Source organism: Cornus florida, unplaced genomic scaffold (genome assembly GCF_030987335.1).
Source record: "Cornus florida cultivar Cherokee Brave unplaced genomic scaffold, ASM3098733v1 CherokeeBrave_3.0.0_Hap2_Chr11, whole genome shotgun sequence".
Lineage (NCBI taxonomy): Eukaryota > Viridiplantae > Streptophyta > Magnoliopsida > Cornales > Cornaceae > Cornus > Cornus florida.
In genome coordinates, this window is record NW_026775581.1 from 137,213,770 (window position 1) to 137,285,028 (window position 71,259).

Sequence of the window (71,259 nt, forward strand, 5' to 3'; positions counted from 1 at the left end):
CTCCCTCCAATAAGAAGCGTACACGTCATCACTACACATATCTACATTCCAATGACATATAAGGCCCATCATGCTCAAGTCCAAATTGAGTGTATTTTTAACCCAAGACCATTATTATTTGTCTTCCAACCTCTATCAAGGCCGAATCAAGAGGTCATCAGCCCAACTTGTTAATATTTAACATCCGGTCTGTTACTCAAGCCCAGCCGAATCAAAGTATGTTCAGCCCAGTTATTCAAGAATGCACAAATCCTACCAGTTGAAGGATTTATTGTAGAAGGAAAATTCTGAGATAGGAAGTTCTGTACAAGGCAAGTTCTATGTATGGAAAATTAGACAATGGAAATAACTCTATTAGTAAAGAATGTTTATATAGAAAGAATTGGAGGACAAGCAACGCGAGTCCTACCATAATTTTACAATCTTTTGTATATAAATAGAGGCTTAGACCTCCAATAAAGGAATCAAGCAATTCTACGCTTCGACATATATTGTTCTTGTTTATTTTTACTATTGATTGAGTGAGTTGTTTTATTTTTCTTAATCATTATTGGTTGAGCGAAATTCTACACCTACACTTTGGCGCCGTCTGTGGGAATCGTATAAAAATATACTCCCACTTGTTCTTCAAATCAAATCCTTAGTCGTATCTGGAATGTCAAACGGAGAGTCAGCAATGAATCAACAGATAGAATTGATGCAAAAGATGCGAGAGGAGTTCTTGCACCAATTTGAGACACTCCGGCAAGCAAACGAAACGAGTGTCGCCCAGATAGCTGCGCGTCAGCAGCAAACTCATACGCTGCACACGGCAATGGCCAGGCTAACGCCACAACCACCACTAGGCGATGCTGCAGCACCACCCCCCACCCAGAATTTACCTCCAGTTCACGAGCCTCCGGCCAACAGGACACCACCCAACGGGGCTCGACCTAATGAGGTTCAGCAACAGCAAGGGACAAGGTCCGAGGCGGTTGCTTCGGATAATCTCCCGCGTCGCACACAGGACGAACAGGCCGAGTCCAGCCATAGGCTTACGGTATGGTCCAATGGGGTTCCAGATGGCGCATGCGTACAAGATGCCTTCGACGAAAAGAAGCTCTTGAGATTCCAGACACCAGCCGAGATGGCTAGAGAGCACAAGAATTCCTTGGTCAAGACCCCCTTTACTGACGAGGTGTACCTTGTGGAGAGGCCGAAGAAGTTCACTATGCCATCCTTCACCCAGTTCGATGGGGCAGGAGACCCCTTTCGGCATCTTGATCATTATGCGCAAAAGATGGCACTGGACGATCATAACGATCCGTGGATGTGTAAGGTTTTTCCTACCAGTTTAACCGGAGCAGCGTTAGAATGGTTCAGGAATAGGCCACACAAGTCTATCCCTGACTATGAGACCTTGTGCACCATGTTCTTAGCCCAGTATTGCGGAAATAAGAAGCAGAAGAAAAGTATCACCAGCCTTTTCACCATAAGGCAAAGGAAGGGAGAAACTTTGCAAGATTTTTTATCCAGGTTTAACATGGAGGCCTCGGAGATAGCAGATTGCCATCCTGCCACGGCAATCGAAACGTTTAAGTTGGCGATGATCCAGGGAACCAAGTTTCACACATCCTTAGTCAAATATTCCCCCCCGGATATGTAGACTTTGAACGCTAGGGCACAAATCTACATCCGGTTGGAGGAAAACGTAGCCCACCGTGCACAGCACGCTACCCTCGTCACGGTGGAAAACAAGTCTCGAGAGAAAGCTGCGAGCACAAGGATGCAGAAGGTCCCTCATACCGCCACACAAGTCACCCAAACGTCTGAGAAAAGGCGAAGGACAGAGGACAGGCTTACCCCTCTCCGTACTACCTTGGCGCGCCTATTCCAAGAGAATAAGACGAGGTTCGCAACTCCTCAGCCCATGAAACAACCCTTAGAGCAGAGGGACAAAAGCAAACATTGTGCCTACCATAGAGACTAGGGGCATACCACCAATGACTGCAGGTCCCTTCAGCGACAGGTAGAAAGCATGATAGCGAGAGGAGAGTTGGTGGAGTATCTAGCCACGAAGGAGTACGTAAAACCTCAGAAGGTTACCCCTCAACGGATAGAGGGCGGTCAGGTAAAGGTTATCCATGCCATACACGGAAGGTCAGAGGATGATGAAGAGTCTGAAGAGTTGTACAGATCCAGGCTAAGAGAGGCTCATAAGTTACGAAGATTGTCTTCGGTAAACACGGTTACACCAGGCAGCATCAACATTGGATTCGATAACAATAATCTGTCTAGAGTTCAGCGCCCGCATGAGGACCCCTTGGTCATTAGCCTCCTAGTAGCGAATTATATGATCAGGAGGGTGCTGATAGGGAAGTAGTGCCAACATTACAAAAGCAGCTTTCGATCAGCTGGGGGTTTCACCATCGTCCATCAGGCCAACTTCCAGCCCCCTAATGGGGTTTGATGGTACTAAGGTGAATCCGCTTGGGGTGATCGATCTATCCGTTACTGCAGCAAAGAGGACTCTGAAGGAAAACTTTGTCGTGACGGAGATTCATCCATCTTATAACCTCATTATGGGGAGAGGTTGGATTCATCGTATGAACGGAGTCCCCTCTACCCTTCATCAAGTAATGAGGTGTTTATCCCCAGATGGCAGGGAGGTCATCGACCTCTGGGGAGACCAGGTTGCTGCAAAAGAATGTTACATGCTAACGCTGTATGAAGCAAAGAAGGCATCGAAATCACCTCAGTCAGAGGCGAATCCCAAAGACGCAATCAAATAGCAGTTACAGTATCCTTTGCCCAAGTATCTCAAGGCAGTGGAAGAAGCCGAGGCTGAAGCACCTACCGAGGAGTCCCTCGAAGCTATAGAGGTAGTCCTCGGAGACCCTCAGAAGGTCACCTACATTGGCTCATCTTGCACAGCCGAAGAGAAGGAAGCATTGATCAGGGTCATTCGGTGCAATTCGGATGTCTTTGCCTGGGATCACTCGGACATGGTGGGGATCGATCCTACGGTCTCATGCCATAGTTTGAGGGTTAACCCAGAATTCAGGCCAGTCAAGCAAAGGCACCGACGGTTCGCACCTGAACGGAATCGCATAATAGCCGAGGAAGTAAATAAACTATTACAAGCAGGATTCATTCGAGAGGTGCAATACCCACAATGGCTCTCAAATGTAGTAGTCGTTCAAAAGAAGAATGGGAAATGGAGGGTATGCGTAGATTATACCAACCTTAATAAAGCTTGCCCAAAAGATAGATTCCCTCTGCCCAAGATTGATTAAATGGTGGATGCTACGACAGGTTATGAGAGGCTCACATTCCTCGATACATACTCCGGCTATAATCAGAGTCCCATGAATCCTGAAGATGAGGAGAAAATCGCTTTCATCACAGAGACGGGCACTTACTGCTACAGAGTGATACCCTTCGGTCTAAAGAATGCCGGAGCCACCTACCAGCGACTTGTCAATAAAATTTTCAATAATCTACTGGGGAATACAGTTGAAGCCTATATCGATGACATGGTGGTCAAAAGTACACGGAAAGAGGATCACCCGAAGCACCTCCAGGAGGTCTTTGATACTCTCAAGAGGTACAATATGAAGCTGAACCCCACCAAGTGCTCCTTCGCCGTCTCTTCAGGACAGTTCCTCGGGCACATTGTAAATAAAAGAGGAATAGAAGTAAGCCCAGCTCAGGCAAAGGCACTCATACAGAACCAAGAGCCAAAAACCCGCAAGGAAGTGCAAGTTCTAACCGGCCGAATTGCGGCCCTCAGCCGGTTCATATCCCGATTATCTGATAAGTATAAACCTTTCTTTGATGCTATTCGATCCAAAAACAAAGATATGTGGGGACCTCAGCAGCAGGAAGCTCTCAATCAATTGAAAAGCTACATGACAAAACCCCCAATCATTTCTGCTCCAACGCCCGGAGACACTCTCATCCTGTACTTGGCAGTATCAGCTGTAGCAATAAGCGCAGTGTTGATCAAAGAAGAAGGCAAGGTTCAACACCCTATCTTTTACACAAGCAAAACGATGACGGATGCCGAGACACAGTACAGCAAGACGGAAAAGATAATCCTGGCGTTAATTTATGCCAAGAGGAAACTTCGACATTACTTCGAATCTCACAGCATAGTGGTACTTACAAATCACCCTATACGGGCTATCCTAGATAAACCAGACTTGTGTGGTACGGTGCTTAAAAGTTTTTAGTGACTCACAGCTTGTGATCAATCAAGTGACAGGGCACTATTATCCCAAGGAGGAACGTATGAAGTCATACAAAGATGCTGTACAGAATGCCATCCGGGAGTTCGATCAAATAGAATTCCATCAGGTACCACGAGATGAAAATGCCGAAGCAGATTGATTGGCCGCAGCCGCATCATCTTCAGATGAAGAGTTGATTCGGCTTGTTCCAATCGATGTCCTCGAAGAACCTAGCATTAATCCCTGGCAAGAGGTGATGGTGATCCCGGAAGTTCCACTCGAGCCATGCTGGATTGATCCAATCGAGGCCTACCTCAAGGAGGGAGTTCTCCCAAATCAAAAAGCTGAGGCAAGGAAGCTTAGGCTTACCGCGACTAAATACTCAATCATCAATAACCAGTTATACCGAAGGTTATTCTCCGGTCCTTATCTCAAGTGTTTAACTCCTACTGAGACTCTCACAATTCTAAAACAAATTCATGAAGGAGATTGTGGAAATCACTCAGGAGGAAGATCCCTTGCACACAAAATTCTAACCCAAGGCTATTTTTGGCCATACTTGGCTCGGAATGCCGAAGAATACTCAAGAAGATGTGACAAGTGTCAGCGTCATGGTCCAATAAAGCATCAACCTGCCGAAGGTTTGCACGCCATGGCTAATCCATGGCCGTTCGCCCAATAGGGGATTGATGTAGTAGGACCGTTACCCAAAACCGTGGAAAAAAAGGAGTATGTGCTTCTGGCTACGGATTACTTCACCAAGTGGGTGGAAGCTAAAGCCTTCTTTAACGTCACCCACGAAGAAGTAAAGCATTTCATTTGGAGCAACATTATTTGCCGGTTTGGGGTACCAAAAGTTATTGTATTGGACAATGGTAAGAACCTCGATAACAGAAGTACAAGAAAGTTCTTTAACGAACTTGGAATCCTGCAAAAATTGGCTGCAGTTAGTCATCCACAAGGCAATGAGCAAGCTGAAATAACTAATCGCACAATATTTGGGTGCTTAAAGAAAAATTTGGAGAAATTCAAGTGCTCTGGGCCTATCGAACCACTCCAAGACGACTCACGGGAGAAAGCCCATTTGTTATGGCATATGGATCCGAAGCTGTCATTCCTACCGAGTCCATAATCCTAACCCTTCGGACATCCTTGGTACTGGAAGGGAACAATGAACAACAACTCGAACATAGGCTCGCGGCATACCAACAGCAGGTGTGTAACAGTTATAACAAACGCGTCAGATTCAGGAGCTTTGTGGTAGGCGATTGGGTTTTGAAGCAAGAGACAGCTCACGTAAAGAAACTGGAACCTAATTGGACCGGACCCTACAGGGTTACCGAAGTAGTGGGGAAATGAGCATATCGTTTGGCCGAAACTGGCGGACGTCCCATTGCGCGTCCTTGGAACGCAATACACCTTAAAAGGTATTTCCATTAGATAAGTTTGTCAATTTTGCTACAAATTCTTCACAAATAAGGCTGAGTATGTCCACAGTCAGCCAAACTTTTCTTTATTTTGCTTCTATATTCAATACAACTCTACTCTATTTATTTCTTTCTATAAAAATGGGGGCCATACTACTCTATGATTATGCAACTTTTATGCATGCAACTTTTATGCATGCGTCGCATTAAGCAATTTTTATGCATGCCAAGTCGCACTATGCAATTTTTATGCAATTAGAAGCAAGCTGTTAAAAAGCATTCGTCACAATGATTTTTAAGAAAAAAAACATGAGTTATGGCCTATGGTTAAAACTTTCTATCCCACATCGACAAAAAAGTATGTAATACATTCTGTTATATATGGGAATATTCAAATAGTTAATTACGGTGTAAGGAGGGCCCACTGGTATTTAAGGCTGTCAAGCTCGATACCAGAGGCATTCCTTACACCGACCTTTTTGACAAAATTTAGTCTATATCCCACATCGGATAGAAATAGAAAAGAAATGCAGTTTATATATGCGTAGTCCACTACATTTGGTTGCCAAGAAGGGAGTATCAATGGAGGAGCAAAGTCTCCAAAGTCAACAAATAGGAAACTTCACAGCCACTGTTACTCGCTTTCTTGGCCTCTTATCATTTTTGAATCCTCGGCCTCATGATAAGTTGTTTGAGAAAAAATATAAACAAACTTCCCCTCAGGCTCAGCGCCGGGGAGTAGTTCATTCGCCTCGGACCCTAAGTGTCCGGCTCGGCAAAAATCTCGCCTCGGACCCTAAGTGTCCGGCTCGGCAAAACCTCCCCTCAGGCTCAGCACCGGGGAGTAATTTATTTAACCTCGGACCCTAAGTGTCCGGCTCGGCAAAAATCTCGCCTCGGATCCTAAGTGTCCGGCTCGGCAAAACCTCCCCTCAGGCTCAGCGCCGGGGAGTAGTTCATTCGCCTCGGACCCTAAGTGTCCGGCTCCGCAAAAATCTCACCTCGGATCCTAAGTGTTCGGCTCGGCAAAAATCTCGCCTCGGACCCTAAGTGTCCGACTCGGCAAAACCTCCCCTCAGGCTCCGCGCCAGGGAGTATTTAATTCGCCTCGGATCCTAAGTGTTCGAGACAGCTTCGGACCCTAAGTGTCCTATTCAGCACTATTCCTCCACGACTCAGTGCCGAGGAACAATTCGCCTCGGATCCTAAGTGTCCGAGACAGCTTCGGACCCTAAGTGTCCTATTCAGCAATATTCCTCCACGACTCAGTGCCGAGGAACAATTCGCCTCGGATCCTAAGTGTCCGAGACAGCTTCGGACCCTAAGTATCCTATTCAGCAATATTCCTCCACGACTTAGTGCCGAGGAACAATTCGCCTCGGATCCTAAGTGTCCGAGACAGCTTCGGACCCTAAGTATCCTATACAGCAATATTCCTCCACACTCAGTGCCGAGGAACAATTCGCTTCAGACCTCTGGTGGCCGGATCAGAACTTTTTCCTCTGGACTCCAAGTGTTTAATACCCTGTGGATGTGGATATATCATAAGTTCATCATGATCCACCCCACATCAAGAACACACGAGAAAGAAAAAGTATGTATACGTCTACTGCAGGCAAGTCAAAGGCAAGAAGAGTTCACTTAACAGTTAGATCATTGTCCATATGAATCATCCTGAGATATCAATTAAACTGTTAAAAGGATCTCCTTCTTCCCACCATCCTTGCTTTTTCTCGGATAGCATAAATCCGAAGCATAAAGACAATGTGTTTTGTTTGTCATAAAAACATTACCAGTCAGAAAAGTATGAACAATATCAAAAGCATATAGTAAAAACAAATCAGGTATTGAAAGCCTAAAACAAAAATTATATTTATTATTCCAAACATACTGTCAATAAAAACGAAATACATGGTTCTACTTCCTTTTCGGATCGAAGGGAGTAGATTCAAAAGCATCCACTACAGTAGGACTTGGGGTAGGAGGAATTGAAGCCGCAGGGGCAGAAGAGCTAGGAGTACCCTTCAAGTGCGCCTTCACCATCTCGGCAAAGCGGATTTCAGCTTCCAAAGCCTGTGGCCCTTCATCATATGGGAAGTGCACCCCCACCTGCTTGTCAAAAGCGTCCGGATCCATCATCCTAGGGCCTGAGCCCTGATTATAGCCAGACCGGAACGCTTTAGCACTAGCCAGGTGTGCCAAACAGGAGTAGCGCCCCTGCATTTGCTTCCCCGCCTTGAAGCAAGTAGTAAGAGCCTCGGTCAGGCGTTGAATTTCGGCCTGAAGAAAATCCACCTTAGCCTAAGAGGCAGCCAACTGCCTCTTATACACATCCTTGGCTTCAGTAGCTATCTTCAGATTGGTAGAGGCAGTGGTTGCTCTCTTCTCTGCATTGTCAAGATCCTTCTCCAGCTTCTTGATGGAGAGGGATTAGGCTTCAGCAGTGGCGCAGAGGGCCATGGTGTGGTATAAACTCTGTATAACAGAGGAACAAATATGAGCATAAATGGAAACATGAGTAAGCAAGAGTAACATAATTCTGAAGGAGCAATACGAACCTCTATGGCCCGGACCGGGGCAGAGTGGAGTAGTTGTTCCAACCCCATTTGGCTGATGGCTTCCTCGTCCTTTGGGAGCCACATCCCTCGGGCCACAGCCAGTGCAGCTGAAGGGTCTGTGATCACAGAATCCCCTGAATGCAGGACTGACTTGTCAGCCCTAGTGAAGGAAGGAGTCCAAGGAGCCCCAGTTTTAGCCAGAACAAATGCCCTGACTTCATCTTCAGGTTCAGCCTCTCCAGCCTTTTTCCCTCTGCTTTTAGAAGGGACCTTGCCCTTACCAGAGGATGGGGGGTTGAGGCGAGATTTCTTCATTGATGGTTCCTCAGCCTCCACCTCACCCTCGGTAGACCTAATAACGACCAAGTGTTGGGCATCTTCGGCTTTCTTTTTTAAAGCCTCAGCCTTCCGTATCTCCTCCTCAGTCATGGGGAAACTATCAAAGGATGGTAGAGACAGATCCATGAGGTCTGCAGCAACAGCACTGGAGGCAATATCCTTGAGGTTTGAAGAATTTAGCAGGTCCTCGATAGGCGAGGGGTCATTCCAGACTCGTTCCTCAAGAAAAGAAAGTCAGTTCCTTGCTGCGGAGGATGGGAATGTAGCTGAAAAAACACTAAGAAACTCATAAGTACGGCGAAACATTAAGACTTGGCAAGGAAAACAACCAGAACACTTGGTATGAAGGGAGGTTAAGTATTCTATACCTAATTTCCCGAACTTGCGCGGGATGGGGAGCGTAATTGATTGGGGCACGAACCATTTTCCTTTAACTATAACCATCCTTTCTTTCCACTTCTTCTCGGATGAAGGAAGGTCGTGCATATCCTCTGATGAAGGGGAGAGGTAAAAAAGAAGCGACCAGGCTCGGTCCCATGCTTAGATATATTATAAGTAAGCAGAAGGTCGGCAAAGGTCAAATCCAGAGCCTCTAATTTCCGGCGCACCAACAGTGCCGAAAGGATGCGAAAGAAATTAGGATTTACCTGAAGGGGTACAAGACCTAACTTGTTGAAAACTAAATGATAGAAGGGGTGAAGAGGGAACCGGAGGGCGCTAAGATGCCCTACCGAAAGAAGTAACTCACTCTCTTCAATTCCCTCGCCGGAGGTAAAATCGGCACCCTCGGGATATTCTACAATTTCTACTCCCTCAGGAATATCAAATTCTTCCATTACCGAAGCAATAGAGAACTTGATGCGGCGAATAGAGATGATTGTTTTCCTCTCTTCATGAGTAAAAACATTATCAGAACCTGGGGTGGATGTCTCGGCTGGAAGGGGGGAAGTACCTAATTGATTCAATGAAAGACGATCTGGAGAAACCCTAAGAGGGGGAGCCCTAATTCGAACGGGGGAAAATGAAGGTGTGGATTCAGAATCCCCAATGTCTATACGTTCGGGAGTAGAGGAAGTACTCATAATGAAAGATTGAAGAGAAAGATGCGAAAAAAAACTAACCTGACAAGGCGATGGAATGAAGAACGCAGGAGTGCAGCTAGGGCGAATGTAACTCTTGCAGAATCTTGTACGACGGAGTAATAATGAAAGTCCTCGAACCGTCTCTGAAGCAAAGTAAAAAACCGGTTTCAATTCCCTCTTTAATGGGAGCCGTCACTTAATTAAAAATGAAATTTGGGGCAAAGTGTAGAGGGAAAAAAACTCCCTCCAATAAGAAGCGTACACGTCATCACTACACATATCTACATTCCAAGGATATATAAGGCCCATCATGCTCAAGCCCAAATTGAGTGTATTTTTAGCCCAAGACCATTGTTATTTGTCTTCCAACCTCCATCAAGGCCAAATCAAGAGGTCATCAGCCCAACTTGTTAATATTTAACATCCGGTCCGTTACTCAAGCCCAGCCGGATCAAAGTATGTTCAGCTCAGTTATTCAAGAATGCACAAGTCCTACCAGTTGAAGGATTTACCATAGAAGGAAAATTCTGAGATAGGAAGTTCTGTACAAGGCAAGTTCTATGTATGGAAAATTAGACAATGGAAAAAACTTTATTAGGGAATGTTTATATAGAAAGAATTGGAGGACAAGCAACGCGAGTCCTACCATAATTTTACAATCTTTTGTATATAAATAGAGGCTTAGACCTCCAATAAAGGAATCAAGCAATTCTACGCTTCGACATATATTGTTCTTGTTTATTTTTACTATTGATTGAATGAGTTGTTTTATTTTTCTTAATCATTATTGGTTGAGCGAAATTCTGCACCTACACCACCCCAAATTCCTTTTTAAGTCCCCTCCCTTCTTAATTCAAACTAAAATTAAGGCATTTCTAAGGGGCTAAATATAAAAGGAATCATTACCCAAACAAACTTGTAGCCATGATATGATTCGCAATATCGGTCACAGTCACGGTATCGATCGCGTTCGCGGTATAACAGATTCGGACAAAGTCAGTGTAAACTGATCGATACGGGTCACGTATCGGACTTAAAAATAGGTCGCGTATCGGCCAATACGGCGAACTATCTACTTAAAATTTAGGGTCCCTAAATTCCAACTGTCGCCAACACGACTCAAACACGATACGATATAAATGGGTTTAAGTTTACTTAATTGAGTTTGAGTCATAAATGAGTCAACACGATTAATCTGTTTTATTAATTATGTTGTGTTAGGATTGAGGTGTTCAACACGTGTAATTCGTTTTATTAGAAGTTTCATAATCGTGTTAATATCAGTCATATAACTGTTTACATGTTTAGACCCAATTACTATTGATAATTAGTCAACATAAATTCTAACAAAAATACATTAGCTCTTTAGATAATATATATTTTTGTAGTATTTTTTGTTTGATTAAGTATTATAAATCGTCTAAATAATAATGTATGATTTTAGTAAATAGGTTATTAAACAGGTTAACATGTGTTTTCCGTTTAAAAAAAAGGTCGGGCTAGTTGTGAAGGTTTCTGACACAACTATTAAATAGGTCGTGTTTAGGGGTGTTTAAAAAATTCGATAAATCGAAAAATCAGACCGAACCGAACTGAACTGAACGGTTTGAGCTAGTTGTATAGCGTTTTGGTCTGTACCTAGGCCCAAAATTATGAAACCGTAATTTTTCGATTCGATCCTGATTTAGAGTCCTGCTAGACCGGCCCAACCCAGACCAAACTGTTATATAACATATATATATATATATATATATATATATTCTTTTCAACTTCATAGTGGTTAGTAAACTAAGTCTATATATTTTTAGCCATGTCAAGAAATAATTATGATAGTTGGGGATTTCAAACATTACCTATTCCGTACTTGATCTCTCTTGTTTTTTGAAATCTGGAGTTAAATTTTTTTTTTTCTTTTCCTAATACCTCGTAAATGGTAAACATGGAATGCTTTAGTTTTTTCTTTGTGGTCATCTGATCACTGTTTGTTTCTTTCTTTCTTCCACATGTGCCTGATATTATTGACAATGCATATGTGATTGTCAGTTGGTCACTGTCAGTTCCCTGATGTATTATATACCGGGAAAAGTAAGAGATTTTGTTTTTAAAAATTAAACTAAAAAAGGAAATCAACTTAAACTAACAAACCGAACCGAACCAAACTGGTTTTTCGCGGTTTGGTTTGGTTTGGTTCCATTAGCGTTATGGTTTGGTCTGGTTTCAAAAATAGTGGAACCGTTATAAATAGTTTGGTCCCAAAAAACTCCCAATCCGATCCAAACCGGACCGTATGCACCCCTTGTCGTGTTTGGTTGACCTATTTAGTATAATACCCTTAGATTAATACAACACAATTATAATATGTGAGCACGAATTGCCACCCCTAACCAAAACCTTTAAATTATCCCTTAAAACTTAATACAGATCATCATTAATTACATTACATGGTATGATAATGGAAAATGAGAATAGCCCAGTTTCAAATGCTTTCATATATATGCGTGTGTGTGTACAAACAAACTGAGATGGAGTCAGAAAATTTGTTCAGGAGGGGCACATTGTAATATTGACATATTGTATACCATAATATATATATATATATATAGTATAATGTCCATGTATATAAATTAATATTTATGAGTATATATATATATACAGAGAGAGTGATATATATGCGTGTGTGTACAAACAAACTGAGATGGAGTCAGAAAATTTGTTCAGGAGGGGCACATTGTAATATTGACATATTGTACACCATAATATATATATATATATATAGTATAATGTCCATGTATATAAATTAATATTTATGAGTATATATATATACAGAGAGAGTGATATTTTTGAGATTAAACTAATTATATATATAGACAATTCATTTCATTTGCACATGGTATAACTATTAACAAATTAATTTACTAAAAAAAAAAAACTAAAAACAAATTAATTAACACCACCAAACACTTCACTTATACGAGTTCGGCATCGATACCTTTGATAAGATCATTAAAAAGTCATAATTAATATGATCCTAATTTTTTTCAATAACGGACTCATCACATGGGGATGCATTCATTCTTATATCCCAAGCAAAAGCAGCAGCAACAACAATCAACAACGAGATATGCCTAAAGAAATAATTATATCAGATACTTAATTACATTAAAAGAAAATTATTCCTACATATGTGTGTGTGTGTATATATATATATATATATAGATCTTTGTTATGTGTTTGTTTGTATATGTATATATTGAGGGTGAGAGTCCAACTTTATTAGCAGTTAACTATTTGTTCAATGAGCTCCTATCCTCCCCTATTGCAGACGACGTCATATGCCACCGTAATAACTTTACATCAATTTTACGTCGGTTATGTAATAGTTTTAAGTTACTTATGCAGCTACTTTAGATAGATCGATTAAACAAGAACTTCATATCACTTATATAACTGTTACCTTAAATCGCTTACGTAATATTGATATATTATTATATTATGTAAAGGTTGTACGTACTTCAAAGAATTTGTGAGTGTTTTGATATAGTTGGAGTGTGGAAAGTAAACATGTTGAGCAAGTTGACGTGAATTATATGGAGCATGTGAAATTTCCTTTTGTACACAAAAAGAGTTAGGCTCACGTCCAACTTCGTAGACGGAAGTTGATGCACAAATATAGATAAATTGGAAATCAAAGTTGGAATTTACCAAGGATAGCTATATACATATCTTTTCACTCCTCAATTCTTTATGGATTCGGTTTTGGTACATGTGTTGTGTGCATGTGCAATGTCGTGATTGGTTTGTCATGTAAATGCATGCCTAGATCATGCCATTAATTTTATAATTTATACTTTTGTATAGATCAAACATATTAACGTGTTATTGGAGTAATTAAGTTATTCTTTGTATTTGAAAATTTATGTTCGAGCCTTGCGCCTTTCTCCCTTCCCTTTAATAATTAACTACTAACTCTTAACATTTTTATCCTGAAAATAATAATAAAACATATTAACACCTACTCAAGACATGACTGGTATTCAACCCAAAAAAAAAAAAAAAAAAAATCTCCATCTAAAAAAAATCATATGAATCAAATCATCAACTCTAACGTACAAAAAAAATATGTTGATTGATAAAGTAGTCTAGTAGACTGGACTAAGATAGACCAACTATAATTTTTGATGGAACACGTCCAAACTATATACTTTGACTAGTAAAACCTAATAAATAAAAAATTCACAAATATATATCCACATTATATAAATTCTACATAATAGAACCATCCACTTAAATATTTATATTAAAAATACATGCATTAATAATAAGCAAATATATCCACCTTTACCATATAAGCAAAATGTAGATGGTAGGAATCTTCATTATATATATTACAACCATAATTTTATTATTATTATTATTTTCTATAATATATATATTAGTACAGTAGTAACTGCATAAATATATATAGGAATTGGCTAAAATTTGAAATATATACAAGTCTAGAAAGCAGTATTTAATTAATCGTCATTAAGTAACTGCATAGACCAGAAATCTTCCATGCTCCAAAAGTTGTTAGATTGATCAGTGCTGCAAGCGTTGTCGTTGGGTTGAGGCGGCAAAGAACCTCCGGTGACATTTCCTGGATACAGTGTTGGAGTGTAGGTTTCGGTAGCAATATTTGCATTAACAGTACTACAAATTTGGCTTGTGCTTGTGCTTGCTTGATCCATATTCTCACTACTCCGTCCACTTGAATTCTCTGCTTGCTTAATATGTTTTTGAATTCTAGTCCTCCAGTAATTCTTTATCTCATTATCGGTTCTTCCCGGCAGATGCTTTGCAATTTTCGACCACCTACGCTACCAAAAATCTTATCAACAACAACAACAATATATATATGTGTGTGTGTGTATGTACAATTATATGTATATATGAGTGAAATGCATATGGCTAAACTCTGCACAAAACTCACTACTATATATTCTATTACAATTTTATACCCATTACAAATATTTTATAAGCTCTTCAATATTCTAGAATTTTTTAACTCTACTACACAATTTCCACACAAATATTAAAGACCGTAAAAAAAAAAAAACACTCTTTTAATTAATGTTATGCATGAGTAGTCCTCCTTAGGATTCCCGTGTCGCTCTCACAACCTTCATGCAAATAGGCGGGAGCGTGACACAGAGCTTACCTAACAATGCTAACATTAAATGAATCAAATGAGCATGCCCCACCATGTCATGTGTCTGTGTATTTATGTGTGAAATGCTATTTTAGTCATGGTATTAATTAACTTAATCAATCATGCATGTTCTAAGATAATGAAACCCGTCATGTTCTAGGGTTTAGAATGAAAGCAGTCATGTTCTAGGGTTTGAAATCTAAATCATTCAAGTTCCACAGAAATGTTGAATAGATATCACAAGGATGATTATTTTAGGTCTACATATATATCTATATACTACAATCAATCAATCATATATATAGGTTGTGCTAAGGAGAACAATTTTCATCATAAAATACAAAAATCTTATTTATTATTTTAGCTTTTTCAAATCACTAATTTTTAGGGGTGCCTTACAGAAGTCCGGTGGAATATTAGTCACAGCAAAACTTCAAACATCCTGATTATAAAAAATAAAAATACAAATCACTTATTTTCATATGACAACCTGCATCTTAAGAGGAAAAATAAAATGCAGCCTTGTTTTATCCTTAGATTTAAAAGAAAAAAGATTTATATGCAAACCTTTACCATGATATTTTATTTTTATTATCCAAAAAATATACTTTATTTATTTATATTTATTATTATTATTTTGAAAAAATTACACAAGTGATGTGTGGAAGTCGTAATCTCGAGGGGTCTCTCCAAAACAGTATGGGTGACAGTCTACGTCAAACAAATTAAAGGAGGCTTACCTTTTAACAGATTGGGAAAGTTTACATGTGACCAATTGAAATAGGTTTACCTAAAAATAGTGACTTCTATTGCAAAACGTGGACCATATATATATATATATATATATATATATATGTAACCACAGCTGTAATATATATAGATATATATTGCGCTTAGTCTTTATTACTAAGTTTAGTAAAGGAACAACATCATTTTTCATTGGAATTTTTCAACACTTTTTCGGAAAAGTGGGTCCAAATTTTTTTTTTAATTCAAAATGTACTCAATATCTTTCAAAATAGATTTCATAGTTAATTAAAATATGAAATTAATGACACAAGGTTCCAAATTTTGCAAAACGTTTTCCTAGGAAATATATTTTTTTTTCTTTTTTCAAAAGAATAACAAAGAAAATAATTGATCAAGTGTAAAAGTCCTTGGATCAGATTATTTGCCATATGCACTATGGATGGATCAATATGATGTGCCCCAGCTCAATCATATAAGGCCTATATGCTTATATTAATTTGGAGCAAGAAAGCATTGTTTTTCCACATTGAAAGTGATACATAACCATAACAATAAATCATATATAAACATGTGGCCATATTGGGAGTTTAATCATGATAAACATGTGCCATATTATAAACCCCATGTTACAATTGAAAGGATCTTTTTTATCTTCCAAAAAAGAAAAAAAAAATGGGGATCATTGCTAGCCATATTATATATATATATTTCACAAGCTAACAATATTTAACATATTATATATGTGTGTATATATATATATATCACGTTTGCAATTGAGAGTACCTTTGCTAGCTATAGACATATAATCATTAAAATCCCCACGTTGCAATATCTCTCTCTGTCTGTCTCTCTCTCTCTCTCTCTATATATATAAATATATATGTACGTGGAGATAGCGACCCTAATTATTATCGGAAGTATGTTGGTTGTTCCTTTTGTCCACAAACTGTAAAGAATGATCATAGGACGACATAAAACAGCTTGGACGTAATGAATAAAAAATAAAAAATAAAAAATTGTCATTTCATTTTTAAAATTAAGATGAATTTCATATTTGTAAATTGTAACATACACACCTGTTTCCCCACTTGGCGTGCAGCTCCATGATCAATAGCTGTTCTTCTGGTGTAATATTTCCTCTCCTGACGTCAGGTCGGAGGTAGTTGAGCCACCGGAGCCGACAGCTTTTTCCGGTACGTTTCAGACCTATATATATATATATATAACGACACAGTTTGGTTACTAGACTAGCTAGGCCAGGTTATGTACCCAAAAAAAAAAAAAAAGAGCAATAAATGATATGAAGAACAAAATGCGAAGGATAGTTTACGTACCAGCAGATTTAGCAATGGTATTCCATACACCTTCGCCATGATTTGCTATGTAGTTGATGAGAATCAAGTCTTCTTCCATCGTCCATGGCCCTTTTCTCACTTCAGCATCTTGAGAGTTGCATACTCTTTTTTCCATTTTTCTTTTTTTAGAGAGAGAGAGAAAGAAAGAGAAAGATATATAGGATACACTGTGAGTTTTGAAGAAAGATAACAGAGTTGGCAACGGCATTTATAGAGATGAGTCTAAGATATTTTGCATCTGTTTAATTAATTAATTAATTGAGCTTTAAAATATTACATTAGAGAGCTTAATTTTAACCTAACTCCATCTTGTGCAAACTATATATATATATAGTTTTTTCTACTACCTAAATAATGAGAGGCATGTTAACTACCATGACAACTGTTATATACAAAAATAGACTTATTTCGTTCTTAGATTTAAACTCTCCATCTTTTTATTAAAAATATAAAATGATATATCGTTTGTTGTGACAAGACGTTAATCACTCTTGCACATGATGCATGTTGCTTTCTTTTTCTTTTATAGAAACAAAAATAAAATATATATAATAAATAATAATAAAAAAGTAAACGCGTGTGGGAAAGCTGAGGCTGAGAGTGCACGAAAGGGTTTCTAACTTTCTATGATGTACCAGACAGAAAACACACAAATATGTAGATACATGTATGTAGGTGCGTGTGTACCTAGAATTCACGTACTAATGTAAGCAAAATATATACATTTATATAACATATTAAGCTTTGATTTATATGTTTAAGTTGAGTTTCTGTCATCATGACACGTAAATTAACCAGTGCATTCTTAAAGTTGTCTATGAAATAAACTAGGACAATGAAATTACAGAAAACTCTTTTTGTCGCTAGAAGTGGTGACTGGTGAGAACGTCATACAGAGTCATATTTAAAATAAATAAATAAATAAATAAAAATTTATTTTTCATTTTATATCAAACAAATCAAGAATTTTTACGATGTAGTACTTTAAAATATTGTAAACTTTCTGGATGCTGTGAGTGTGTTTAGCACGGTTGTACATTAGTTATTGGGCCACTATTGATCATTTTTGTCTGTAAGGCCGAAGAGTAATTTAACATTTGTAAGGCCCATTCTCGACCCAAGTTGTTTTAGAGCTGATTCGAAGGCATATTACGTACGTCACCCCCAGTACATCATACTTTTGTGACAAAACTTAAATCGTAATTGCAGTTGAGAGTTTTCGAATATTTTTTAAATATAGAATGTTTAACATTCTATAATAAGTAAAATCGCCGTCACTTAAATACATTTTCGACCTCATATAATTCAAATTGGTGAAATTAAAAAATATATTAACTTAAAATTACAAAAAGCTGAACTAAAATTTTCCCTAATATCATTAATTTTAATTCCGTGCAATCGAGGATAATCTTAAAAATATTTAAATATCCAATCAAAAAATAAGTACAACACTTTAGTTTAATAATTAAATACCATTACCAAAGCTTCAAGATTACTTTAGTCTTATAATTCAATACCATTAATTTTTATCCTTTTTTTTTTTTTCTATTTTGTTATAATTCGTGTTCACTATAACTATAAAAAAAAATATAAAATAAAGGTAAAACGAGGACAAAGAACATTGGAGATGAATAAAATGAGGCCATGATTGCAAAAATTATGTGATTGTCAAGTGAATGAAATTGAAAAAATATAATAATAATAATAATAATAATAATAATAATAATATCACAATCATTAAATGTGGCGATCTTGTGAGTGGGTAAGTGTGAACGTGTACAATTGGCACCAATGAACTATCACATTGGATAAGATACAAGTGCATAATCACACATCACTTCAGTGTGGATAGGACATGCTATATGTAAATTTAACATTCTTCTATAACACAACGCGTTTTAAAGTCATGGTTGTGAGCCTATCAAAACTTTGAGGTTAAAGCATGTTTAATTTGAAGAAGTCTTAAGATGAATGACCCCATGAAAAATCTTTAGTCCCACTATCCTGAGGAGTCTCCAGTCCCAGTAATTTTTCTTCACATACTTAAATGCAATTAGTATATGAATCTGGAAATAAAATATTGAGTTCCCATTGAATTGATACTTATTGAGTTACATGTTCTCTTTTCTTTTCTAGATAATCCCAATCAGATTGGCTGGTATGACTATTAGCAAGAAATTATACGTTATAACGTATGGTTATAAATAATTAAAACAAAGTGAACTTACAATATAACTAAAAAGTTAATTAATTTACTTTGATAAATTATTTGTGGACGTCGATTATACCAGGTCAACATTGCAATCGTTACCACGTATAATATCTCACAATAATAGAAATTGTGAATTGTAATTCTTAAAAGGTGTGTGTAAAATTATTCAACTTTTAACTTTTTTAACTTTAAATAGTATGTACCATTCTATGTCGAATTGGGTGGATTTTAGTGGTTTAGATTGTATTATGGCAATGTTGGACAAGTCATTATCATAATTGAGATCACCATTGAAAGATATTAAAATGGGTTTTAAAACAATTGTAATCCACACAAAGCCTCATCATCAATAATAGGAGGAAGAAAAACCAAAATTGAATGTATTGGGATCATGATATGTGGTTTAGCCAAAAACACTAATTATGTACTGTTTAAAAGGACTAATGCCTAAAATGGGTCCATAATTTGATATTAATAGAAACTTTCTTCTTAATATCTCAACTCATAACTGTGCAGAGTCTGACACTTCATGTGAGAGTAATAAGATGACAGCATTGCCCTTTGAATATCCATTTTGTGGTCATGAATGAATTGGTAATGGTTGTTCATATGATTATCCTTTATATTCATCAAAGTTTATATAGTAAATATCTATTGTGTATATCTAGACCTGCCGGGTAAAATATTTTTAATACATTACTAAATAAATGTTCATCATATAATGGTGCCTTAAAATTGATAAATTACTTTTTAAAGTTTCAACCAAGAACATTACTATCAGAAAGAAACTTCTAGAAGTTAAATCCAACATCAATGGATCAATTAATTTGAAGGGCATTTTCATAGTTGGTAGATAACTCTTCAATTAGGTGTTTCGGCATTCGAACTTCTCTCCTTAAAAAAAAAAAAAAAACATAATAATAATAATAAACTAATCTGAAACAGTTAAGTCCTTTGGAACATTAGTTGAAAAGGAGAAAAATAAAAAAAAAAATCAGATTTATAAATAAATAAAAATCATAGAAATATCATCTTGGAAAGCTGAATGGGTTAGTTCCGTGTAGAAAGTGGCATTGCATACTTAATTGGTTAAAGCAATGCACATGAGGATGCAAATAATGGGCGGTGCCACTAGTACTTTAGAAGAAAAAGGCTCAGTCCTAACCACGTGTTTAATATGTGGTTAACAATCAAATAGCTTCTCTATTTGCTTTAAAGTGTGATTACTGTTATACTTGAATCCCATTCACCTATTTGTTTGCATCTCTAGACCACAACGCTCCAAACAAACAAATATATATATATATATATATATATATCACACACATAACCTTGAGTCACCAACTTTATACCTTTTCTACTAAACTTTGTAGTGGGTTTGAACCTGACGCCTAATACAAGACTTTCAAGAATCAGGCTAAGCCTAAAACTTACAATTTTTTAAGCACTATTTACAGCTCTATTCCTACTCCATCAAGATTTATAGTCTGCAACGATAATTCAAATGCTAATCATTTTCATGCAATCAAGCAAAAACCCGAAGAAACTTTGATAACTTTATTGTCACAGTCCAATCAAAGAGGTTTGCGACACGACAAGGATTTTGCGTGGCATCTATTTGACAAGTGTTTTGAATTGTCTCAAGGAATGTAAAAGATTTATAGAGAGAGAACAAAGACACAGAATTGTAGAGCACGTGAAGAGCAAGCGCTAACTCCAGCCAGCACTGGTAAACGCATGAAGAAAGTAACTTAAAGATTTCTACCGTGTAAGAGAGACTAGTGTCTGTGTAGGGATTTTAATAAACAAATTTAATATTGTTCGTCACGTAGAAGCATAAATAAATGTATAAACAAATATAAATCATCCTCATATTTCACTCCTTTTTAATAACTATTCTAGCTTTGGAATACCTTTCAACCGATTAAAATTTAACCGAATTGCTACAGCTACAACATCTTGAAAAGCCAATTTTGACCCATGACTGGAACATTTCTAGGACAACATAATATTCAGAAAGAGACGGCAACACCATACATAATAGTATCATTTACAGCTAAAGACCATAGGCAGTAGCCAAGCACCAGTTATACAAAACCAAAAAATAGCTTCAAAAATTGTATCCATCTCAACATCTTGCTACTACAACGTCATTGAAAATTTCAAGAAAATGTAGTCTAGGAATTGCAACAATATCATAAAACGCCTACATTAGTATCTCCCCACGCATTGAGCGAAAAAACCACCAGCAAACCGCAATCCTCAAGCCTGCAAGCAAAAGATATAAATGTAAGGTCAAAATCGACATAATATTTAATTCCGACCACCATCCCCTGGCAAAAACAGAAAGTGAGGTAACATAAAACAAAACCTCTCTAATGCTTAAACTTGCTGCTGTTCATTGCAACATTTAGCAAACATGCAAGTCTTATTATATAGAGACTACCATCACTGAGAGAATTCTATTTACTACTACTTTTTACTTTCATGTACTTGCCTTGCTAGCAATATTGTTGGATAGCCAATCCAAGCCTTCATAAAGGCCCTCCCCAGATGTTGCACATGTGCTTTGGATGTACCTGAGATGGACATACCACATTCAAATCAGCAGGAGTACAAGCCATCGTATTTATCTGTGAATTTCTTTTCATCCAAAAATCTATGTGAATTACATGGAACAAGCAATTTCAATAGTTCATTCAAAATTTCATATACTTCAACTTATTAAACATTTACCATAACTCATGATATTCTTTAGCACATATTCAGCACATATCAAGGTAAAAAACCACAAAGGGAAGAGGTATATACATATATAAAACTATTAAAGTCCATTTTCGGTGAAATCGAATTATTACATAAAATACTTGGCCAAGTGGCAAGTTCTGCGCCATCTAAACAAATGAGCCAAACTGTGGTAGAGAACCGTGGCAGCAGCCTTTTAAAGTATATAAATGGCGTTGCAAGGAGGGTTCTAAGGCTCAAACCTTAATTTGGCACATACTAAACAATGGGGGGTCCACTTGGAGTCTTGCATAATTAGGGGGTGGGTTTGGTCAAATTGCATTATTTTGGTAATTGCATTAATTATGGTGAAATTGCATTGTTTTGGTAAATTGCATCAATTAAGTTATTTGCTACTTTACTAAGCTAGAGTCAATTTTTGTTTACCTCCATTGTAGGGTAATCCAAGGGTCATCCTTTATTATAAAAAGGATACTATGTAATTCTGATTACGCAGCCAATGAATGAATAACAAAATATCTTTTGAGATTTCTTGTGAGTGATCTACTAACAACCCCTTGAATCTTAGCTTTGTTTTCTGAATTTCCAGCCTACAACTCTTATTTGCTTTCTTCTATTTGAGCCTGTTCTTTGTCCTACATCAAAGTGGTAGTGACGAGCTATTTTACATAGACTCGCGTAAGTGTATCGAATGAACATGTGTGTCTAAGGCATTGACTTCATCAAATCTCCAAAATCGTTTTATGTACGATTATATGATAAACTTTGAAATATTGTAGATGCATGTCCAATTCTGATCTATTTAAGGCCAAAGCCTCAGTCAAACAGCATTTTATCAAATCATTCCTTACTACCTCTACCCACGTTAGCTTTGGTCTTCTCCTTCCCCTAACATGTCAAAACCATCTTAATAAACTCACTCTCATTTTTATTTCCAATTAGTGCTACTTCAACCAACGCGTGAATGTATTCATTTCTAGTTCTATCATTTCTCATCTTACTGCACATCCATCTTAAGATTTGCATTTCTGCCACTCACTTTACACATGTTTTTTAGTTGCCCAACACTAGAATTTTCCTTTCAATCTTAGTGGAAATATGCCGGTTACACCAAAAATACTAGATTTACTTCTTTACACTAAGCACTTATCCATTTAGCTCATCCTGGCTCATCTCCAATTTCTCCTTCATTATGAATAACTAAGCCTAAATGATGGAAATGTTCACTTCTTTACACTTCACGAATACATCTTTATTTGTATTTCTATTTCTAGATCTACCAAAGTTACACTACATATATCAGTTTTCTACTTCTTTTTAACCTTTAAAATTCTAGAACTTCCCTCCAAATTACCAATTTAGCACTTGCTCTAGTTTCAACCACTAAAACAATATCAACAACATATAAATGTGTCTCGTCAGTTCATCCATAATTAAGACAAAAAAGGATATGGACTAAATACTGACCTTTGATGTAAGCCTACAGTAATTATAAAAAATATATATGTGATTTAATTGTTGACTATGGCTAAATATTTATATTGTTCAATATTTCAGATTATTTTTTAGAGTGAAATAATGTTTTCACTCGCTTTGAAACAATAAGACAAGAAAAGGAACATAATAAGAGAGTTTTATATACAATTATATAATGAACTTTAAATATTGTAGATGTCTGTCTATTCATATATGTGGAAAACACATCACATACCCATGTCCCAACGTTGAGTGACCTACACGGTCAAGCATTTTCAAAGAGTCTATGTAGCATAGGTGACAAGTCCATGCTTTTTGTGAACATCAAAGATGTTGAAATTAGTGCTGTACATAGACATAGACTATTGCAATGCCAAGGAAAGAAAAAAAGAAACTTTACCAATGGCGTTGGCGGAGTGAATGCAGACCAAGCTTGTCAGTTATTTCCGCAGCATTCATTGCATTGGGTAGATCTTGTTTGTTTGCAAAGACGAGCAAAACAGCATCTCTCAGTTCATCCTGGAACAGAGTAACATTAACAAATCAAACTCTTGTACTAAAAGATTCTAGTTATAAACCCCTTTTGTCCTACTTAACCAAAATGGAACAAACTAATACAGAAATTATATAGAGGTCTCTCAACTTATAGAGACATACATACATAAAATACACAAATTCAATAACAAATAACAAGGCGATGCAGCAAATACCTCAAAACAGGATATAAGACTCAATCCTTTAATCTAAACAAAGCGATGCAGCAAACATAGTTTAAGCAGGCAAGAAATTTACATGATAAGGACAAATGAGATAGAGTAACTGCTTTTATTCACTTTCATCATTATATAAAATTATGATATACCACATTGTCCAAATATGACTTCTTTTCCAAGATTATGTTACTTTAAATTTAAAATTTTAGGAACATAATTTAGATATTACCAGAAGTATATACCAAGTTAGAGCAAATCAAAGCCTTGCTTAATATACCAGTATTGATAATACACAGAGAACTATAATGGACTAGAACTATAATTGACTAGAAAGTTCTCCAACATGAAGCACATAATGGACTACTTACCAACCCATTCAGAAACGGCCAAATGGCATAGTAAACAACAGCCATCCAATGTTACCAAAGGCACCAACTGCTATGTGACAATCAACAAAATATCCAAGATTTATAGCATAAACAGCAGTAATGTACCTCATTCAACATCCTATGCAGCTCATCCCTTGCCTCAACAACTCGATCTCTATCATTGCTATCTACCACAAATATAAGACCCTGAGTGTTTTGAAAGTAATGCCTCCACAATGGACGGATCTATGTTGCAAAGAAAGTACATTGGTTACTCTTTAGACAGAATAAAAGTTAAAAAGAAATCCCAATACAATTTTACCATTACCATAGTTCAAAGAGTAATGATTATACCCTAATAAAGAATCACAAGATATGCTACAATATACAGGACATACCCACTCTACATTCGGTGTAACATATAATGAACATGCATATACATCCATGGTTGGATCAAAGCAAACAGCTTGGATGACTAAAAAAAGTGCATTACTATTTACTTCAAAAATAGGCAGATAAGAGACCAGACAAGGTGTAACGGTTTTCTGCTACATAAAGCATAATATAACATAATACTAACCAATGATGCATTACAACCAAAAGACAGATTTAAGCCATTATAGAAAGGATGATATGCTACATACCACTGTGCAACTCTCCCATACAATACAAAAATGCTCAAATTCATTCTTTTAACTTTCCTTGAAGCATTTCAAATTTTATCAAGCCTCATCCAATTTGTTGAATGTTCATTTGGGTTGGAGCAAGAAATGTGGGTTTAAATCAACAAATTGAATAAAAACATGTCCACGTGTAAACTTTAAATATATGTAGTAAGGGAAACATGAATTATTAATTTGGAAAAGAGAAAAGAAAAAGAAAATGTGCACCTTGTCCTGACCACCAACATCCCAAACAGTGAAGCTGATGTTCTTATATTCCACTGTCTCCACATTAAATCCTGCAAGAATGAACTCCTTTAAATTCTTTTCCTTAAAAATATAAATAATGCAGCTTGATTAAGAAGAAGTTATGACTAAGAAGCATTCCATAAACAGTAAATGGCAATTATGAAACTTTTCTGCTAAACATACACTTTTTTACCAATTCCATCAATCTCAGCTCGTATTATAAGATCACTAAAGATCTAAAATGATCCAAGTACCTAAAAAGAAATCATGTATAACTACAGCAACAAGAAGCAAAGCCTTTTTTACAACTACTTGCAGTTGGCTAGATGAATCATCCTTTTTTTATGAATCAGTGTTCCCCTCATGCTAGCAGCGCCTTTAACATTAACCATATCAGTGCCATGGTTGTCAAAATCGCAATCTGGATCTAGGATCGCCCAGTAGTGAGAAATCAATCCATATCAGATAGAAAATCGTTTGCAAATAGAATAGTTGTAGACTCGGCAGGATCGTGTGTGGGATCGTAGGATCGGGCGATTTTACACGATTCCACAAATTATACTTCATTGACCTATGAGGGCTGTTTTTTGGAGTTTGTTGGGCTGTCATTAGGTTTTATGGGGTTTTTTGGCTATTTAAAGCATATAGCTCAACTTTTTAAGCCAACATGCAACAAAAAAACAAATAACCTATAAAAACATGACTTTAGACTAGGGCACGAGTCTCCAAAGTCTCTTTCAATCGCAAAGTGTGGCAATTTGTGTCAAACAACATCGGATGACCTCCAGTGAGGATCAGCAACTTCTGGCGAGGGTGATAAACCTCCAACAAAATCCTTCTAGGTCTCTCTATTGTGTAATATTCTCTCTCAATGGCCTTGGGCTCAGCCTGTTGTGCTTGAGCTTCTGACGCGTGGGATCGAGCCACCACCAGCTTTGCCACTAGCAATGACTGAACCCTAGATACTGCTCTTTGGACCAAATCACTTTCCATGTTTGTGGGATATGCCTAAAGAGAGAAAGTATATCGATGGAAACAAAACAGAAAAATGTCTATAGAGAAAGCTAGGTTTCATCTGTCTCAACAGCTAGTGTTTATAGGAGCTCTGGTTCATCCGTAGTTCCATATGCCTCAGCTAAGGTGGCAAGTGCAACTTAACTAGATTCAAAGCCGGTTTTTGTGGCAATCCCATGTCGAGTTTATGATTTGGATCCATAGCCTGTGGATCGAGTTTTCCGAGTTCAACCACAAATAGCTGGGATAGCTGTGGGAAATACAGGAGCAGAACCATTCGTTGGAGATATAGACTCCGATTGGTCAGTTATTTATTTTGGGGGGTAGTTTTGGGATTATGGATGAAATTAGAGGCCATGAATTAGTTGAGTTGGCATTTTTTCCCTGTAAATTGCATGTTACAAATGTTGTGATATTTCTTTTTCTTTTTTTTTTCATGTTTTGTCCTTATTTTTATTTATTTTAGAGATAGTTTCTTTGAAAAATTTTGAATTGTTTTTCTACTAATTTTATAGGATCATACAATTCTCGATCCAAGTCTACAGATCCTTCACTGATCCTATGTAGAATCCCGATCCCGACAAACTTACCAATTTGACTTTCTCATTCATTCGTCTAGAATCGATGCTAATTGCACCCTTACAATTCAACAAAAAAATTTGCAACAATTCATGCTTTGACCAAAAGATGCATAAGATACCATAAAACTAACACCACTAACAAGAACAACAAAAAAAAGAAAAAGAAAAAAAAAAATGACGACTCTATTGCATTACCCACAATCACTTGTATTTGCCTATGCCAATAATTTTCTAAAGCTGCAGACCTGTCCACTATGAGGGTCCATTTGGTACTACTCTCATTATTCATGTCATTCACTTCCAGACATTAAACATCAGTAATATATCCATAAGTTTAACGTCAATGTTCAAAAAATTATATTCTCAATAAAGCATATTTCATACAACTTTTCCCCATCGCATTTAACAAGTTAGTGTTATCCAACATATCACTTTACATTTTAAAAAACTCAATATTGCATGTATAGTTTTTTCTCTCTCTGTAATATATATAGCCCTTAATTTGATTTCATCTTTCAAAAAGATTTACATGCAATACTTATCAAAAAAAAAAGATTTACATGCAATAAGCACAATTCATACAATTTTCCCCATCACAACTAATAACTAGTGCTATATGAAATACCCTGATCCAAAACCTTAAACTATGGTCAAATAAAAAAATGTAAAGTATCTCCTGCTTTAACAGAAGAATTACCATAGCTCATTCAAATGACTAGATCAAAAACAACATATAAATAATACACCAACCAACAAAAAACTGGCACAAATTATAACCCAAATGATTTATGCTTCGAAGTAAAATTAATCAGAAAATTGGAAAACACAGACTGATTAAAAAAGAAAATTCTTCCATAAAACTAACCAATAATTAATACAGTAGAAATTTTAATTGTTAATGTCCCAGTCTGGACTTACCAATGGTCGGGATTGTCGTGACAATTTCTCCAAGTTTGAACTTGTACAGGATGGTAGTCTTACCCGCAGCATCAAGACCTACCATCAGAATGCGCATCTCTTTCTTGGCAAAAAGCCTGCTAAAAAGCTTCGTGAATGTCAGCCCCATCTCTGTCTTGCTTCAGTGGATTCTGGATCACTCGAGACTGACATATAAGAAAATAAAAAAATCAGCAACAAAAAATCCGAGTACAGACATAGGCACTACACCAAATAGAGAAGGTAAAAAAAAAAATCTTAGAATGCCAGAACATATTAAACATTTTTGTCAAGAGAAAGATGTGTTGGACGGCATCAGCACTAACATAAAAAGCAGGCACAGATGTACCAAGGGCCGAGTGGGGGGCGCCCATCCCCACAGAATTTTATTTTTTTTTACACTACAACCTGTAGTTTTTGTTAAAATTTTAAAAATACTCCCACTTAATTTTTGAAAATATCCCACTATATATCATTGCCCCCACAGGTAATTAGGTAGTCATCTCTCTCTCTCTCTCTAGTTTTCTCACTCTCTAGCATCTGTTAGAGAAGGCATTCCTTGCTATGAATATTATGAGGAATTTGACTGCACAATTGGATGAAGGATCAATGGATGCGTGATAGTTTGATTGTATATGTTTTAGAAGGGAGATTCCTTAGCATAAAATTAAAACTATTATACAGAAATTTGAAAACTCATCAAGACCAGATGTAAATGCACGCATTGAAAATATCAATTAATGTTAAGTTATTTTATTTATTATGATACTTTGGAGCTTGTTATTTTTTAAGGCCGCCCATCGTAGAATTTTCTAGCTCCGATCAGAACGAAAAGGGCGCTCCCACCACTAAACGTGGTTCCCTATTCAAAACCGTGACCTACAATCTACAATGAAACACCCTTACCAGAAAAACTCAAAATTGGAATACATTTTTGAATATTTAAGCATAAATCATAATTATCCCAAAGCAAATGATAGCGAAACTCCTAAAATCCATATGCGATCCGATTAACGAACCTCATTAACCTCGATATAGTCCAAATTGCATTCAAAGCATTTCAGAGACACGTTCAAATCACGGAACGATAAAATCGACAGATCTATATAGTGATATATAGTTAGCGTGAATTTTCATCCACCAATACTAGAGCGCATGAAATTAAACTCGGATCGTATCAGACCAATTTCAAGAACGGCTAAACGAAGTAGAAAAGTGAAAACAATAAATCAATATAAATGATCGAATAGATGTTCATATACTACATATATATATATATATAAGGACGAAATTCAAATTGTACACTGCAGATCCTACCTGTTGAGAACAACAAAGATCTGCAACGGGTTTGTGTATGGCTTGAATCGATGCGATAAGAGACGGAGAAAAAGAAGACTAACCTCTGGAGAGCTTCAAACAAGGATCAAATGTAAAGGAAGGGCACAGCGAGAGAGAGAGACGCGGTTTTCCTTCGAGGGATGATGTCAATCTTTCTCTCTCTACCTTATTTAATGACCAGCCCGATTTAACCAGGGTTAGTTTTTAATGTATACTCCACAGTAGCAACGACCTTTTTATTAAATAAAAATGTAGCAGCCAATGGAAGCAAGATAAAGCTGGCTGGTTGATTGTTTATTTTCGATAAAACGACGACGAGAACCGTTGTCTTTTCAAAGACAAATGGATTTGAACTTTGATTCACAACCTCACGTAATTTATCTACTATTTTAATAATGATGATCTCTTAAAAAAAAAAAAAAAAAGGAAAATATTTTTTTTGAAGAATAATATAATAAGGAGAAGCAAAAAGAAAAATGATGAAAATGATAACTGATCAAGTAAAATTTTCAAAAAAAAATTTTAAAAGCCCCTGGCCTAAAAAATATAAAAGAATTCTCCACAAAACATTATTTTTATTCTTAGAATAAAATGAATAGTAATATTCATACTGAATACTTGCCGTAAATTGTTTAACAGAGTAGTTTTTAATTAGTTATTTATATTGTAGGATTCTATTTCTTTTTTTGTTGCATAATTAATTATTTAAAATAATAGTTTTAGCAATTCTGTACAAGTATCATTTTTTGAATAAAATATATAAAAATAATAATACCAATGAAAATTTTGTGTCAACAATATGTGGTTTGGAACTAGTCATCCTTTGGGTGGTGGTCTATAAAATGCCATTGAACAAAACTTATCCTATTAGCTTTCTCAATGCCAATACCATTTTTTTATTTTTTATTTTCCATTAATCATTTTAGAGCAAATGCTTTTACTGGTATAACTGGACCCGGTGATAATATCTAACAAAAGATGCAACACAATTCTGATAAGTACAAAATTAGTGGAATTTTGGTTTAACTCGTTCCAATTGAGATAGGTAACGCTTTGGCCAAATTGTGACATTAATTAATTGTATCGTGTTAGTGTGTTTGGTTTCATAAAATTGTAATTTATAAATTAAAATTTGTAAAATAAAAAAAAAAAAGTAACTCACAAAAATAAATTAAATTATTTTTTAATTTCACAAATTTTAATTTCAAAACTTTAATTTATACGGCCGAACACATCTGAAAAATATTTAGACATATTTATTAATTAGTATCTTGTCATATGTATTAGCCTTTGTCAATTTATTAAACAAGTTAGTCGGATCATGTTATGAGGGTGAGTCTGGTGAGTTAAAATCATGAAAATAGCCGCTTTACATGGCTATACAATATACTTTTTCACATGATAAATGTCCAAATTATAATAGATAGAAAATCCTAATAAGTTATTAAAATAATACTATATAGTAGTAATATATGTATATTTTGCAAAAAAAAAAAAAAAAAAAAATTTGTTTTTTTCTTCAAGTTTTGCTTTATTTAAGGTGTTTATTGTTTTAGCACATGTACCAATAATAGATTAAAAATAATCTTGCTATAAACAAAATTTTAATAAGCAATAGAGCTCCCATAGCATGAGTTCTTGTTTTAGTTAATAAATTGAAAGATATATTAAATAATTTATTACATGTATTAAAAAAAAAATTGTCTCAATTCAATGATTAATTATGAATAATTCATGACTCTTCTTATGACATAGCTTTCTCGAGAGCATTACTCTTCTTTTTTTTTAATTAATTCAAATTCCCGATCCAATAATCTTGTTTTAAAGTACCATCTTTACTCATCTAAAATTTAAAGTATCAATGATAATACTTGCCTCCTACTCCGTAAGAGGAATATTTTTCTTATTGTTGATGTAGGCCAACAAAATTTGGATAAGTAACCCAAAGTTTAATAATTAAAAATTAAACCAAAAAAATGGATCAACCCATTTTTAATGGCTTAACGGGTTCAAATTAATATCACAACACAAATCCCACACTTTTGAATCTCCCTCCTATCCCAAATTGGCCTCCAGCTAATTTGTCACATTGAAATTGTTTATCTCCCTCTTAATCTATCTCTCTCCCCAGCTTTGCCCCAAACAGCTTTGGTGAAACAAGGTTTACTAATTTACTTCAAGCAACAATAATATATACATGCCATATAAAGCAGATATGATATCCTTACACAAATATATATATATATATATATAGACACATAATAAAGTATAGGAAAATGCTATACTTCACAAATTTTAATTTTTTATTTTATCTTAAATTAGGTGATTACTTAGTTAGTCAGTTTATTTGGCTGTTTTGTATATTTTAAAAATAATTTTTTTAATTTAGGAAAAAGTGAAAAAATAGTAAAACTTATGATTATAGATATTAAATATTTAAATAATTAAAGATCTCTTTTTAGTAAATAAGAATCCTAATTTACATAATTTACTTAAAACTTTTTATAATTATATTTTGATTTATTATTTTCTAATTACGATTAAATTTTAAAAACATACCCAACAAAGGTATAGAATTGTTGAAAAACGAAAAACATACCCAACAAAGGTATAGAATTGTTGAAAAACGAAAAAAGTGTATAAGATAAAATATATATATACTACGAGAAAACGTGCGATGCACATGGTGAATGTTTTATAACTTATAGAATTTTTTTTCATATTTTTTTTTTATAATTATTTATTTGAAGCTTGTAAAAATAAACCTTACAAAAAATTGTAATTTTTTGTCAATCTTTTTATATTAATTAAGAAATATTTTTTATATTAATAAATAAATACTGAAATATTTTGAAATTGGTGGTAGAGTTTGAGTTTTGTAAACTAATAAATTCTTTTAGGTTTTTATATTAATACTGAAATATTTATATTTTATTAATTAATATTTTTTATTTTAATACTGAAATATTTGAGTTTTGCAACGTAATAAATTCTTTTAGGTAATTTGGATTTTATTATGTAATTTGTAATTTGAATTTTATTAGGTAATTTGAAATTTAGTATAATTTTAAATTTACAATAGAAATTCAATTCTATTAATATGGAGTTTGTGGTTTTTTTGGAAGACCCTATGTTTTATTTTATTTCAATAAACCATTGTCTAATATGATAGAGTTTTATAGAAAATAAAATAGATAATTTGTGATAGAATTTTATATAAATTATTTTATTTTCCTTAAATATATCATTGTCTAGTTAGATTTATTTTTAATAATAAAACTCGAATCAAGAAAAAATTCATAATAATAAATAGATAAATACGTTAATTTAAATTTTATTAGTTCGATTTTAGAGTTTTATAGATTTCTTTTTTTAATGAAAACTCTTTCCAGATCATCAATTAATAAATATTTTTATATATAAATAAATAAATACTGAAACTCTTTACACATTTCATACTTGTACAGATAAAAACTCTTTTTATATCAATTAATAAAAAAAATTTCTGAAACTTTTTGGCAGAGCTTCTGTATTTTACTCTGAAATTTTGGATTTCTATAATTCTAAATTTGTATACCCCTTTCTCTTTCATCCATGCCTCTATTTACAGGCTTATTGAATTAATAGGATGATAAGATGTGTCTTCTCTTGACAATGACATAATCATAACTGGGCGGGCCAATTATATTGTGATAATTATCCATAAAAAATAACTATTCTTTTTATATCAATTAATAAATATTTTATTATAATTATTTTATTAGGTAATTTTTAAAGTTTTATAGAAACTATTTTTATAAAAACTATTAATATGACAAAATTTATTTCATCATCTTCCTAATCCATTTTCATTGATAAAATGAGAAATGATACATATACATTTATATTCAGTGCTGAATTTTTAACAAAAATAACATATCGTGTCCTAATGTATCTATATTTGTAATTTTTTTTTTCGTTATTTTTTTCAAAAATTTATTAAATAAAACATCAAATTATATCCATATCAATTAATAAATATTTTTATTATAAAACTCATAATAAATAGATAAGTAGATTTAATTTTATTAAAAAAAACTCATAATAAATAGATAAATATGTAATTTGTGTTTGAATTTTATATAAACTCTTTTAAAATCACTTCTTATATTAATTAATAAATAATTTTTTATATTAATAATAATTGTATAATTAGATTTTATTTTATTGAAAAACTAATAATAAATAGATAAATAGGTAATTTGTGTTACAGTTTTACAGAAACTCTTTAAATATATATTTGACTATTGTCATAGAGTTTTATTGAAAATAAAATAGGTAATTTGTGATAGAGTTTCATAGAAATTATTTTATTTTCTTTAAATATATCATTGTCTAATTAGATTTAATTTTCTTGAAAAACTCATAATAAAAACTAATTTGTGTTAGAGTTTTAGAAAAATTATTTCATTTATATATCAATTAATAAATATTTTTTATATTAATAATTCTTATCTAATTAAATTTTCTTTTATTAAAAAATTCATAATAATGAATAGATAAATAGGTTAATTTAAATATTATTAGTTAGATTTTAGAGTTTTTTTGAGTTTTTTTTTTATTTATAAAAACTCTTTTCGTATCAATTAATAAATATTTTTTATATAGGTAAATAAATACTTAAATACTGAAACTCTTTGCACATTTAATAATTGTATAGATAAAAACTATTTTTATATCAATTAATAAATATTTTTTAAAACAAATAATGAAACTCTTTGACAAAACATCTATATTTTACCTTGGAATTCTTTATTTCTATAATTCTCTTTCCTTCATACCTCTATTTATAGGCTTCTTGGATTAATAGGATGATGACATGTGTCCTTCTATAATGACATAATCATAACTGATCACCCGGTTATATTGTGATAACTATCCATAAAAAATAACTATTCTTTTTACATCAATCGATAAATATTTTAGCGTGATTGATTTTATTAAGTAATTTTTAATATTTTATATAAATTATTTTTATAAAAATTATTAATATGACAAAATTTATTTCATCATCCTCCTAATCCATTTTCATTTATAAAATGAGAAATGATACATAGACATTCATATTTAGGGACGAATTTTTAACTAAAATAACACATCATATCCTAATGTATCTATATTTGTAATTTTTGTTTTCATTTTTTTTTCAAATTTTTAAAAAATTTATTGAATAAAACATCGAATTATATCCATATCAATTAATAAATAAATTTTTATTAATGATACTTGTATAATTAGATTTCTTTTTATTAAAAAACTCATAATTAATAGATAAATTGGTAATTTGTGTTGGAGTTTCATAGAAATTCTTTAAATATATATTTGTCCGATGTGATAGAGTTTTATTAAAAATAAAATAAGTAATTTGTCTTAGAATTTTATAGAAATTATTATATTTTCTGTAAATATTTCCTTGTCTAATTAGACTTAATTTTATTAAGAAACTCATAATAAAAGCTAATTTGTGGAAGAGTTTTAGAAAAATTATTTTATTTTATATATCAATTAATAAATATTTTTTATTTTAATAAATCTCGTCGAATTATATATATATATATTTTTTTTAAATTCATAATAATAAATAGATAAATATGTTAATTTAAATTTTATTAGTTAGATTTTAGTTTTATGGGGTTTTTTTATTATTTATTTTTATAAAAACTCTTTTCATATCATCAGTTAATAAACATTTTTTTTATACAAATAAATAAATACCGAAACTCTTTACACATTTAATAATTGTATAGATAAAAACTCTTTTTATATATATTAATAAATATTAAAACTCTTTGACACAAGTTTGTATTTTAACCTAGAATTCTGGATTTATAGAATTCTCAATTTTTGTACCCATTCCTCCTTCTCCATGCCTTTTGGATTAATACGATGATGACACGTGTTCTCCCTTGATAATGATATAATCATAACTGGATTGTGCTGGTTATATTGTGTAATTATCCATAAAAAATAACTATTATTTTTAGATAATAATATAATCATAATTGGACCGGCAATTTATATCACAATAATTATCCATAAAAAATAAACTATTATTTTTATATCAATTAATAAATACTTTATTGTGATTGATTTTATTAGGTAATTTTTAGAGTTTTATAGAAACTATTTATATAAAAACTATTTTTTTGTCAATTTATAAATATTTTTTATAAAAAACTATTTTTTTATCAATTAATAAATATTTTATATATAAATACTGAAATACTAAATTCTTTTTAAATTAATTAATAAATATTTTTTTATATAAATAAATAAATACTAAAATTATTTGGCAGTGCTTTTGTATTTTAGCCTGAAATTATGGATTTCTAAAATTCTCAATTTCTGTACCCCTTCCTCTGTGCCTCTATTTATAGGCTTATTGGATTAATAAGATAATGACATGTGTCCTCCCATGATAATGATATAATAATAACTAGACCAGGCGGGTTATCTTATGATAATTATTCATAAAAAATAACTATTCTTTTTAGATAATGATATAATCATAACTGGACCGGGCCGGTTATATTGTGATAATTATTCATAAAAAATCACTATTTTTTTATATCAATTAATAAATATTTTTATTGTGATTTATTTTATTAGGTAATTTTTAGAGTTTTATAGAAATTATTTTTTAAAAAATTATTTTTTTATCAATTAATAAGTATTTTTTATAAAAAACTATTTTTTTGTCAATTAATAAATAATTTTTATATAAGTAAATAAATACAGAAATACTGAAACACTTTGCACATTTAATAATAGTATATATATATATATATACACACTTGTATATATATTAAAAAAGATTAGTAGATGAAAACAAATTAAAAATAGAGAGAGAAATCCTATTGTAATTATTCGTCATTTTCTTTTCCTCTCAATTGACAAATTTGTTTAGTTTTGTTTGCTAAAGTAGGAATTACAAATGCATAAAAGACTACAGTGTAATATGAATTAAATTAGAGGATATTAATGTCTTTTTAGCTATTGCCATATTATTAGATTCAAGATCAAATTTCAAAAAAACTGGCAACTAAACATCACCTAATTAAAGATAAAATCAGAAATTAAAAATTGTAAAATGCATTTTCCTACTAATTAATCTTCTTTTCTCTTCCTTTTTACCAAACGATGTAACTCTTCCTCCATCCTCCGCCATTTCTACCAAATGGAACACTAGATTTATATACAATGTATCCTATATATTTTACTAGTAAAATAAAGGATAAAATGCATAAAACCCTCATCTACTTTCAATTTATATTAAAAAAATCACTATTGAAAAAAGTTAACATAAAACCCTTCTAAATTGTGATGTTATTATGACACAAATGCCCCTTAATATAAATTTAAGAAAAAAATGTATCTTAATATAAAATTTAAATTAATATAAATAACTCCTTTGGCACACTGGTGTTAACTTTTTTTTTGAAATTTTTTTTTAATGTTGCATTTATAAGAAAATGAAAATACCTTTTTTTTCTTAATTTTTTTATAACAAAAATTTAAATAAAAAAGAAAACCTAAAATGAAAATCATTTTAAGACAACTTAAATTTTCTTAAATTACATTAAAGGGTATTTTTGTCTTATAACTTCACTTTAATGTGTGTATTTTTTTAATTTTTTTAAAATTCTATTATTTAAAAAATTAAAAAGGAAAAAAAGGAAAAAAAAAAAAAAAAACTTTAAAATTTATATTAAAGGGCATTTACATCATTATAAGGGGGTTTTATGTCAACTTTTTTATTTATGAAGGTTTGTTGACAAAAATGAAAAGTAAAGGGCTTTTATGCAATTTGCGCTAAAATAAAAAATAAAAGATAATCCCATTACTTTATATAACGGCAGGGGGCAATGTAGGGCAAATGACGCACCCACTAAGCCACGCCGCTCGCAACTGTTGGTCAGTGGCGCTCGCGTGACCCTTGTTTCTGCCATTCGTGTGATAATGGCTTGTGCGGCTAGGTTGCACTCGTCGCCACTCTCTCACGCTCTCCTCCCATTTCTTTGTCACCGGACTAGTCTTCCCTCTAGTCTCCGCCGATTCACCTCAATCGGCGGTCACATCTCTACCCGAAACCGGTCCCAAGGTCCGTTAATGGCAGTCCAAGCCCAGGCCAAGCGAGGCTTCTCGTTCAAAGGAGTCGAAGTAGCTTCTCGTAAGCAAACTCAACTTCTTCCCTTCTTGGATTCCCTTCTTGGATTGTTACTATGATTTTATTTTATTTTCATCTGAAATAACAATATAACCCTGAATCTCAGTATTCTTATCCTTTCAGACCGAGAAAAAATTTATTTAAATCTCCGTTCGATGGGGCCTTAGTTAGAGTTTTCTAGTTTCCTGAAGAAGGAAATAAAAAAAAAAACGATTTTCAAATTTCTGTTTTTGTTCCCTTTTTGTGTGTTTTATTGGCAAAAACCCAACTGAATTGACTTCATTTATTTATTTTATTTTATTTAGCTGCTGATCTGTACTTTGAAGCACCACTCAAAATTGTGGAATATCCAGATCCTAGACTGAGAGGAAAGAATAAGAAAATTGATACGTTTGATGATAATTTGAAGAAGTTAGCAGATGAGATGTTCGACATAATGTACAAGTAAGGTTTATTTATTACATATTGCTCTGCTAGTATGAGTTTTATTGTAATTTATCACATGTTTGATTTGCTTATGAGAAGAATATTTGTTTCGAGTACTTCAGTTCAGTACCCTTATAGTGGTTTGATGTTTTAACAATAGAGCATTTTTTTATTTTTATTTTTAACCCCAAGGGGTTGGCCTAGTGGAAAAGACTCAGGCCTTGGAGCCTCATGAGGCTTTAGGTATCAAGTTCAATTCCTCCTAGGTGCATAGTTGTTAAAGGCTCAAGGCGCATAAAAGCGCAAATGCCTCCTGGAGCCTGAGGCGCAAGGCGCAAGGTGAGGCGCGCGCCCGACTGAAGCAAGGCGCACGTTGGAAAAAAAAAAAAACCGAAACCCACCCAATAAAGTATTAAAGATGCAAATCATGCAATAGTATATAGAAAGATGTAAAAGTCAACTAAATGAATTACTTAAGTTAAATATTCAACATAAAGATGCCAAAACCAAGTAAATCAAGTACTTGAGTTCAAAACAGTGAATAATCAAACATATTAACATAAAGATGCAAAAGTCAACTAAGGAGAAGTATAAGATAAAACTAAAACAAACATAAACATCATTCTTCCTAAGAAGACAACACCAATGAATCTAAATATCATCCTCGTCATCAATAAGCATAACATCATTTTGATCGTCACTAAATGATTCATAATTCTCAGGATCCTCTTCTATCTCATCTGAATTATCCTCATCCTCATCCACAAGTCGAACTGAAGAACTTCCTGCTCCCTTTGTTGGTAACCGTGAACTAGAACTAGATTTTGATCTAGTAGACCGTTGCGGCCTGCTTGCCTCTCCAATACCAGCAAAATTAGCAACATCACCCCATGTCAATGAATCATCTTCATAGACTAGATCATGTTCTGCATCAGAATCATCCATCCTCCCCGTCAACCACTCGTTGCTCTCATCAATGTCATTTAGTAAAATGGGATCAAGAGTGTCACGCATATTATATCGACGTCTCAATGCTCTATTATATTTGATGAACACTAAATCATTCAACGTTGTTTGAGCGAGCCTATTTCTTTTCTTGTTATGAAGCTGCAATAAATTCAACTTTAACTAGTAAGTATAAAAAATTAAAATTTTAATTTTCAACAATTAAATTACAAACCTAGTTAGTAAATACTAAATAGTATATACTTACATGCTCAAACACGCTCCAATTTCGTTCACAACCAGAAGAGCTGCAAGTAAGGCTTAAAACCTTTATAGCAAACTTTTGGAGAAGTTTTGTTGACTTGCCATAAGCTTCCCACCAATTAGCTATTAAAAAAAAATTAATAATGATGTTTAGCAACTTTAGCTTCATCTTTCTATCGACTCTATTGTCAAAATAATTTTAACACTTAGCTATACTAACTTAATATACTTTACTACTTTACCTGGTCCTCGTGTACTTCTCTGTCTAATAGCAAAGGGATTACCAAAGAGGCCCTCAGCTTTAGAATATAAGGACAGCTCCTCAGTAATTTTGTCTTGGTCTTTGACATCCGGGACTAACCTTGCAATGCATGCATACAAACCCTTTGCAATCTCTTCATCGTCTTCAATTTTCGAATTTGAATAAAAGTATTCTGGGTTCAAATAATAACCTGCTGCATGCAAAGGGCGATGAAGTTGAACATTCCACCTCTTATCAATTATTTCAAAAATATCTGAGTATTTATCTTCTACTCCCCCAAATGATTTTGCAATGGCTTCTTTAGCCCTATCCATAGCCGCATAAATGTATCCCATGGGAGGCTTTCTCTCGCCATCAACTAATCTCAAAACCGGAATAAGAGGACCGGAAACCTTAAGGCTAAAGACAATGTTGTTCCAAAAGGAAGGCATCAAAACATAAGAAGCAACTCTTTTACCGGCTTCCTCTTTCGCCCATTTACTACGATTCCATTCTTCTGAAGTAAACATCTTTCTCAAGTTATTCTTTTGCTTGTGAATACTTGATAATGTGATGAAACATGTAGCAAATCGAGTCTTAGCAGGCCTAAGCAACTCCTTTTTGTGAGTAAAGTTCCTCATAATGTTCAACAACTTTGGTCGCATATAAATATAACTATTCAACTCCACTGCCCTTTGCATTGTTCTAGAGATGGACGGTATTTTCCTAATGTCTTCCAACATCAAGTCTAAGCAATGAGCAGCACATGGGGTCCAATACAAATGTGGGTGTTCTTTCTCTAACATCCTCCCTATTTGAAACCAAACGGAAAAAAGAAAAAATGATATAAAGAGAATGAGTAAATCAAAGTTGATTTAAATTATATATTTGTAAAGAATGTAAACTCTAAAAGTTATAAACATTGAACATTCTTACCGGCATACTTATTGCTTGACTCACTATCTGTGACGACTTGGATGACATTTGCTACTCCAATGCGGTTCACAAATTTATTAAGTAGGTCAAACATCTTGTCACCATCCTTTGAAAAAGAAGAAGTATCTATTGACTCAATAAACATGCTTCCCCTTGGACTATTTACTAGGAAATTAAGCAATGTTCTCCCTCTCTTGTCTGTCCACCCATCTGCCATTAATGAGCATCCAAATTTTGACCACTCCTCCCTATGGTCATTCATCAAAGCATTGGTATTATCCAATTCCTTCTTAAGCAAAGGAACTCTCACCTCATGATAACTAGGTGGTTTCATGCCAGGACCATATTGTCCAATTGCTTCAACAACCTCGGCAAAGCTATCATACTTAACAGCATTGAATGCAATTCCTGCATCATACATCCACCTTGCAAAAGTAGCACACGCTCTTCCTCTCAACTCTTTCTTGCATGCATCATTAATGGCTGTTTGTTTTCCCCCCTCCTTTCTTTTTTGTACCATAATTTCCGGTCTGGGAGTGAAATATAAATCAATCGGTCCCTTTTGCTTTTGCATCTTTGAGGAATTGACACTAGCACTGCCTGCACTAGCTACCCTTTTTCCCCGATTGCTAACTTCCATGACATAATCCTCATCCTCTCCATCAATGAAATTAATCTCATCACTAGGTAACAAATTCATTTGTTCTTTTTCTTCCTTTTTCTTACTCATGTACTCTTTGATTTCTTCTCTAACACTAGATGGGCATCTTGTGCATGCAATCACATTTCTATATCCTCCAGCTAAGTGTTGCTTAGTCCGATAAATACCTCCTTTTGTAACTTTTGCACAGAAGTTACAAGTGACGGCATTTGTATCTTTCGGATTCTCCAAATGTGAGTAATTCCATGCCGGATCCTTTCTTGAACCTTCACTAGGCATCTTTTAAAGTTCAAACTACAATCAAGTTCAATAGAAATTATGTAAGCTGCAAATCAATCTAATTTTCTATAACTATAAGCACCATGATTCATTCTATAACTATAACAACTAAACATACTTTCAATAATAGAACCTAATTATATTATATGAAAATAATATAACAGTAAACGGTTGCTATTTACAATTTGCGATTGTCTTTTATAATTTAGACTTTAGAGTACACTTCACTAATTATTTCATTTTAACATGTTAGAATGATTCAATGGAACAAATACAGGCATACAATTTGGCTGCAATTGTGATTAAGCAAAGTAACTGCAGAATGTGTTGGCTCAAATTGGGAAATAGATCCGTCACAGACTCACAGTCACTCTCTACGTGGAGAGAGCTGATAGATCGGTTTGGAGCTAATTTTTATATATTCAGTATTTCAGTGTTAAGTAACTTAAGTTTGATGTTAATAAATTTGACTTCAATTTGGTGTTAGTTGTTAACTGGACAACTTCTTCTCTCTATCAGTCTATCTCTCTGTATTTGGTATTTTGGTGTTATGTAAATTCTGTATAGATTAGAAGCTTTGTATTCCTCTGCAAATTTTACAAGAAAATCAATTAAATACCTTCTGATTTCAATAATTTTTTTTTTTTTTTTTTGGGTAACCCGTAACCAAGAAAAAGAATTACATTCTATCTGTCACATACAGGCTACAACAATCCAAAAAAAAATAAAAAATAAAATAGCAAGTTTAGCAACTGTTATTTTAAGATTAAAATAGCAACATAATAAATTTGTCACAGTCCAGAGTCTCCACTCTCCTCTCCCCGGGCCCTTCATCAATTCCATCCATATATAACAATTTCTTTTCATAAAAAAAAAAAAAAAAAACATGTGATCTTAATTGGTCATCAATTCCTAAATAAAAGAAAACTTAATATATGAATTAATCTATAAAAGTAAAAAGTTTCTTTGAACAGAGTCCAGAGTCAAGAAAAAAAATAAAATAAAAAAATAGAGAAAAAAAAGAAGAATAATAAAAAAAAAAAACTGCCAAACTCGACTCTACAGTCGGTCGAGAGAAGAAAAGAAGAAGAAAAGAAAAAAAAAAAAAAAAAAAAAAAAACTGAGACAGATCACAGATCCGAGAAGAGAAGGAGAGAAGAAGAAGAGAAGGAAGAGGAGAGAAGAAGAAGAGAAGAAGAAGAGAGAAAAGAAGAAGAGAGAGAACGTACCGGCAGAGTCGCGGCGTCGTCGACGGCGTAGATCCAGCAGATCTGACACAGATGACAGATCCGAGACCGAGAGTAACTGTTGTCCAAGTCGTCGCCTCTGTGACCTCTGTCTCCGACTTTGTTTTGGTGTTTGTTCTTCTTTTGTTTTTTGTTTTTTTAATGTGGTAACAATGTGTTACAAAAGTAATAAAATAGAAACAATAAAATAATAAAACAAATCAATAAAGTCAATAAACAAACAAAAGTTACAAAAGAAAACAGTTAAAATATTACAACTTCCATCAGGCGCGCCTTTATATCGCCTTTAGCCTTGCGCCTGTAGAGAAAAGGCGCTCGCCTTCTGCAACCCATGCGCCTTAAGGTTCTAGAGGCGCTGAGATGGCGCCTGGAGGCGCCTTGCGCCTCAGGCGCCTTTGACAACTATGCCTAGGTGCGAGGAATTCTTTGGGGCCACCACCGTGGACATAGTCCGAGCCTTACCCGATACGTGTGGGGTCCCCTTGCACGGGTCCCGTGGATTTGTCAGGACACCCGTTATCGAAAAAAAAGAAAAAAAAAAAAAAAATAGAACATTTTTCAGACATTTATGCAGTTCACTTTGTGGGTTGTTCGAATTTCCAGTCATTGTACGGACTAAATGGATCAGTCTCTATATTTTCATCTAAATAATTTGTAAGAATATTGATTTGTTTAAAAACTTCAAAGATAACTTATTTATATTAGATTTTCAGTTGAGGTTAAGTATAAGTGCATGTTTGGGATTGCTTCTCTACAGCTAAAAAGCACTTTGGTTTTTAAAAACTGAGGTTAGATGTGTTTGGTGGCTAAAAAAGTGCGTTTAGGCCGTAGAGATTTCCTAAAAATAAGCATGCTTACGTGAAGCCAGAAATTGTAGCGTTTGGAATTGTGTTTTAGGCAGAGTTAGGTAACTACTTTTTTTTTTTTGACAATTTAATCCCTCAAATTTTTTTTTTTTTTCGTAGTTACTAGTTGGTACTCACACACACATGCCTCCACTGAGGCTTAAATCCCTCACTTTTCTTTATAAATACAATTTTATCTTCGCATTGTATCTAATAAACCACGCAGACACTATAGCCTGCTTAGAGTGAAAATTTTAAACTATTCAAATTTTCAGTTGTAATGTGTATTTAAATTAGTTTTATAACTCGTAATCATGCAATGTTAACCATCAATTATGTCATGTGAATTAATATCATACAACATTGTTATTAGTGTATGTCTAATATAGTAAATTAGTAATTAAAGTGATTTAAACAACATTGTTACCATACAAATTTAAACATGCTTCAAGTATAAAAAGTGTTTTTTAAAATGCATAACCAAAAACATAAACATGCTTTTTATCGACAACAATTTTGTAGCAATTCTACTGTTAAAAGCGCTTTCATTTCGTTATTCTAACAGCAATTCCAAATGGGCTCTAAGTATGTACTTGCATCAAGTACTACAACAACAACAACCAAAGCCTTTTTTCCAACTACTTGGGGTCACTACTAGTGCGTCTATTTATTGTCATGACTGTTGTGACAGTCGATAAGGTTTAAACTTTTCAGGAAAAACTTCAAATTGGGAGGGTGATCCTCTCGGTGAATTGACCGCACCCCAAACCCACACATGTGAACAAACAGAGTATGTTAGGGAACTTGAAAGCTGTATCCAAGGTCATGGTATGTTATCACATCGTTCTTTACTAACTATGTCATTCTTCCTAACTGGTGCACTTAAAGGTAATCTGTACGCATGTCAAAATTATCTTAACTGATCTTCTCTCATTTCATCTCCAATTGTTGCTGCTCCAACCATCTCACGAATATGATCATTTCTACTTATACCACAAATCCATCTCAACATTCACATTTCAGTTAGACTAGCGGCTTTACATTTTGTCCCATAGTTGTTCACCAAAACTTCCCTTTCAATCTTAACGGAACGCACCAATCACACAATATACTAAATGCACTCCTCTATTTAACTCATCCTACCTTGATTTATATTAACATTATCTCTAGTTTATCCTCCATTGTGATTAATTGAACCTAAATAATGAAAATTTTTACTTTTTTTTTTACCTCGGGATTCCTAATAGGGTTAAGTGCAGAAAACCCCCCTGTAGGTTAGGTTTTGTGCAGAATGGATCCCTCCTTTTTAAACTTGAGCATTTCAGTCCCTGTTTTTCTAAAAAATGTGCAAATAATCCCCTCTGACCACTTTTTGACAAAAAGTAAATATGAAAATCCGATATTACCCTTTTTCCTCCCATTTTGCAATTTCTCTCTTCCTCTCTCATGTCTTATTTCTCTCTCTATACTATTATACACACACTGCAATCCACCAACCCACCACTGCCGCCCATTAGCTCTGTTTCTCTACCCGCTACCACCACCATCACCATCCTGCAAATCCCATTCAATATATACATATAAACACTAGAAATCCCATTCAAAACTGTACCCGTTTTGTGCAATCAATAGCATCCTAATCGGCATGCTCAACATGTGAGCATTGCCTTGTCTTCAGCACACCAAAAAAGGCCTTTGGTAGAGGGGTTTGATTTGAGGGGTAGTGTAGGGAGAAATTAAAAAATAAAAAATTTGCAGGTTCATCTCCATGGCTTCTCTGCCGCCCTAACCACCTTTCAAGCTGCTTCGGTTCTTCAACACCATTCAGTTTTCGGCTCCTTCGAGGACCACCCGAGACACCTCCACACCAAACAACCTGAATGCAGTTCGCCGGGCATGGGTCTCTGTAGCTTGGTGCTTCGGTTTGATTGTTGCGGTTTGGTCGGAGCTGATCACCGGAACTAGAACTGAAGTTTGCTGGACGGTTGGATCATTGTATCTATGTGTTGTCGCCAGAGAAAGCATGCAGGCCACAGTACTGCTTGGATGTGGTTTGCCATTACCTCTGCTTCTATTTTTTTTTTTTTGGGAATCTCAAAACTCATATTTGGGTGCCAAAGGGCTGGCCTTGTATGTGTACCCATCATCCCATTTGATCCTTATTTTGCCCAAAACAACCATCACCACCTTGTTAGAGTTCTCTCACAGACAAAACTCAAAGCTGCTATAGCACACAGTCATTTTAGAGAGAGAAATTGGGAGGGAGAGAGCATGGGGCAAAACGGTTATTTTACATGGCCTACATTTTATATATTAATTTATTCTACTGATATGAGGACATTATAGTCATTTTAAGTCTCGAGGGGGGTATTTGCAACAAATTGATAGTATAGGGGGGTTTTACACTACACAAGGACTTATTTGCACTATATCAATAGTAGAGAGGGGTTTTTGCACTTGTCCCTTCTTAATAATTACCACCTCGTTTATATTTCTAGAATTGCTAAAGTTACACTCCATGTATTCAATTTTATTCTTTTTATCTTAAAACATATTTATTCTAGAGTTTCCTTCCAAATCTCTAGTTTGGCATTGACTACTTCTCTAGTTGCATTGAATAAACAATATCATTGGCAAATAGAATACACCATAAAACTTATCTTGAGTGTGTTTTGTCAGTTCATCCATAACTAAGGCAAACATGTATAGGGTTAATGCTGACGCTTGATGTAAGTCTACAGTAATTAGAAATTCGCTTGTTTCCCCTACCCTCGATCCAAACCATATTTATACCACAACTATAGATGTCCTCTATTGTGTCAATATATTCCTTTGTGACTCCTTTCCTTTGCGAAGTTACCAAATCATAGTGATTAGTGGCACTAAAACCTCTTCGTCTTTTGAACATCATCACAAAAGTTATAAATGGACAGTCAAGCTATATCACAAGTTACCTACTAGTAAGGGTAGCAACTCTCACGTGTTCACGAGCCTACACGAATTGAGCCAAGTGTTGTTCAATTCACATTTTAGCTTAAATATACAGATCTAATATAAATAGTGCCTTATAACTTTTTTCAGTGTTAAATGGTATCCAATCTTCTGCACTTCATGCAGGTGTGCTGCTACTAGAAGTTTGTTTCCTCTCTTTCTTTTCTCTTTTTCCTTTTAAAAACTGTGTCTTGATTATCAAGTTGGTCAGGACTATGAGGGTTCCAAAAAACCAAATAATGATGATTCTTTGCTATATATTAATTAGATCCCCTCACTTATCAAAAAAAATATATATATTAATTAGATCCCCTCATAATACCATTTTTAGTTATTTTATGCTTATAAAAGAATTTTGGTATTTACAGGAATGTGAACAATACTTGTTGGCTTCCTTGTCCACAGAACTGATGGCATTGGGCTCTCAGCTCCACAAGTTGGAGTTAATGTGCAACTGATGGTGTTTAACCCAGTTGGTGAACGTGGTGAGGGAGAGGAGATTGTTCTTGTAAACCCAAGAGTCAACAAATATTCAAAAAAGGTGGTGCTTTTCAACGAAGGGTGCTTATCTTTTCCAGGGATCTATGCTGATGTGGAGGTACTAAAAATACTAACTGTTCTCTATGCTGTCAATCCTTTTGAGGCTGAAATTAATACAGGGTTGGCCAACAAGGATGGCTCATTTGAGTATTCAACTCTCTTTGGTGTAGATCCATACTTTTTCCTCTCTATTGAAGATGCAGTGACAGTCTTCCTGTAGATTTCTGAATGATGCTTTATACATAGACATTCACACACTCATAAAAGTAGATATGCAGAAGCATGTATTAAAAACTGTTTATTGGCCACATTTGTGGATGTCTCTTGCTTATGTTAATCATGGTTGACTGTGATCCAAAATATGTCAGTAATGGTATTTATTCCCAGTCCTTGGCTAGGGTGAAAAATGCTTGAATCTGTTCAAATATGATAGCAGATGAGGTTTTCTACTTCTGAGATAGGTGAAAAGTGAAAACCCTTTTTCCACCATATTCCAGTTGATTTAAATTATAATTTTTATATCTTTAAAGAATAATAATATCATAGGTTATACGATTATATAGTATATATTATATTTAAAAGTGCAGGACATGTCTATATATACCTGTGTCGTTGTTTTGGACGCATTTCAGTCTAACTCTTCATATCCTAATAGGAGTCAAGGTGGCCCAATACTTAGACACACACTTGCATCTGATTCACATATCCAAATCTATTCACAAAGGTCCTTAGTTACACATATCAGAATGCATGTGAGCTATTCTTTGGACTATCTCTCTTTTTAACCTTGCAGAGACCAGAAGCAGTAAAGATTGATGCAATGGACGTTACTGGTGCAAGATTTTCAGTTAGCTTGTCCGACCTTCCTTCACGCGTTTTCCAGCATGAATTTGATCATTTGCAGGTTCCTTCTTCAAATTCCAATATCCTTGTGCTGGTTATGAAACATAAATAGTCCTAAAATTTCTGGCGAAATAAATGTGGAACTGACAGTTGCAAACTTAAGCTTGTTTAGTTCTGATGAATTCTCTCTCGAAAGATTTTCTCTTAAGGACATTTAATTTTGTAATAGCAGGTCAGATGAGATCTGCACACATGCTTGAACATTGGAAACAAGAAAATTGTATCATAAATTTTTTAGATTTAGCTGTAGCTGTTTTTATTGGCTTGTAGTTTGTGGTCAGGGTTATCCTAATAATTCCCAATCATATTTGGGACGTTAAGCGTCCGGTAACAACAATGTTCCTATACATCTGGATATGTTTGCAAATATAGCTGATTGATGGCCTGGTCCAGCAATGTAGATTGCATTACATCTGAAATGGATATGAGGAAATAAAATATAAAACAAGCCTTTAGGTAGCCTACAAGTACGTCAGGGGTTGATTTTTTCTTAGGTCCCATTTCCTGGATCACCTATAAAATTTATTTCTAAGATGGCTCATGAATTTTCAGGGAATTCTTTTCTTCGACAGAATGACGGAAGAAGTTCTTAACAGTATCCGTGCAGAACTACAGGTGAGTTAAAGCATGTCTAGATTTGTCGCATTCTAATCTCTTTGTAGTGTATGATAATGTATATGTTCTTAATCTAAAATTGGTGAACATTGATTGCTAGAATACTGTCCTTAGTGCATAAAAAACATAATTTCACCATAATAATTTGTAGGATTCTTTTGTTGATTGTAGAACTTTTATTTGGGGTTGTGCAGAGGAAAACTAGTCCAAAATACTAATTTTTATTTGTCTAGGACAAAACTTCTGATAAATCTAATATTCTGGTGGTTATCTTTATACTTTACGGAGTTTTTGAGTGAGTTATATTTCTATAATTCACTAAAGATGTTTGCGAAAAGCATACAAACTTAGAACTTAGAAGGTGACATTTAATAAAGAGTAATTCTATTGCGAGGTAACTTGCGTGAGAACACTCAAGAGCTCCCCCCTTTCAGCGTAGGATCCAGCAATTCTCGAGTGATTCTCGAGATTGGAAAGAAAGAGTGTCACCATGATAAACGACATTAGACCAAATAAAATAATAGTATTATAAATACTACTGTATTATTTCTTCTTCATCTAAAGATAAACTCAAAACTGAGGCAAACACACTCCCTCTCTCTAAAATCCTATTTCTTCTTTGTCTCTCTCAAACAGAAAGCTCTCTCTGCCTGCAAAACCTCTCTTTTTTTTTCTCTCTCTTAAAAGCCTCCATCTCTAAACCCATTATTTCGGGTTTAAGAAGTACGAGGACTGCAAAATTCAATTCAACACAAAGGTACTCAAAAACCAGAACCAGACAATTGAATCGTTGCCAGAAAATTGCCCGGACATCAATGCTGGCAAATTTCCTCGGCTGAAATACTATTATTTCATTGATGGGTTTTTTTCCCAATTTTTTTCTTAGTTTATTTATTTATTATTATTATTATTTTTTTCCAATTTCACTGAAATTGTCAAAAAGATCTTAATCATGCTGGTTGTGAATGACTATGGAGAGAGGTCTCATGGATTTTATTTCATGGGAGAGGGTTCTGTAGAGAGAGAAACTGAGGAGAGAGAATTCCCCAAAAAGAAGAAACTGAGGAGAGCGAGAATGAATTTCCTCGTTTTTTGGGTCTAGTATATATTTTTTTATTTTATTCCCCAACGGGTTTGTTTGAGAGATGTCTTCACTTCAAATCTCGAGAATTGCTATATCCTACGGCTGAAATGGGGGATCTCGTGATTGTTCTCACGTAAGTGACCTCGCAATAACATTAGTCTTTAATAAAAAGCATTTTGATTCATGTGCAAGACAATAAACATGGTTGTTCTTACCAAAAAATTAAACATTGTTGTTCTTTAACATCTCTTCTAGAGTTTGAAACTTTTGACAGTCCTTGCTTATGCAGAAGAAACTGGGGGTTTCTTACTTGGGGGAAAAACAAGAGGGTTTGTTGTTATTTGAGTGGACTAGTAGATGGCACACATGATGCTTGTAAAACAACAGGGACTGATTCTTCTAATTTGTTCTTTTTTGGGACAAATAGGATTCGTGTCTTTTGAGGATGATAGAGACCAAATATAGTCTTAACTGATTTTTTTTTTCCTAGTTGGTACTCACACATGCATGCCTCCAGGCCCTCCACCGAGACTCGAACCCCTAACCTCTCTTTGAGAAGTAGGGGCTTGGTACCGCGAGGCCACTGGCCTGTTGGTAGTCTTAACTAATTGATTATTTGTGACTGATGTTACAAAAATCTCTCAAGTACTAGATATACACAAGTGTAATAAAGGGTAATATTAGAAATAAAGGTTGGCCAGATCAAGAGGCCACTCACTGAGAATAAGGAAAACCTATGGTTTATATTGTACTTGCAGATATCAAGAATTTTGAATAAAATTGGAGCTGAGGTGATATGTTTGGAACATTGGCAAATGCAACTGTGTATGTTATTTTTAATTGCATAACATGTTAAACATACCATGGTCCTTTTTTTGGTGCAATACCTCCTTGTAATTCTTCAGCAAACCAAAAATTATACACACGTGCACGTATAATAAATATTAATTGTTTGCTGTGAGGTTCTTCATTCTGCCGGTACTGAAGATCCTAGAACAGCATTTAGGTGCTGTATAGTTTGTAGTTTTGAAGTATTTTTGTTGCTTTTGAGAACCTAAATAAGCAATGTTGGCTTTCAACAGCAAGAAAGTAATTTAAATTTATCCAACTGATGCCTTGCAGTAATGCTCTGCTGAATCCATCTCTAAAGTTCTGTTACTCAAATATTTTCCTGTTTAGTTTATGATGAGGATATGTAATGCATATTGAAAGGACTATGGCTTCTTGTTGCAATGAAGTAGGAAAAACATATTAAGGTGGTTTGAAGCTTTTATACTGTTGACAGGCCTTGGAAAAGAAGTACGAGGATGAGATGGGAATTCCAAGCCCTGAAAGAGTAGATACCCGCCGAAGAAAGGTGGCTGCCGGCTTTGGAAAATCATGAATTAAGATAGAGGCTTCAGCAGATGCATCAGGTTTCAAATAGAAGTAAATCAGCACTTCAGATGTAGTTTGTTTGTGCTTTCTTTGGCTTGATTTTCTTTTTTAATTATATATATACAGGAGCATAAGCACAGATTGAACACAAGTATTATGGATTGTGGCGGGTGCCTTGGACGATTCATTTACAAGAAGTTGGCATCAGAGAGATTCGTTTGTTCATTTGTATTTGGTAGTGTTATTTATAAATGGCGTTTATTATTCTGGTTCTGAACGTTTAATAGGTTACAACTAGATGACCTAAATTCAAGTTGCCCAGATAATAATTGTAGTGCTTTAGCACATCTATTTGCTTTGAGAATGAGGCAATAGTTTTTTAAAACCCAATTCCATGTGACAGATTTTCCTAATGGGCAGGTTTGGTGTTTGGATTTGGAATTGAAGGAACTTTAGTTCAAAATTTATAGTAAATTTTCTCTAATTTCAAATTCAAAGGTGTTATGTAGCATTAAAAACATGGTGTTTCTGACTTATGCTGTTGGAATGATATATATATATATATGCCTGAATGTGTAAAAATGTTATCGCAACTTCAATAATACGCATGGAATAATAAAACCAGGGTCTTTTAATAAGCTTGACACTTGTTCGGGTCACAATAGAAATAGAATGGATCGGTAAGGATAGGATTTTAAATTTCTAAATTCTAAATGTTTTGAAATTTGAGAACAAAAGTCGAAAGCAATTTTTTCGTCTACAATGATGACTTGATCTCATTGTCAAATTAGATTTACATGCTCTAACTGATATGGATATTGATGTTTTGACATAGAAGCTGAAGAAATTGCTTAAAATTCACGGAACTTTCGAGTTTCAACTCCGTTGTGAATAATGTTAAACAAATTTCTATTTACGTCTTAATTGTGTGCAGGCTTAAAACCATGATGGATGACTGACTTTGTTTCTCTCTATTAAAAAAAGGACTTTATGCTTCACCACCATTCAATGAAGAAGTTTCCCACTAATTGCATCTCTATCATAATTGAATTTTAAAAAACAAAACTCTACCTTTCAAATTGGAAATGGATGTTCCTAACGTTCAATGTCGATGACAAAATCCTTGAATTTGAAAAAGCAAAACCCTAGCTTTTGAATTGAAAATGGATGTTTCTAAGCATTTAACTATTGGACGTCATCAATTTTCAAATTGTGACGGTTCTTAAATAATGTTGGAATGCATCTCTTGAACAGGTCCGAATCCTCTCTACTTTTTTGAATGGTCCATATCAGACCACACATCACCATCCAAACAACTAAGAACCCTACACGTAGAGCAGAGGAGCTGGTCCCCCTAGTAAATTTGTGTACGGCATGGATTTGTTTGGCAGCTCAGTGTCGTGAATCTGGACCATTGGTTTTTCTGCTTCCGTACAAATAGCTTCTCCCCAGTCTCACACGATAGAATTGGAAGTTTCTTTGCTTTACAAGCCCCCTTCTTGGAAAAAAGGTTGAAATGCCATTGGGAAGTTGGATTGACATGGACACTGCTTGTGCGTGCGGACCATGATAGACTGGTGGTCTCCATCTCCTTGTACGGACTAGTTGGTGAGATAATTCATTCATTTATTTATTTATTTTTTTATTTTCAAGTAAATGACTACTACAGTAACAATTACTAGAAAATATTTGATTGTTTTTCTTTCTTTTTGGCAATTTAAGTAAAAACGTTTGATTGTTTACGAAACAATGATGAGGTTGGGTGTTGGAGCTCCCGTAATATTATAGATGTGTACACACTGCCAAAGTAAAGAAGAAGCACAGGGTAGTAAATTGTAACAAAGAGAGATTGTTTTGCTCACAAAAGATTAATTATATAATAAAACAGAGAATCAGAAAAATGTTTGTATGAAGAGAGATCACCCATATATATACAAGATAAAAAAATTCTGCGGAATACAAACAAACCTGTAATGACAAACATGATGTTTTGCAAGGCTACCTCGGATTAAAAAAACAGAAAAAAAAAGAAAAAAAAAAAAAAATCTGCAATTCATCGATCAATTCCACCATGTAATTGGTGAGAAACATGAGCTAAATTTCGCCTTGTAAAGGCTCGTGTTCCTGCTGCTGGTTATGGGGCCACATGACACTACCCAGACTATTGGTTTCTGATTTTATCTGGTGATTGTATAGAAGTTGTGGGGTTTGATTCATCTGCAAAGTGGCTGCTGTAGCCATGAAATATGGGCTCTGCACATATTCTGACCATTTCGTGTCTTCCTGTCCTCCTCCTTCGCCTTCCAACAGATGACGGACTAATTGGTCGCCGCCTTTCCTATTCGATGTGCTACAATCTGCTAATCCCCATGTGAAGCTGCTGTTGCTGTTGCTGCTGTTGTTGATGTTAATGTTGTCAAAGAAATTGGTGTTGTTCGTCTGCAACTCACTGCTACTGCTACCGCTGCTGGAGGCTGCAGCTTCCCAGTAACTCATGCTATGGGAACCCATTGAGGAATTATTATTAGTACTATTATTGGAGAGATAAGAATTGGAATGCTTGAATGGCGTAGGCGTAGCAGGAGCAGGGAGGATTGAGCTGTAATTAGAAATTCCATTGGAGGTACTCATGATAAGCTCTGTATTCATGTCCAATGTGTTGCCACTCTGAGCAAACCAGGAGGTTGAGTTTGGGTTTGGGTCCATTGAGAACCTGGAGGCAATATTGGATGATGCATAATTCAATTGGTGAAGGGGAAAAGAAGAAACAAAATCCGAAGGGTGGAGGCAGGTGGAGGTGAGGGCTTGGAGGTGGTGGTGGTGGGAGGAGGTGGGTACATGCCTATCCAGGAAGGAGTCAATGGTTAATATTCCCTTGGAATCGTCCGGAGGACTTGCCGGTACTTGGAGTTGGTGGTGGTAGTTCACTTGTGCTGCAGCAGCGATTGAAGATGTTAGGAAAGCCTTTTCGGGTTTTGAATTGGCTACCTTGCGCAGGTTCAATTCATTGGATGCTGGCCCCAATGGTGAGACTCTCTCTTGGGGGGTGTTGGTGGTGGTGGGAAGCTGCTTGTCTTCTCCGTTTTCGAGCTCGGAGAGGGGTTTGTGAGTGGTGGGATCAATGCCTCTCTGTCTCAGCTTCTTCTTTAAGCTAGAGTTCCAAAGGTTCTTTATCTCGTTGTCGGTTCTTCCCGGCAACTGTACTGCTATTTGGGACCATCTGACCACAAAATTAAAAACCCAATGAATGAATGAATGTCCACTGAATGCCCAAATAAAATGACAATGACAAAGGAAAGAAAGCATATGGTATCTTGAAGATATAAACACACACATATATACAGAAAATCAAAATAAAACAGTAGTAGCAGCAGCAGCAGAGGAAGCAAATTAAACCTATTCCCCAAAAGTGCATGGAGTTCAATGATACGGTCCTCTTCCTCTTGGGAGAATGTGCCTCTCTTCAAATCAGGCCTCAAGTAGTTAATCCACCTCAATCTGCAGCTCTTCCCACACCTTTGCAAACCTGTAAATACAATTAAGTACCACACATCATCAAATTAAACACAATTAATTAGTGGACTACTAAAGAATTATTCGATGAATCAGCGGAAGAGAAATATATATATATACATACATACCAGCCTGTTTTGGGACAGAACTCCAGCAGCCATGACCATACTTGGTGATATACCTCAAGAGCTTCTCATCTTCCTCTGGAGACCACAAACCTTTCCTTAGCTTCTGCTTGTAACAGCACGAGTGTCTTCCCATTTTGGAAGGAAGACCCACCACTGCCCTGCTCTGCTAATTCAAGCAGATATTATCCCCACCTCACTTGCCAAATTGCAACTTTTCTTTTCTTTTCTTTTTTATAATTTGGTTGCAATCTGACAGTAATGGGAAAGAAAAAGTGTGAATTGTTTTTTGCTTTCTTGGAGGAGCGTTATGCTTGAAAAAATGTAGGCACAGAGAGAGAGATTTTGATAGAGAAGGCTGGGAAAATTAAGTAGCAGATGAGAGAGGAGGCTGAATTATAACACGAGAAAAAGTCACAATCCTTTTTTCTTTTTTATGGTGGGGTAGGGTAATAATGCTTTTTTATGTTTAAACTATGATTTTCTTCTCATCTGATTTTCTCGTGCTATCAAATGAATAAATACTGAGGCCCGTTTGACATGTGTTTTTGGACTACTACCTGAGTGTCAATTTTGATAATAAAAATATATTTGATGTGGAATTATTTTATTTTACATAATATTAAAATACTTCGTGAATAGTGGTTCTAAACTAAAATACCAAAAAAATATTTTTTCTTGTTTTGACAATTGTTTACCGTCCAAAACTATAACTGTGAATATTTTTGTTTTCAACACTTTCACAACAAAATATCGTTCCCAAGCGTGCTTCTAATATTTTTCAAAAATACTCCCTACAACAAAAACACTGTTTCTGTTTTAACTAAAAACAAATCGCTTGAAACAAAGTGCATACCAAACAGACCCGCGGATACAGACACATGTACAGTCATACGCATCTTAAAAGAAATTCTAAGGATCTCTCTTTTCTTTATGAACAGTAATTTTTTGCAGGAGTGGTAAAAACGATAGTAGTAAGGAAAAAAAAAAAAAAAAGGAATCCAGACAAGAAGGTACATCCAAAAACATTGGCAGGAACATAAAAAAAAAAAAAAAGAGAACATTCGAACACACCATGACACGAGGCCTCTCGCTACCAGTATTTCATTCATTCAACTGAATATACTGTTATTTCCGTACTTAGGTTTAGTAAATCCTATATTTGACCTCAGACTACTCCTATATCGGCGTGTCTGGTTCACACTTGCATACTAAATGGAAGATCTAATAACAGAACTTCTCATGGGTACATATGCACACATTGTACAATTATATATTCTTTTTCTCTGAGAAGTTTTGATTCTCAAAGAGATGATGATAAATTCTAGAGGGATTTTTTTTTGACACTTCTTCCAAATTATTACCACATTGAAAAGTGTCATCATTGCCTGATACATTTTAATGAAATGGTATCTTCCTTAGAGAGTGTGTGTGTGTGTTTTTTATTTATTTATTTTTATTTTCTTTTTGGCTGAAAATCATTTTATAGTTACAATCTACTCCAGTGCTAAAAAAGAAATTTCAAAAGTCTTACTTTATTTTTTCTTGAAAGTAATAAAATAAGTATTATAACAAGAAATAGATATATGAAATAAAAATTTCTATGTACCTAGTAAAATAAATAAATAAATAATTCAAATAGACGTGTATACTCACAATATTATTTGAAATTGAACACTCAACCTTAATTCGAAAAGAAGAGATCATACTACCTGCATAATTAGTCTATGATGTATCTGCAAATTCTCACCCTTCCCCTCTTGCCCTTGGACACAAATTTATTGGTTTTAGATTCATAAGACACAACAAATTAACATTATCTCTACAATTTTAAAATCAAAACGTGAGAAGTACATTAACTACATTAATTTATAACATTACTGCATGAAAAAGTAAACAATAATAAAATAATAAATATTAAATAAAAGGATTGATTTTGTCTCGGGAATTAGTTTAATTTTTGTCAATGATTAGAATGGTAGCATGATACTTAAAATAATACTCTGAAACTTATATCTAATTAAAATAATTACTCATTTAACGAGTCATCAAGTATAAAATAAACAAAGTAGAAGATATAGAGACAATCCTATTTCTACAATATTCTTGAACCCTACCCCATTATATAGAATTGATTCACCATTGTATCCTCTAGTCCTTGATGTTCCCCATATTTTCTCAGGGACCCCTCCTCTAGAAATAAATATGAACCTTTATGGGGACTGGGGACTGAAAATAAATACTTATAATCCTCTTTTTGACCTTTTGTTTACTATATTCATTAAGATGACTTAAAATTAAGTATTTGAGACTTTAATTTCATTAATGAAATGAAATAATAATTGGGGAAAAATTTGACATTTATCAGATAGGTCAGAATCATCAGTTGTCTATCCTATGACGTGTTCTAGTTACGAATTTTTTCACAAATCTAAAAATTTTTAAAAGGCCAAGTTTATAATCATAACATCGATCATATTGACAAAAAGAATGTATAATAGTTTTAAGATTTATCAGCTTCTTTTCTTATACTATAAATGCCAAGAACAAAAAAGGAAAGATAAAATAATAGATTAATGTAGGTGTCATACAAGTCATTTCTTCATATTTTGTACACCAAACAAATCTTAATGTGAAAAGATGGAAAGTAGCTAACATATATGATTATTTAGAGTTTAGAGCCACTTGCATTGGCCCATTAATCTCTCATATGGAAAAGACTGTCACGGAGACTTTTTTTCAAGAACATAAATAATACTACTAAAATTATTTAGATGCGTTTGGTTAAATTAAATTATTTCACAGTAAAAAAACACTCTCATTGTAGATGCATGGGCTTTGGGCATTGCTGTTTGGTTCATGGGCCTTGGGAAATTACTGTTGGGCCCACTAATTCATTTGGTCTGACTCTGTTAAAGTGTATCATGTAGAATGTGCCTTCACTAACTTGCCTTCACTGTAGATTTAACCTTTATAGATATATATGTTCAAGTGAAGCATCAAAGTTGATAATTAAAAAAAAAAAAGACGAAAAAGATTTATGATATTTTGAATGTCGGCATGAAATTGTGGGCTTCATCTGCGGAGGCCGATTGACTAGTGTCTATAGGATTAGACCTAGTAATGGACCCAGAAGATGATACTGGATTAGTGGAGTATACACAATATATGTGGCATGTGATAGGTACAGGTATACAGATATATATAGGTCTCGTGCAGATTAAGAGAGAGAAGTATCAGTGCCATCATCTTTTTGGGCCCCAAATGTTTCACATTATATACATAGGCGGCTCGAGTAGATGCTTAAAAAAAAATTTGACACGTCACCTTCTTGGAATTTCGGTTTTTCTTTTCCTTTAAATGTAAATATTTTAAAACACCCAATTTTATTATTATTATTATTATTTTTTTTATGGTGTTGGGCCTTTTAGAGCACTTCATAATTTATCACCGAACATATGTAATTTTTCAATTCCACGTACATTAAATAATTATTAAAAGAGTTCCCTAGTACCCAAGCAAATTTAAATTCACGTGAAGTGAGATTTTTTATCGTTAGATAATGCACTTGGAGTTGAAACACCATAGCTTTACATAGCACGAATGGTTCCATCACTTGTATAGTTGCATGCGTGAGATAAGACACATGCTAGTACTAAGTTATGTCCTAAATGATAAAACACGGCATTGTACCATAGAAGATTTCAACTCTTCTCCTTAATTAAACTATAATGAATCACATACCTTAGGGGTACTAATTTTTTATTTTCCGGTAAGTAAAATTATATATTAATTAAATTGGCAGTTTATTCATCATAATCCTTCTTACTTTTATTCCATATAAAGGCAACAGGTTACTAACGAAACTAAGTGTTAATATATACTTTATCTGTTTTATAATATTTGTTCACTTTAAAAATTGTGGCTCACAAAATTGTATATTACAGTTCTCAAAGTGAAAAACTATTATCAGATGAAGTGAATATATATATATATATATATATATATAATCTCTCCATAATCAAAGAAAATCTCTGAACGTGAACAAACTTGTGCTGTGAGTACCTACTCTCACAACGGCACAATTTTAAGGCTTTAGGAATTGGGACCAGCATTTTTAATTTAGGGGCTAGGAAATTGACTCGTACAGGTTATTTGTTTGTTCTTTTTCTTCATCCATTTTGTTGACTTTCCAGTGATGGCTGGCAAACAGGTCATGACAAGCCAAATCCTAAAAATTAGTAATATTTATAATATTGAAATGAGATAGGACGATGGAGGGAATCTCAACGCGAATTGGCATTTCTGGAATTATATGCAACTCTCCCATTCTCTATTTCTTCTCTCTACCGACAAAGCTTAGGTGTACTCTACCTAAATGAACCAAAACTTCCTATACTATTATATTTCATCACTACCCTTTTTAAAAATATATTATAAGAGTATTTCTTAAAAGTCTATTATGACTTATAATCACTTTTGATTTATGATAAAGGAGCCAAAATGGACTTGCCCAATCTCCTCCTTCGTTGGGTGCAATTTTTTTCTTTTTTGAATGTCACCATCTCTTTTGGATTTAATAGCCCCAACTATCTCCGGATCACATGTGGGTAAGTGAATGTTTTTAAAATAAGGAAAAAGTCTTTTCGGTGTGCAAACTAAGTTTGCCTACAAAAAGTTTAGAGCATCTCTAATTGTTATATGTATATATGTATATATATATATATATATATATTAAGTAGTGCTATCTAGTTTGATAAATACAAAATTTAAATTCTTTAATTATCGATTTTTGTTGATATTCAAAACTAATTTCTTATAGAATTTTTATAAAAACATTCCAATACATTTCAGAAATATGCAAACCCAGTTTGTAAAAATGAAAAATAAATATAAATGGAAAGAGTTTGTTTATCTTTTTTTAAAAAAAAAAACCAAAAAAAATAAAAATAAAAAAGAAGCAAGAAAATCTTAACTATTCAACCATGACAACTTTCTTGTAAAAAACTTGATCACTTAATTTGGAAGTAAGCAATATAATCATAAAAAATTCAAGCAATCAGTGGACCACAACAAAAGAAAATTAAAAGAGTCCATTCTTTAATTTTGTGCGCTGATCAAAGCTCAATTTGAGGTTAATTGATTGATTATACATGCACAATAAATTGATTTGATGAAATTGCTTTCCTCTTGCCGGGACTATTTATGATTCAAACAACACCAACTCTTTCACTTATAAATTGTTGGTATCATTTTAATTATTCCCAATCGTTTAAAACAATGCTCATACACACACACACACATATATGCAATATGTGATTCTTGGTAAGGCAAATATTCCATGAAGGTCGTGAATTTTGTACATAGAGACAACCAAAGTAATGAAATCATAGAGCATCTTCAATTCTCACCTTCTAAGAATTGTTTATTTGTTAATTGAACCCTCACGAAAACCCCAAACAAAATACCACAAATGATTTTCCTATTCCTACAATGGTTTTAAGATAACGTTTATATATATATATACATATGATTGATTAAATGTAAATTAAATAAAGAGGCAAAAGAGATATTAGTAATCTTCATCCCTTGTGAGGTTACTTATCATCATATGCTGGCACATGAGCTGTTTGTTTAAGTCAACCCAGTGTCTGCATAGTTTTGGTCAACATTTTCTACTTCTGGAGTTTGAACAACATCCTCCAACTTGAGGGCTATGACCTAAAAAGGGTGAAATACAATCCATCCCATTTATATAATAAAGCAAAACAATTACCTACACTATATAATCATCACCTCATTTTGTGCCATCAATTAACATCCTTTCCCTTCCCATCACGTACTTTCACTTTCAACTTTCAACACAAAAAAAGAGAGCACCCTCCATTCCCCATTTTTTGAATCAACTGCCTGTATGTATAAACAACGTGCCAATACCGTGTATTAATTTAAAATACTTTAATTTAATTTTTCTTCAATTTTAATTTCAACACACAAATTCTATGCTATCCAACATAGCAAAAAAGGCATCAAAATCAGAGTGATCGATTGACTAGGTCTACCAACAACTTTGAAGTTCAATTCCTAAAAACTTAAAATTTGATGTATTTAGAGAGAAAACTTGGTTGCTTCGGGGCAGTGCGTACACACAAAATTTATATCTTGTAATAAAGAACAAAATATGGAGCAAATATCAATTTTATCAATTTTGTAAAATTCGTATACAATCCTATGTAGTCGATTTTATTACAACATATAATCTTCCTTTGATTAAATTTCCTTGAAAAGTCGGTGCAAGTAGGGGTGCACAAAAGAACCGCAGAACCGTGGAACCATGAAAATCGAACCGAACTATGGGCTTCGATTCCGATTTTCATGGTTCCAGTTCTGAAATTCTGGAACTGTGGGTTACGGTTCCGATTTCGGTTCCAGACCCGTGGGAACTGTGAGGAACCGGAACCATATATATATAATTATATGTATATATAATTATATGTATTCCACTGTAATAATACATAACAGTAAACCTTGTGTCGACAGATATTTATTTTTAGGGCAAATCATTTCAGCGGCTCAGCCTCCCCAATCGCCTCCATCTCATTCTCTCGACTCTAAACTTGCTCTCTCTCTCTCTGCATCTGTAAACTACAAAATCTACAAGAATCAGAAGTTCAAAACCCATATATTTCAGATCTCTCTACAAGAATCAGAAGTTTAAAACCCATATCGGCATATCATTTCAGATTGTTCAAAAAATCAAAACCCATATCTTTCAGTTTCCATCGCCCGTTGTTCCAGTTCGGGTTCACAAGCTTCAGCCACTATCTCTCAACTCTCAAGCTTGCCCCTCTCTCTCTCTTTGCAACTGTTAAACTTGCCCTCTCTCTCTCTGTAACTTTAAACTACAAAATATACAAAAATCAGAAGTTCAAAACCCATATATTTCAGATCTGTCTGCAAGAATCAAAAGTTCAAAACCCATATCAGCATATCATTTCCGATTGTTCAAAAATCAAAACCCATATCTTTCAGTTTCCATTGCCCACTGTTCCAGTTCGGGTTCGCAAGCTTCAGCCGCTATATCTCAACTCATGGTTAACGGTTCTCATGGAACCGAACCGGTTTTCTAGTTCGGTTCTAATCTATACAGTTCCGGTTCCCTTTTTTAGGAATAGTTGTGAACTATTCTGGTTCCGGTTCTAACCGGAATCGTATGGAACCGAACTGTGTGTACCCCTAGGTGCAAGGGCTTCAGAAGCTTGATCTTGAACCAGTGGTTGAATGTTCTTCAAATCTTCAAGATTAAAGAAGACTTGATTAGATTTCCGATCGAGGGCCGATGAAGTTTGATCTCAAATGATGGATTTGAAGGTCTTCGAAGGAGAATGACACTTGCGTGTTTGTTGTTTTTCTGAATCTTGCGTGCTTGTTCTTCTGAATCTTTTAATGGCTTCAATGAAGAACGGCACTTGTGTGGTGTGCTTTGTTGTTCTTTTTCTTCAGAGACTTCGGAGTGGGCTTTGGTTTTCTCTTTTTCTTTCTCCGTCTCTCTGTGTCTGTGTGTTTGTCCCTTTTTCTCTTGTAAGGTGGCCTTATATTTATAGGCCAAATAGTGGGTCGTCTAATTTGGAAACTCCCCAATTATGCGATTTTCCCATAAATAAGGGATTTGTTTCCTTTTATATTGAAATCAAATAAGGGAATTGTTCCATTTTATATGAAAATCAATTCAAATTCAAATTTGAATTTAACCGCACTTTTCTTTAAAGGTCTGAACTTTTATGATTTTGACACATGTTCATTGATAGACCTGTATTTATGGAATTTAATTAATTAAGAAATATTTGACTTCTTGACTAATCGGACGGCTATTAGGCCATCACAAAATTTCAGTATCAACACAGTGATTACATAATATCACTTACTATATATATATATAACATCAAAATAGATATTTCGTATTTTTTTTTATAATTAGTGCATAATATTATATAATTCACTACACCTGGAACAACTAATTTTTTTTTTGTATTTAGAAAAAATAACGTCCAGGTAATATAATGTCAAGGTGATTGATGCTCTTGTAAAAAGAGAAAGAAATTGATGATCATCGTCAATGTTGGTGCGACAAAGAACCATAGTCATGGAGGACGTTGGTTTCATAAATAGGTTCTAACTAACATTGATTAGTTTTGGATAAATTATACTCTTTCATCCTATACTCTTTCATCCTATATTAGTAGTCCATTTTTTTTTTCTTTTAGAGTGTCTCAAATTAAATGTTTATTTTGAAAAGTCAAACAAAATAAATGCCATCTTTTCATAATTACCTTTCTAACTTTTCAAAAATCTTATAACTTGGTGTTATATATATTTAATGTTTGAAGGACAATTTAATAATTTGAAAAAGGGACAATGCATTAATTGTATGTTCCAAAGTTATAAAATCAAATATGGACAACTAATAAAAGACGGAGGGAATACTCCGTATTGAGATTTCTAGCAGTTCTGACTTGGCCTCGCCCATTAGGTATATATGTTAAAAAAAAAAAAAAAATTTATGCATAAATATATAAAATTTTTAAGTTAATATCTCTTCTAAAATTATTTATTAATTTATAATTTTTTTTTAAATTCTTTAAAAAAAGAAATTTCCTTTTTAAAATTAAACTCTAATTTTTTCCTACTAAATTCAGTCATTTTTTTTTTTTGCTTTTTTCTTTTTTTTTTTTCCCCTTCTCTACTTTAAAGTTCTCTCTTTTTCTGTTTCTTTTTCTTCTTTTCTCTGATTTTTTTTTTTTTTCCTTTAATAATATGCCCCTGAATCTAAAATCTGGCTCCACCTTAGAGTCTGAACAAATTATTTTTGTTATTTTGACATTCTCTTAATGTGTATGTTCAAGAGCTTCCACGACACCTTTAACATTTTATTTCTTACACACGTCTGATCAAATTTTATAAAATCACAATTTTATTCTTTTCTTATATAAAAAAGTTATTTTCTTTTTAGCAGACATGACCAAATTTGTGTTGCATCACAAGTTAACGTCCAATAATAAATGGTACATTTGGCAGTTGAATTTAATGAGTTTGATTGGAGGCTGGGGGAGTGTTTGAATTAGATAAAAAGGGTCTCTCAGAATTAACTGACCGACATGTTGCACAACTCTAGACGCCCACCTGACGCGTATCCCAAAAAAATAAATGGTGATGAAATAGATAAGGTTTGAGGGTCGGGTAGGGTCAAAAGATTTGTGTACCGAATCCAAGTAATTGGACCCACTCTAGCTGTAGGGCTATGTCCTCAATTATTAAGGTTCAAAATCATTATTGTCTTAAATTAGGATATTCTCTGGTGCCACTTTTGGGTCCAGTATCCTCCTCTTCTGTATTTATATTAACAATCCAACACCTTCACCAATATTAAATCGACAAAGTAATAAGATTAAATAAAAAATATTACATTCCTGATTTAAAGGGTGGATGTGTAATCTATTGCATTTGTGTTACATTTTTGATTTTATTGTGTTTAAAATATTAAATTTTTGGGACATTTGAAATAGAATGTATTATATTATCGATTTAAAAGATACAGAATGATACTGAAGAGTGAAGACAAAAAAAAAATACAGAAGAGGAGCAGGGTCCTAATATATAAAAAGGTATATCCAAAATTGGAGTGTGTAACTCAATCTCCTGTTACTTCTGGAGCTTAAAGGCTAGAAACATGAGCACATCTAAAAATGGTGGATCATAAAATTGGCAAAAGAGCTCAAACTCATACTTAGTGTACTTGGTGTTACAAGGGTTACTTGTCCTACATGGGATTCGAATGGAAAGTGAAATAGATATAAATGAGTGGGTATACAGTAATACTTAATAACTTAAGTTTTTGGATAAATGGGCACCCACCCATTACACTTAACTACAACAACAAATTATTTAACCTTTTTTTTATTATTATTTAAAAGAAACAAAACAGGCATAAACAGAACTACAAAACAACGATATTATCAATTAATACTTCTTTTCCTTCATATGCTGAAACTAATACTATCAGAATGTGGAGTGTAATAAACACTCACAAATGCAGTTTTGTTGGTGAAATTAATGATATTTGTGATCTATTTTTACCGGATTCTCTCTTGTGCAGTTTGGTCAAGTATTGTTTCTTGCATTCATTATAGCGGCTATGGAACAACTCAGATCGCTTATGCAATGATTTACATTACATAACTCTTATCTAAGGCCTTGTTTGGTTCGCATTTTATTTTGACGTTTATTTTAACCCAAAATAAAACAAGTGCTTTGTTGTAAAGTGTTTTGAATAACAAAAGAAAGCATGATTGGTCGTGTCTATTTGTTGTGAAGTAAAAACATTAAAACATGTTTGGTAAAAAATATTACAAGTTTTGAAAAATGTAATAGTTAATTTTAAAATGTCATTTAAGAGTTCTTTATTAAAAATAAAAAATAAAAAAATTACTGATCATTGCTAGCTGAAACTTGTAAAAACACAAAATTGTTGTTTTGATGCAAAATAAAATAATTTTTTATCAAATATATATATATATATATATATATATATAAGTATAATAAGGTCCTCCTTTTCTCATCATCTGCATTTGCCTTTTTGGGATCGATATGTTTAACTGGGCCCAATACCTATTTCTTTTACCCACTGACTTAGGGTATGCTTTGTATGCGTTTTATTTTTAGTATTTTTGCGTTTTATTTTTTGTATTTTAGTATATATTTAGTATTCACTGCTTACAAAACTAAAATACAAAAAATAAAACGCAAAAATACTAAAAATAAAACGCATACAAAGCATACCCTAAGTCAGTGGGTAAAAGAAATAGGTATTGGGCCCAGTTAAACATATCGATCCCAAAAAGGCAAATGCAGATGATGAGAAAAGGAGGACCTTATTATACTTATTTTTTTACCATTCTAAGGACAAGTCCTTGTCTCCATGTCAAGTACACTTTGAAACGGAGGATGGGATTGATAGGCCCTCCATGATTAAAAAGGCAGCAAAACACCACATCTCAGCCATTCATTCATTTCATGCATCAGACACTTCATGCTGGCCCTCTCTTCCCCATTTATTATTACTTCTCAAAACTGTCTATATTCATTTAGGCCCACTCTGTAGGCCGGGCCTGGGCCTCGACATGGGCCTTACGGTCGTTTCCATCCATCCATCAATATATCTCCATGGGGCCCATCATGAGTAGTCACAAAACTCACATCCCCGTACAAAACATCATAAATATCATCATCATATGAGTGTGAGTGAATATGCACCATTTAGGTTCTTAGTGGTGGAGGACGGGCGAGTGGACTCCCGGATGACTCGGGATAATTGTTGTTAGCACATATCTATAATTAACATTCGGTTTGCATTTTCAACCTAGACTTTTTAATTGTTTTATGTAAACATTTATTTTTTCATGGAGGTTTATTGCCAAAATTTAAAAGTAGAGGGTTTTTTTTAATGCAATTTGACTATATAAAAGGAATAGAAACATTTTCGTCTTAAAAACATTTTCTATCTACTCTCACCCACCATGTCACCCCCCTTAAATAACTGGGGAATTTTTTTAACAAAAATTTACGCGGATAGGAGGAGAGTTTATTGCATTTGCCCTTTTTTTTAATATGAGAGTTTTTACTCAGTTCAATCAAATATCAATACTTCCATTATTTTCTTATTAAATGTTCAAGGCAAGAGTGTATCATCTAGGTTACACGCATGTTGGGTGAGTAAGTAGTTTAGATTCGATGTATCAAGTCTCCTACAATACGATAAATGAACATTTATAAAATATTTAATAGTTTTGCTGCTTAATTATTTTTGTTTAAATTTAGCGTTAAAATTGTAAAACTTTTATACTTTTAAAATTGTGCATAAAACCCTAGAAAAATTAAAAAAATTCCTGAACTAACGAAAACTTATCATGTTACCCCCAAATTCATGACCGACCCGTTAAATAAGTTGTGAAATGTCAAATTTGACTTTGGTATTAAATTCTACAAATACCACATTAGTCACAAATACTAAAGATGGCATTTAATTCAGGATAGAGGGAATAATAATATTATTTAATATTAGTTGGGTTGTGTTATCTCACTAAAGATCCATAACCTTACTTTTAATTTGAAAATAATAATTATAACATTTAATTTAATATTAAAGAGTAAAGTTAAATTTGACAATTCACAGTCCATTGGTCATGGATTTGAGGATAAAATTAATAAGTTTTGTTAGTTCAAGATTTTTTTTTAATTATATTAAGAATTTTATTTACGCTTTTGATAATAGAAGAGAGTTTTATAATTTTAACCCAATCATAATATAATTGTTAAATAATTTCTTTTACAAGTAATAACGTTCAATATTCACATGTTCAATGTACAGAAAGTATGGTAGAGGATCCAAATTCGTGGAACAAACATTCCATTTCATCTGTAGACTTCCATTACCAAACAGTAAACAAAATCAAGTAAGCAACCGCAATGGTATCCAAACTTTTTTGTGGGCCAGCGAATAGAGAGAACCCGTTTTTTTATATATATTTTTATTATATTCTTTTTTTCTTTTCTCTTTTATTGGAGTGAATTCTTTCTTTTCCATTAAAGGGAAAAGTTTACTGAGAGACGTGTCTATATCACTGAATCATTTACGGAGTACACAGTAACTGTCGGCATAACCCTCCATTCCCAACAAATGATGATTTTCTTTTTATCTTTTATTTTTATTTTTATATTTGGTAGTTACCATATGGTATATTATATTCTTCTGTTATTGCGTGGATAGCTTTGTTGCCATTACTTTTTCTCGTTGAAATCTTTACCAAGCACTGGGACAGCAAAATCGTGTCAGCCACTGCATGTATAGACGTGTAAGTAATGCTTGGGATGTTAAAACAACTCGTTTATGAAATAACCATTTTACCCTTCAAACAAAATGTCACTTTTACCCATAACAATAAAAATAAAAACAGGGGTTAAGTGCAAAAAAAATCCCAGAACTATGAAGGTTTTGCAACTAACCCCCCGAAACTACAAAAAACTCCCCTGAACTTTTATTTTTTTACAATTTGCCCACTCAGACCACCGGAAAAGAAAAAAGACAAGTTTGCCCTTATTAAAAAACGATGTAGTTTAAAATAATATTGACTTAAATTGCTGACATGGCAAATTGAATCTCACTAACCAATGGGAGAGCGACAACCTACCGAATAGTGTGATGAAATTACAAAAGAGCCCTTAATAAAATAAAATAAATATTATCAAAATAAATATATATATATAAAGCCCAGTTCTGAGTTACCGAAGATACAGCGACATTATTTTTAGAGGGTTGGTTCCAATTCTGTTTGCAGGATCTGCCAGGGCTTCCCATGGAGTCTATAGAGAAAGCACTTGAGTTTGCTCTGTAACATGCCAAGACCAAAGGACTCTGCAAAGTGGGGATTCCGTTGTGGCCTTGCACCATGTCGGAATAACATCAGTAATCAAGATTGTAACTGTGAACTGAAGTCAAGATGGTTTAAATTTTGGATGAAAATAAATGACAAAAAATGCCCCAATTTATAACAGAACTTGTTTTCTCTCTCCTATTCTCTATCTATCTATTTATATAAACATATATATATATATATATATATATATATATATATATATATATCACGATATTTACTGGAAAACAGATCTGATTGTTGTCCTAGGGTAGCATGGTACTGTTCCTCACTCGATTCCAGAATGTTTAGAGGAAAGAATGACTCGGCTTTGATATAATCGGAGTTGGAGCGATCGGAATGGAGTCGCCAGAGACGGAGAGGATGACCGGAATCGCCCGGCGGCCAGCTCAACACCACCATCAACGTGGAGAATTTTCCTCCTACCTAGACCTCTGCATCAACAACTTCGGATCGAGAATTCGTGCTCACCAGCAATCCTCACCGCTCGCCGAACCGAAAAATGGCAAACCTAGTTCGGTACGGATCTTCCCTTGCTCCACCGCCTTTCTTAATCACGGTCTTCTATTGTTGCTGCCCGTCAAGCACCGACATCCACTTCACCATCATCGGTGTTCATGGCTGAGGCGAAGGGCAATTAAGGCCGTCTGATGATCGCTCGTTCCCTCTCTCTACGCTCATACCTGTTGATTTCAGCACCGCCGCAAGCACCACCATTCATCCCGCTCTGGTGAGTTTCAACTGACCCAGTAGCGACCTCCGTTCATCCCGCTCCGGTGAGTTTCGACTGACCCAGCAGCGAGCTCAAAGCTACCATGACCCAGTAAAGGTGAGTATTGACAGAACCGCGAGCTCACAACCTGTATATATTCTCCGGTGACCAAACCAGCTAGTTAAAGACATGTTTGGATAATCACAAGGTTAAAGCCATGTTTGGATATTGGAGTCAAATGTTGGAAATTTAAGGGTATTCTTGTCCTTTTGTGTTTATAAGGGTAGTATAGTCTTTTAAAAAAATTCAACCAAATTTAACGGCTAATTGTCACCGGAACTTGGCCGGATGGGGTGATCTGCAACTTTTTTGCATAGTTCAGGGGTTTTTTTGCATTTTTTTTAGTTTAGGGGGTTGGTTGCAAGTTTCCTCATAGTTCAGGGGGGTTTTTTGCACTTAACCCTAAAAATAGAGTAAATTGTCATGACACACCTTAGGTTTGGATTAAAGACGGTAATCTACAACTTTGGGCAAGTGGGATCCAATGACACTTTCAGGTTTGCAAAATTGAACAATCATACCCCAACACCTCTTAAAATACCTTGTTACCCTTTGACTTTTGAATTAACGAATTTGAACCCTTAAATACCATCTTAACCTTTATAAATAATTTTAAGGAAAAAAATTTATATATATATATCTAATCAACTCGACGGATACACATATACATATAAATATACAACACCACCGCTCGCCGTTACCACCACCTACCACCGCTCACCACATCTTTCTTTCGTCTCTTCCTTTTCTCTCATACACACACATATACCCACAAAAATTAGTGATGAGAAAATGATGGTACTGCTTTGAGGTTTGTAATGCCGATAACGATGATGGTGAGATTGAACTTGGCATTCAAGTGGTAAAGGAAATGATGTGAATGGATCAAACATTGGAAAAAAAGCGACACACGGACACGTAGGTGAATCGGCGCTAGGAAATGCACTAGATCTACCCCCAGGTTCGTCTCGACAAAGTGGTGGCGCATGCGGCGATGTAAGGAACGCAATCAGGATGAAATAGATGATTACCGCTGCGTGTTTGGTTCATTCTCGTAGGCCATCTTGGAGAGGGAGAGACAGGGCCTCCGATGGTTCTTGCGAATCTTTGGCGACAACCATATCGATGGCGGCTTTGATTGCATGCTAGGATTTGAGGGATGTCGGTGAAGCGAATTGGTTGGTACATTTAATCAATCATCCTCGAAGATCCACAATAGCTGTGGTTGTGTGCGTGCTTGTGTAAGAGTCCTATTCTGATAACGATTGCGATTACAATCATTGTTGAAAAATATATGCTTCAAATGACATTTAAGATATAAATAACCTTATACTAATATACCATGAAATAATTAATATGATGCTAAAAAATAATTAATTAAATATGTTACTTGATATTTAATTAAAAATACAAATTAAAATAATAAAATACTAATAATAAATAAAGAATCTGGACCGAGATTAGTATTGGATACTATGTCCTTAAGACAATTTACGTTTCGCATGGTGCTGACGGACTCTGTGACACTTGTCTCCCAGGATAAAACGGTTTACATCCACTAGTAGCAGCACTACAAACTCGTGGATACGGCGAACCTCCTCTGTGTAAGACTCTCTCTGACTCAAAAATGCATCTATATTATATAAATGTTGAATTTAATGCAATTCGAACCAAATGGTTCTGGGTTTAAGTCCAGAGAGGGAGAGAGAAGAAAATGAATTGAACGAATTGCAAATAGCAGCCCAAAGGGGTATTTATAGAAATAGAAGTGCATTTTCGAATTGGGTGTGTCTCTTCATCACTGGACACAACCATTTATATGTGTCATTCATCACCAGACACACCCACTGCAATAGATTATAATGATTCACATTGAATAGGTTACGTCTGTTGGTTTTGAGTTGCATCTTTTGATCCCACAATCAACCAGTGACCAAACATGTTCAGTCCAACACACCTGTTAATTACTGATCAAACAATTTTCATTCACACTTTCTAACAATCGCAGCCCTGCAATTGAAACGACCACCGGTACCAAAGCACATGCCTTCAAGAACGCGATTGCGATTGCAGAGATCATCGCTGTTTGTTTTGTTAGTTGAAAGTTGCAGAGTTCGATTGAAGATCGACACAGAGGCTCTCGTTGAGCGATGTTGAGATTGAAACTTGTTTAAATGGTGGATGGTGGTGGTTGCAATGGTGTATGGAAAAAGATAGAAGGGTTAGGTGGTGGTGAAGGCGGCGATGGCGTGTGGTGTTGTGGTTGACCCAAGTGTTGTTGCAGACAAAAAAATGTATCATATGTATATTTATAGAGGGTAGTTTGGTCATTTTATATGAGCTGACATTTTGGATAAAAATATCATATTTTATTGCAGGGCATATTTTTGATTGTCAAGTTCTTAAATATTTTATACTTCAGCCATTAAATTTTGTGTAAAAATAAAGTAAACACAAAATTTACTTTTTTAAAAAAGAAAAAAGGCGTGCCGGTGTGACCATTTGTCCCAAATTAATTATTTTGTTCACACGAATGTAAATTTATTTATTTTTATTTGTGAGTGAATTAATAATTGACCAGGATTAATGGTGCAAAAT

At 34.3% G+C, this 71,259-nt stretch overlaps 5 protein-coding genes across 7 annotated transcripts; 1 reads left to right on the forward strand and 4 right to left on the reverse strand.

The window, feature by feature from the left end:
* Positions 1 to 13,845: 13,845 nt before the first annotated feature.
* Positions 13,846 to 17,140, reverse strand: LOC132284625 (MYB-like transcription factor EOBII). The gene is made up of 3 exons (XM_059786743.1): positions 16,890 to 17,140; positions 16,632 to 16,761; positions 13,846 to 14,468 (listed from the first exon to the last, which is right to left on the reverse strand). Exons 1-3 carry the CDS (start codon positions 17,116 to 17,118, stop codon positions 14,132 to 14,134), a joined length of 696 nt encoding a protein of 231 aa, XP_059642726.1. The 5' UTR covers positions 17,119 to 17,140; the 3' UTR covers positions 13,846 to 14,131.
* A 3,993-nt stretch (positions 17,141 to 21,133) lies between these two features.
* Positions 21,134 to 29,427, reverse strand: LOC132285850 (ADP-ribosylation factor 1-like). Of its 3 annotated transcripts, XM_059788079.1 has the most exons (7): positions 29,267 to 29,419; positions 27,849 to 28,033; positions 25,315 to 25,385; positions 24,551 to 24,670; positions 23,744 to 23,862; positions 21,620 to 21,701; positions 21,134 to 21,390 (listed from the first exon to the last, which is right to left on the reverse strand). In XM_059788079.1, the coding sequence occupies exons 2-7, from the start codon at positions 27,994 to 27,996 to the stop codon at positions 21,385 to 21,387; spliced, it is 546 nt and encodes a 181-aa protein (XP_059644062.1). In that variant the 5' UTR covers positions 27,997 to 28,033; positions 29,267 to 29,419; the 3' UTR covers positions 21,134 to 21,384. The 3 variants fall into 3 exon arrangements, with proteins under 3 accessions (XP_059644062.1, XP_059644061.1, XP_059644060.1); XM_059788078.1 differs by lacking the exon at positions 21,134 to 21,390 and having other exon boundaries at positions 21,593 to 21,701; positions 29,184 to 29,427; XM_059788077.1 differs by lacking the exon at positions 21,134 to 21,390 and having other exon boundaries at positions 21,593 to 21,701; positions 29,267 to 29,425.
* Positions 29,428 to 37,106: 7,679 nt separating this feature from the next.
* On the forward strand, positions 37,107 to 51,255 carry LOC132285849 (peptide deformylase 1B, chloroplastic/mitochondrial). Its single transcript, XM_059788076.1, has 7 exons — positions 37,107 to 37,413; positions 37,716 to 37,854; positions 46,651 to 46,843; positions 47,579 to 47,689; positions 48,241 to 48,303; positions 50,673 to 50,802; positions 50,891 to 51,255. The coding sequence occupies exons 1-6, from the start codon at positions 37,203 to 37,205 to the stop codon at positions 50,769 to 50,771; spliced, it is 816 nt and encodes a 271-aa protein (XP_059644059.1). The 5' UTR covers positions 37,107 to 37,202; the 3' UTR covers positions 50,772 to 50,802; positions 50,891 to 51,255.
* Positions 37,961 to 40,007, reverse strand: LOC132285847 (uncharacterized). Its single transcript, XM_059788075.1, has 3 exons — positions 39,288 to 40,007; positions 39,050 to 39,168; positions 37,961 to 38,943 (listed from the first exon to the last, which is right to left on the reverse strand). Exons 1-3 carry the CDS (start codon positions 39,985 to 39,987, stop codon positions 38,488 to 38,490), a joined length of 1,275 nt encoding a protein of 424 aa, XP_059644058.1. The 5' UTR covers positions 39,988 to 40,007; the 3' UTR covers positions 37,961 to 38,487.
* A 1,531-nt stretch (positions 51,256 to 52,786) lies between the features above and the next one.
* On the reverse strand, positions 52,787 to 54,788 carry LOC132285846 (transcription factor MYB61-like). Its single transcript, XM_059788074.1, has 3 exons — positions 54,406 to 54,788; positions 54,161 to 54,290; positions 52,787 to 53,984 (listed from the first exon to the last, which is right to left on the reverse strand). The coding sequence occupies exons 1-3, from the start codon at positions 54,536 to 54,538 to the stop codon at positions 52,859 to 52,861; spliced, it is 1,389 nt and encodes a 462-aa protein (XP_059644057.1). The 5' UTR covers positions 54,539 to 54,788; the 3' UTR covers positions 52,787 to 52,858.
* Positions 54,789 to 71,259: the final 16,471 nt, after the last annotated feature.

Coding starts and splice junctions, on each gene's coding strand:
- LOC132285849 (XM_059788076.1), top strand. CDS start 37,203: ATGGCTTGTGCGGCTAGGTTGCACTCGTCGCCACTCTCTCACGCTCTC. Junction 47,690..48,240: donor ATGAATTTGATCATTTGCAG/GTTCCTTCTTCA, acceptor ATGAATTTTCAG/GGAATTCTTTTCTTCGACAG. Junction 48,304..50,672: donor GTATCCGTGCAGAACTACAG/GTGAGTTAAAGC, acceptor TACTGTTGACAG/GCCTTGGAAAAGAAGTACGA.
- LOC132285847 (XM_059788075.1), bottom strand. CDS start 39,987: ATGCAAAGGGCAGTGGAGTTGAATAGTTATATTTATATGCGACCAAAG. Junction 39,169..39,287: donor GAGAAGTACACGAGGACCAG/GTAAAGTAGTAA, acceptor TTTTTTTAATAG/CTAATTGGTGGGAAGCTTAT. Junction 38,944..39,049: donor ATTGGAGCGTGTTTGAGCAT/GTAAGTATATAC, acceptor AATTTATTGCAG/CTTCATAACAAGAAAAGAAA.
- LOC132284625 (XM_059786743.1), bottom strand. CDS start 17,118: ATGCCGTTGCCAACTCTGTTATCTTTCTTCAAAACTCACAGTGTATCC. Junction 16,762..16,889: donor TACCATTGCTAAATCTGCTG/GTACGTAAACTA, acceptor ATATATATATAG/GTCTGAAACGTACCGGAAAA. Junction 14,469..16,631: donor CACGCCAAGTGGGGAAACAG/GTGTGTATGTTA, acceptor TTGGTAGCGTAG/GTGGTCGAAAATTGCAAAGC.
- LOC132285850 (XM_059788078.1), bottom strand. CDS start 27,996: ATGGGGCTGACATTCACGAAGCTTTTTAGCAGGCTTTTTGCCAAGAAA. Junction 25,386..27,848: donor CACGACAATCCCGACCATTG/GTAAGTCCAGAC, acceptor TCATTCTTGCAG/GATTTAATGTGGAGACAGTG. Junction 23,863..24,550: donor TGCATAGGATGTTGAATGAG/GTACATTACTGC, acceptor ACTCTGTTCCAG/GATGAACTGAGAGATGCTGT.
- LOC132285846 (XM_059788074.1), bottom strand. CDS start 54,538: ATGGGAAGACACTCGTGCTGTTACAAGCAGAAGCTAAGGAAAGGTTTG. Junction 54,291..54,405: donor TTCTGTCCCAAAACAGGCTG/GTATGTATGTAT, acceptor TTGTATTTACAG/GTTTGCAAAGGTGTGGGAAG. Junction 53,985..54,160: donor CATGCACTTTTGGGGAATAG/GTTTAATTTGCT, acceptor TTTTGTGGTCAG/ATGGTCCCAAATAGCAGTAC.